This window comes from Bubalus bubalis, chromosome 18, assembly GCF_019923935.1.
Source record: "Bubalus bubalis isolate 160015118507 breed Murrah chromosome 18, NDDB_SH_1, whole genome shotgun sequence".
NCBI lineage: Eukaryota > Metazoa > Chordata > Mammalia > Artiodactyla > Bovidae > Bubalus > Bubalus bubalis.
The window spans coordinates 61,366,255-61,437,075 of NC_059174.1; the positions used below are offsets into that span (position 1 = coordinate 61,366,255).

General features: G+C 44.8%; 4 protein-coding genes across 4 annotated transcripts; all 4 read left to right on the forward strand.

Annotated features, from left to right (window-relative positions):
- Positions 1–8,235: 8,235 nt before the first annotated feature.
- LOC102402188 (cationic amino acid transporter 3-like) lies at positions 8,236–13,011 on the forward strand. The gene is made up of 11 exons (XM_044931680.2): positions 8,236–8,605; positions 9,177–9,335; positions 10,348–10,507; positions 10,707–10,819; positions 10,987–11,209; positions 11,379–11,518; positions 11,623–11,725; positions 11,915–12,102; positions 12,299–12,465; positions 12,725–12,833; positions 12,980–13,011. Exons 1-11 carry the CDS (start codon positions 8,236–8,238, stop codon positions 13,009–13,011), a joined length of 1,764 nt encoding a protein of 587 aa, XP_044787615.2.
- Positions 13,012–20,726: 7,715 nt separating this feature from the next.
- On the forward strand, positions 20,727–22,301 carry LOC102402503 (solute carrier family 2, facilitated glucose transporter member 3-like). Its single transcript, XM_044931681.2, has one exon. It carries the CDS (start codon positions 20,875–20,877, stop codon positions 22,276–22,278), a length of 1,404 nt encoding a protein of 467 aa, XP_044787616.2. The 5' UTR covers positions 20,727–20,874; the 3' UTR covers positions 22,279–22,301.
- Positions 22,302–37,671: 15,370 nt separating this feature from the next.
- On the forward strand, positions 37,672–44,607 carry LOC102400672 (cationic amino acid transporter 3-like). The gene is made up of 11 exons (XM_006063865.4): positions 37,672–38,041; positions 38,610–38,768; positions 41,315–41,501; positions 41,910–42,022; positions 42,193–42,415; positions 42,586–42,725; positions 42,826–42,928; positions 43,246–43,445; positions 43,644–43,810; positions 44,080–44,188; positions 44,355–44,607. Exons 1-11 carry the CDS (start codon positions 37,672–37,674, stop codon positions 44,474–44,476), a joined length of 1,893 nt encoding a protein of 630 aa, XP_006063927.3. The 3' UTR covers positions 44,477–44,607.
- A 15,506-nt stretch (positions 44,608–60,113) lies between these two features.
- On the forward strand, positions 60,114–66,142 carry LOC102401858 (cationic amino acid transporter 3). Its single transcript, XM_044931098.2, has 9 exons — positions 60,114–60,483; positions 61,321–61,479; positions 63,043–63,175; positions 63,351–63,481; positions 63,587–63,689; positions 64,818–64,930; positions 65,210–65,376; positions 65,780–65,888; positions 66,054–66,142. The coding sequence occupies exons 1-9, from the start codon at positions 60,114–60,116 to the stop codon at positions 66,140–66,142; spliced, it is 1,374 nt and encodes a 457-aa protein (XP_044787033.2).
- Positions 66,143–70,821: the final 4,679 nt, after the last annotated feature.

The window sequence follows — 70,821 nt, forward strand, 5'->3', positions numbered from 1 at the left end:
CAAACCCCCGTCCCCAGCTTTAGAAGGTGGATTCTTAACCACTGGACCAGTAGGGACGTCCCTTCATTTTCTCATTAAGGCCCTATCACCACATACAGTCACATTCCGAGGTCCTAGGGGTTAAGACTTCAACCTATGAACACAAAAGTGGGGAAGTACCTTCAGACCACAACACTTGACACCCTTTTGCTTCCCAGTAGCTAAAACAAGGTCTGGAACACTGTCAGTGTTCAGCTATCTTTGATGAGCCATATAATGAAAGAATCACATGTACACACTGTTTTACCTGACTCAAGATGGAAAACTTTTTATTTACCAGAAATGACCAAAGGGATACCACAGTATTTGCTTTGGAGGGAAAATATTTTGTTAAACTACTTGGAATAGAAAGTAAAGTGAAAGTGAATGTCGCTCAGTCGTGACTGACTTTTTGTGACTCCACGGACTATACAGTCCATGGAATTCTCCAGGCCAGAATACTGGAGTGAGTAGCTTTTCCCTTCTCCAGGGGATCTTCCCAACCCAGGGATCAAACCCAGGTCTCTTGCATTGCAGGCAGATTCTTTACCAGCTGAGCCACAAGGGAAGCCCATTATCAATGGTGATGCCTAGATCCTGTTCCAGGAGAAAAGACATACAGAGAGAAATTGAGAAGAGAGGGGGAGGGGAGATGGTGAAGGGTTCTGTGGGATGAGAACCTCTTCCTTTGACCTGGCCTCACTTTCATATGAAAATCATAAAGTGATGGATGTAGGTAGGCATCTCATGTAAAGCTGTGAAGGATTTTTAAAATGATTATCCTTGGTGTAGATGGATTAGGGGGATAAAACAGTTGGCAGAAGCAGGAGACAGAGTGAATCATGAACATTTTACTCCATGGAAATTCATTAAAATGGGTGGTTCCCACAGTGCAGGGAGTCAGTGAGTGGTTGTAAGCAGGGCAGCAAGATGAGGAAGGGGTTTGGGAGATGACTGAGGGTCTGCTGTCTTTCCAGGGACAGGGGTACAACATGGACCGCCTCCAGGCTTCACACATTCCTCTCCCCCCACCCCATGCCTCCCTACTTTACTGGCCACTTGAGCCTGGAAAAGTCATCTAACCTTCCTTCTAACCCTCTAAAGGCTTGGCAAAGAAGTGGAGAAATAAGACACAGGATGAGTCCTTACATAACCTATGTAAAATTTCAGAGGTGAGGTGTTTGACACTGTTGATGAATTTAAATAACAATCAAGGACTTAGCAGCAGCAGCAGCAAGGTAATCAAAAAGAAAAGAAGGACTTCACTGGCAGTCCAGTGGTTAGGACTCTGCACTTCAAACTGCAGAAAACTAAAAGCCTCCCAGCTATGTGGTACAGCCAAAAAAACATTTTTTTTATTTTAAATGTTAAAGAAAAGAGCGATTTCTGTAACATCCTGTTTTTTAAGATAATAACTAGAATTATAACTGATGACAATTTACCATGACATACAAGATTTTCAGGATTTCATATAATTTTTAGAAACATACATTAATAACATTTATCCTTCTGCTATAACCTTAGAAGGTTTATCACCTCTTATTTCACAATGATACTCATGTAATTATATGTAAAAATATGCCTAATTATAATGAGTTTAATATCTTTATTTGAGATGCTTCAGGGGCTCTCTAAAAAGTCCCCAAATTAGCTAGAGGTCAAAAAATACTATGTTTAAAATTTGATTAGAGCTCTTAAACATTTCATCAAAATGGATTTTAGGTCTCTGTGAAACAATGATTATCCACCTACCCAAGTGACAATAAAATATTTCAAAAAGCAAATACAAACAGTTACAATAGAGTATTACTATTATCAAAATTAGAAAACAAAATTCTACATCTGCACAAGCTTACTTTTAATATTAAAATTCACTCAGTTAATTTGTTCTTATCTTAGCCAGTCCTGAAGCCAGGAAAGAAGTCTTTTTCAAGCTCCATTTCCACAAACTTTCTATAATTTCCTTTATTACATTCCAATTTTGTCTCATGCTTCTCTGCTCTCTCTTTAATGTCATTTTGGGGCAAAATTACCTTCTTCCCCCTTAACAAATGCACATTCTTTCCTTATAACTTTTTAAAAATTTCCTTGAACACAAAGATGTTTTCCTTATTAATTTTGATAGTTCTAATTACACATATTCATCAAAATTCTTTACCCTTAGTAATCTTAATTTGTAGTGAAATCTAAGAAGTAAAAGCACCTGTGAACTGTTTGTTCTATCAGTATTTTTCAAAATTGAAGTATAGAACTTCCCTGGTAGTCCAGTGGTTAAAACTCTGTTCTTCCAATGCAAGGAATGTGGGTTCAATCCCTGTCTGGGAACTAAGATCCCACGTGCCTTGAGGTGCCACCAAAAATAAATAAATGAAAAATAATAATTAATATAATTTATTAATTATGTTGATATAATTTATTTATAATTAATATAATTTATTTAATTATTATATTAGTTTCAGGTGTACAGCCTAGTGATTCAGTATTTTCACAGATTAGAATCCCTCAAAAGTTATTACAAGATAAGGGCTATAGTTCTACAATCTATCCTTATTGCCTACCTATTTAATACATAGTATAATAGTTTGTATTTCTGAATCCCATATCCCTAATTTTCCCCTGCCCCCTTCCCGCTCCCCACTGGTACCCACTACGTTGTTTTCTGAATCTGTGAGTCTGTTTATCTTTTGCTATGTACATTCATTTGTGTTATTTTTTAGATTCCACATGTAAGTAATACTATACAGTATCACTAAATACTAAATCACCATGTAAAAATACTAAATCACCATGTTGTACACCTGAAATTAACATGATATTATAAATCAACTATACTTCAATCACCAAACAACAAATTAGACATCTATTCACAAGGAGAAGCCCGTGAACTGCAACTAGAGAGTAGCTCTTGCTTGCAGCAGCTAGAGAAAGCCTTCATGCAACAAGGAAGACTCAGTACAGCCAACAATTAATTAATTAATTAAAATTTGAAAAGAGTTCTCCCACAAGAGAGAGCAGGAAGCCTGGAAAGAGTGTACTGACACAAAGAGAGAAAATTCCAGATTATACCACCACCATGGAACAGAATGCCCCAGATGAAAGTAACCACCAAAGACTTAAGGTGTCTACTACTCATCTCACATGCTAGCAAAGTGGTGTTCAAAATTCTCCAGGCCAGGCTTCAACAGTACATGAACCATGAATTTCCAGATGTTCAAGCTGGATGTAGAAAAGGCAGAGGAAGCAGAGATCAAATTACCAACATCCGCTCGATCATCGAAAAAGCAAGAGAGTTCCAGAGCAACATCTACTTCTGCTTTATTGACTATGCCAAAGCCTTTGACTGTGTGGATCAAGACAAACTGTGGAAAATTCTTAAAGAGATGGGAACACCAGATCACCTGACCTGCCTCCTGAGAAATCTGTATGCAAGTCAAGGAGCAACAGTTAGAACTGTACAGGGAAAAACAGACTGGTTCCAAATCGGGAAAGGAGTACGTCAAGGCTGTATATTGTCACCCTGCTTATTTAACTTACATGCAGAGTACATCATGTGAAATGCCGGGCTGGATGAAGCACAAGCTGGAATCAAGATTGCCGGGAGAAATATCGATAACCTCAGATATGCAGATGACATCACCCTTATGACAAAAATCGAAGAACTAAAGAGCCTCTTGATTAAAGTGAAAGAGGACTGTGAAAAAATTTTCTTAAAACTCATTCAGAAAACTAAGATCATGGCATCCTGTCCCATCATTTCATGGAAAATAGATGGAGAAACAATGGAAACAGTGAGAGACTGTATTGTTTTGGGCTCCAAAATCACTGCAGATGGTGACTGCAGCCATGAAATTAAAAGATGCTTGCTCCTTGGAAGAAAAGCTATGACCAGACTAGACAGAATATTAAAAAGCAGAGACATTATTTTGCCAACAAAGGTCCATCTAGTCAAAGCTATGGTTTTTCCAGTAGTCATGTATGGATGTGAGAGTTGGACTATAAGGAAAGCTGAGCACCGAAGAATTGATGCTTTTGAACTGTGGTGTTAGAGAAGACTCTTGAGAGTCCCTTGGACTGCAAAGCGATCCAACCTGTCAATCCTAATGGAAATCAGTCCTGAATATTCATTGGAAGGACTGATGCTGAAGCTGAAACTCCAATACTTTGGCCACCTGATGAGATGAACTGACTCATTAGAAAAGACGCTGATCCTGGGAAAGATTGAAGGTGGGAGTATGAGGGGAAGACAGAGGATGAGATGGTTGGATGGCATCACCAACTCAATGGACATAAATTTTAGTAAACTCAGGCAGTTGGTGATGGACAGGGAGGCCTGGCATGCTGCAGTCCATGGACACAGAGTTGGACACGACTGAGCAACTGAACTGAACTGAACTGAACTACTACTTCAGTTGGATCTTCCCTGGTGGCTCACAGTAAACAATAAGCCTGCAATGCAGACCTGGATTTGATCCCTGGATCTGGAAGATCCTCTGGGGAGTGAAATGGCAACCCACTCCAGTATTCTTGCCTGGGAAATCCTGTGAACTGAGGAGCCTAGCGGGCTGCAGTCCATGGGGTTCCAAAGAGTCAGACATGACTGAGCACACACATGCTAATAGTCATAGTTTCACTGGTCTTCATCCTCTTGGGAGCAGCCTCTCCCTCAAAGATGAAATTTATTACAGCCTTATTTCCCAGAATTCTCTGCTGTGAGTCAGATACAAGAAACTCTGAGAAGATGTTTTTTCTGCATTTGTTGCAGAAAAAACATCTCAGATGTTTTCCTTTAAAATTCTCTTCTCTGGGGATTTGAGTGGGTCCCCACACACCCAACTGAAATTGTCCACTACAGCTTAAGCCATTTCATCTTGTGGGGCTGGCTTTTCAGAAGTTAATGGGAGGGACTTCCCTGGTCTTCCTGTGGTTAAGAATCTGCCTTGCCATGTAGGGGCTGTGCATTCAATCCCTGGTCAGGGAACTAAGATCCCATCTGTCTCAGGGAAACTAAAACCACACGCCTGGAAGCCCAAGCTCTGCAACAAGAGAACCCACCGCAAGGAGAAGTTCCCCCACCACAACTAGAGAGTAGCCCCCACTTGGCGCAACAAGAGAATGCCTGCTCATAGCAAAGAAGACCCAGCAAGGCCAAAAATAAATAAATAAGTAATTTGTTTAAAAAAGCAAAGTTAACGGGAGATTCGACTATGACATGCAAACCCCACACTGGTGGTCTCTGGCCAGTGTTTTAGCCTGTGTGTCACTTGACGTATGTCAGAATCTTTTCCAACCCACACCCCACCTCATCCGTCCCCTCTGATTCCTGATTTTTTCCTTTTGTGAGATGTAGTGCTTTTTGCCTCTTACTACATGTTTCCCTTCTCTGCCTTGATGCTCAGTCTTCCAGAAAGCAGACTCCTTTAAGAAGCGGACCACGTCACACTCCCTTTTATCCTCTTTCATCCCTTTGTGCAAGGCTGGACACAAGCACATGTGTATTCAATGCTTTTGTTGCTTGAACTAACATCAGAGATTTTAGGTTCCTCTTATTCCAACTGGGGTCCAGCTTGGCTTGGGGCTCCCCACTGGAGTGTGTCAGGTCACGTGAAGACTGTGGGGAGTCAAGTGGTATAAGAGGAATGGGAAGGAGCAAGGTTGAGAGGGGTCCCCAGATTGATGATCAATTACTTCCAGTGCCCAGGAAAACAATCAATACACGCAATAGAAATGGAATAGTTTTGTTTGACCCAAGCTGAGGACTATAGCTTGTGAGGTTGTCTCTCAGAGAGCTCTGAGGAACTGCTCTGCTGAAGCATGGTTTCCAGCACAGTCTTACATCTCATCCAAACAAAGCTCACACATCAGCACAACAGGGTATATTCCTTCTGGATTTCAAGAAAGACAGACCTAGTACATAGACACTGAGACAGCAGGACCCTGGTGTCTGGGAAGGGAACCTTATCTTCCAGCAAGTCTTAACATGGACACCATGAGAAGGGAGTTACTCATATTTATCTTCAAAACAGACATTCTTTACCTCAATGGTTAAAGTAGATGAGCTGTGAGGGTTGGACAGGCTGTCTTAGTTCACACACAGTTCAGACTGAATGGTTTATAAGCCAAAATGACTTTCCCACACCTCAGCATGAGAATTTTTTCTCCATCACAAGCAGGTAAAATCTTAGAATCATGTGTGTGTCTGTGTGTGTCTGTGTGTGTTAATCATGTCTGATGCTTTGCAACCCTGTGGACTATAGCCCACCAGGCTTCTCCGTCCATGGGATTCTCCAGGCAAGAATACTGGAGGGGGTTGCCATTTCCTTCTACTGGGGATCTTCCCGACCCAGGGATCAAACCCAGCTCTCCAGCATTGCAGGCAGAATCTTTACTGTTTGAGCCACCTGGGAAGTTCTATATGATCTAGCAATTCTTTCTCTGAGACTATACCCAGAAGCATTGAAAGCACACCGTGAAGAAGATATCTGTACATGCATGCTCAAAGCAGTATTAGTCACAGTAGTTAAAACATGAAAGTAACCCAAGTCCCCTTGATCAAGAAATGGTTAAGCCAAAGTGTTACCAATAATTGAGTTTATTAGCATTAAAAAAGAAGGGAATATAATGCTACAACATGGATAAACCTAGTGGACATGATACTAAGTAAAATAAACCTGATAGGAAAGAACAATTAATGAAGGATTCCACTTAAATAAGGTGCTTAGAGTGGTCAAATTCATTGAGTTAGAGAGTAGAATGGTGATTGCCAGGAATTAAGAGGAGGAGAAAGGGAAATTTTTTAATGAGTATATGATCTCAGTTTTGCACGATGAAAAAGTCCTGGACAAAATGTGAATGTACTTAACACAAATGAACTGGACACATAAAATGATTAAAGTGGTAAATTTCAAGTTATGGGTATTTTACCACCAAAAAAAAAAAAAAACCCTCTCAGGATCTCCCCTGAGGGTAACCACAGAAGAGTCAGGGCTGATAGTAACACTGCAGATGCTCCCCGCCCTCCCAGCCCCATCTCCACCCCAACAACCCAGGGGTGAGGACTGTCTTCTGTGCTAGGACTCCCCGCTTCTGTTCTTGGAGATGTCTCAGCTCCAGCCCACACGGCTTAACCTCAGCCTCCCTGACTGACCCAGTGCTCCAGGCTCTGCTCAAAGGATCCAGTAAGTCTCAGGTCACCCCTTTCTGTAGGAGACTGGGTGCTGAGTTCACATCCTCCCAAAAAGGCTTCTGCAACCCCAGAGTGCAGGGGGTTCAGCCCGGCTCCAGCCTGAGGGCGGAGAGACCTGTTTTCCAGCTGAAAACAGGAGCTGGGGACTGTATGTGTGAGAAGAGGTAGGGTTTAGGGGGTTGGATCAAGTCAGGACATTTTGAGACTCTTTAATATTCAAACAATATTAAAGATTTCCCTTATACAAGGTTTATGGTGTGAATAGTGATGACAGTCCCTGTATACTGTTGGCCTCCGTATCTGAGAGTTCCTCCTCTGTAGATATGGGAATGATATAAGGGACGTGAGAATCCTCCAATTTTGGTAACTGCAGAGATGACTGTATGGTGATTTATATTAAATTATCATGGGGTTTGCTATACCCAAAAACTCTGTGATGCTGGCTCTATTGCATATCATTGGCAGCATTTTTAAAATGATGATAAAATATGAATGGGCTTCCCTGGTGACACAGTGGTAAAGAATTCACCTGCCAAAGCAGGAGATGCAAGAGATGTGGGTTCAATCCTGGGGTTGGGAAGATCCCCTCGAGTAAGAAATGGCAACCTACTCCAGTATTCTTGCCTTGGAAATCTCATGGGCAGAGGAGCCTGGCAAGCTACAGTATGTGGGATCGCAAAGAGTCGGACATGAGTGACTGAGCACACACACACACAAAATACACATAGCACAAATTTGCCATCTGAAACATTTTTAAGTGTCCAGTTCAACAGTGTGGCACATTTTGATGCAACGTATTTTGCTTCCCTCAAGTCTCACACACTTCCAGTAACTTCAAAAGACATTAAAAGTTTTATTCATGTTTGTAGAAACCATAGCTCAGAGACGAAGAATTTGTCTGATGTGTTATTTTGCCCCCTGCACCCCTTAACTCCATTGTTCCAAGGAATTATGCTCTCAGGGTCAAGGGCCAATGGACATTCTTGATGGCTTTGTGTTTTCTGCAGATCGGAGCCACCTCAATTATGTCTAGGATGCTGCGTCAGTATGTTCACCAATTTGGTCAGAAACTTATCCACAAGCAGCCGCTGGAGCCCAGACAGGAGTCTGAGAGAACCACAGCTTATCTGAACACCCTCGACCTGGTGGCCGTGGGTGTGGAAGACACCCTGGGAGCTGGCGTGTACATCCTGACTGGTGAATTAGCCAAAGTGAGAGCTGGACCAGCAACTGTCATCTGCTTCCTGTTGGCCGCCTTGTCTTGTGTGATGTCTAGTCTCTGCTTTGCTGAGTTTGGGGCCCGGGTACCACGCTCTGGTACTGCGTATCTCTACAGCTGTGTCACCATGGGTCAGCTGTGTGCCTTCATCACTGGCTGGAACCTCATACTGTCCTATGTCATTGGTGAGATGATGGATTGAGGGGAGAGTGTGGGGCTTCAGATCAGGAAATTAAGAGGTAGGTTTCAGGTCTTCACTCATTCATGAGAGCATTGTTTTAGACCTTGTGGAGTGAAATGGATAATAGTGGCAAGAAAATCCCACAGCTTCATTGTACTTAAGTCTATCCTGTTTTTCCTAAATAATTGGACCAAGAACCCAGAGGAAAGGGAACTGTAGGGAGCAGGTGAGAGGGAGGCATGGCCCACAGGCTCATCCCCTCCCCTTAGTGAAGTCTTTGCTCAGCTGTTGCCTTCATGGGATTTTATTTACACCTGGACTTAAAATTTCAACCCACATCTTCCAGCTCTCCTGATCCCAACTTTCTGTTATATTTTCTTTTATAAAATTGATCTCCTCATAGCATATTAAACAGCTGACCTATTTTGTGAATCATCTGGGTCTGCCCTCTCCAATCCATGAAAAGAAACTCTTTGAGATTAAATATTTTGTTTGAGCTGCCCCCCCCCCAAAGTATACCATATCAAGAATAGATTTATGCTTGTCAATGAATATTGCTTCTTCTGTTGCTGCAGCCACGGCCAGTGTGGCCAGGGCGTGGAGCTACATCTTTGACAACCTGATTGGGAACCACATCTCTCAGGTGTTACAAGAATCTTTCTCTCTGAATATGCCTTACTTCCTGGCCAGGTATCCAGATTTTTTTGCCCTGGGCCTGGTGCTGCTGGTCACAGGTGAGACAGGGGTCAGTGATAGGAAGCAGGGAGTAAGGTGTGGAAGGGGGAAGTGTGGAGGGAAAGGCTTGGGATTGAAAAATGCTAGGGGATTAGGACTGGAAAGGAGGATGTGTGACACAAAAGACTGGAAGGTAAGACATAGACCATTTTTTCCCACACTTGGCATTATTGACAGTCTGGGCTGGATCATTCAAAGGTGTGGAAGTGTGCACTTCAGGTTTTTAAAAAAAAAAAAAGATTCTTGTTGGGTGTTGAGTAGCATCTCTGGGAAAATCAGAATGTCTCCAGACATTTCCAAAAGTCAAGAGGTGGACAAATCACCCCAACTGAGGATCAATTACTTAGACCTATAAGTTTCTTCTCTGTATTAAGACCAAATATGGGTTATCATTTTATAAAAAATATATTTTAAAATTTTTATTTATGTATTTGGCTGTGATGGAAATTAGATATGGTGCACAGACTCTCTACTTGTGCCACTCGGGCTCCAGAGTGCAAGGGCACAGGCTTGCTTGCTCTGCAGCATGTGGGATCTCAGTTCCCTGACTAGGGATCAAACGCACATCCCCTGCATTGCAAGGCAGATTCTTAAACACTGGGCCATCAGGGAAGTCCCCAAAGATGTGTTTTAATTGAGAGGAAATTAATATAGCATAAAATTAAACATTTTATTATTTTTCCCAGCTTTATTGAAATATAAATACAACACTGTATAAATTTAAGGTTTACATGAGATGATTTGGTAGATGTATATATTGTGAGGTGATTGTCACCATAAGAATTTAACCATCTTAAAGTGTACAATTCAATGGGACTTAGCTGTTGGGCAACCATCACCTCTATATAGTCCAAAACATGTTCATCATGCTAAAAGAAAACCCTGTACCACTGAACAGTCACTACCATCTGTCCACTACCACCAACTGCCAGCCCTGGGCAACCACTAGTCTGCTTTCTGTTTCTATGGATTTGGCTATCTTAGATGTCTCATATGCCATCTTTCCCACAGGACTACAGGTTCTGGGAGTTCGTGAGTTGACCCTGGTTAACAAAGTGTTCACAGGCATCAACATTTTGGTTCTCAGCTTCATCATCATCTCTGGCTTCATTAAGGGAGACCTGCACAACTGGAAGCTCACAGAACAGGCTGGATCCACTGACACCTCTAGGTTAGAAGGGTTCTCTTGGTCATTGTAATGCATGTGAGGGTGCAGAACTGGGAATATGGTGGGGACTAAAGAGATCTTGGTTGATGGATCCAGATAACAGGGTCCTGGAGCCAGGACTTGTGATATGAAGGGAGAAGCCCAGTAGAGGTGGCTGAACTCACTTTACCCAACTTCTTCCTTATCCCTTCTCTCATCATAGCTTTGCCCCTCTGGGTTCTGGAGGGTTTGTGCCCTTTGACTTTGAAGGAATTCTCCATGGAGCAGCTACGTGTTTCTATGCATTTCTTGGCTTTGATTTCATTGCCACTAGAGGTAACATGGTTATTGTGTGTTCCATCAGGGGTTTGAGGCCAATTTGGCTGCCCTTGGCATTAGGAGTTGGGAGAAGGTGATCCTGGTTTTGAACATTGAGAAGGGAATTTAATTTTGTGATTTCACTCCAGTGTTTACCTGACCCAGTACTTCCCCCTATCCTGCAGGGGGAGAAGCCCTAAATCCTCAGTGGTCCATCCCCATCAGCATCATGATCACGCTCTTCATCTGCTTTTTGGCATATTTTGGTGTCTCAGCGGCACTCACCCTCATGGTCCCCTACTACCAGATTCATCGTGACAGCCCCTTCCCACAGGCTTTTCTCCACGTTGGCTGGGACCCTGCCAGATATGTCGTGGCTGTTGGCACCCTCTGTGCTCTTACATCCAGGTCAGTAACATGGCTTTCTCTCCATCTACTGTTAGATGCTCAGGTATCCCAGCCCTCAGCATTAAAAGACAAGAGGGAAGGACACCTTGCCCCATGTAGACTAGGGAACAGATGCCCTTGTCTCTCCTGCTTCTCCACAGCCCCAACATGCTCCCATTTTCTCTTCCAGCTTCCTTGGTACCATGTTCACCACCCCTCCTGTGATCTGTGCAATGGCAGAAGACAGGCTCCTTTTCTGGGGCCTTGCCCAGATCCATGCCCGCACCCATACTCCCATCATGGCCATCACGTCTGCTGGAAACCTTGCAGGTGGATAAACAAAACCCACTACTTCATTGTTTGACTTCCCTCCCTTGCATGTTTCCAGTGGTTTCTCACGCTCTCTCCCCACCTTGTTCACGCCCTCTTTCTAGGGGTCATGGCATTACTCTTTGAGTTCAGGGATCTTGTGGACTTCATGTCAATTGGGACTCTGTCTGTTTACTCCCTGGTGGCTTTTTCTGTGCTTGTTCTCAGGTGAGACTCCACTACACCTTGACTGGGGACCTTGGACTTGTGGGGATTAATGGGGTTGTAATCATCTTCTGCCTTCATGCTACCTTCTAAACGTGTTCTCTGCTTAATGCAGGACTGATGTGGAATAAGCTGTGTGATGTTGGATGAGCAGGGGCTGCTGTTAATACTGCCATAATGCCTCTAATTCAGGTACCAGCGAGATCAGAATTTAAGCAAGAAGGAGAAAACTGAGGTGAAGCCCGAAGTTGAAGGAAGTCCTTTCGACTCTGTACCTGAAGCAGGAAACTCAAATATTCTAAAGAGTCTGTGGTTTTCTACCAGCACCAACCTCACCTGGAAATCTGGCCAGATTATCTATGGATGTGCCTCCCTGCTTGGTGAGCACTGGGATTTCTCTTTGGTCATGCTCTGAAACTGACAAGATGGGTGGGATTCTGTGTCTTTGGCAGTTAAGGAGGAGTCATGGAGATATGATGGCCCTTTCTAATGTAAGCAGTTTCATGGGTGGACTCAAGATCCTGAAATCTTTGTCTTCTGGGTCCAGCCTGTTCTCCTCCTCCTTGACCCTTGCAGTTCTCCTGCTGATAATCCTGAGCCTGATCCTGGCCCAGTGGCCCAGACGTGTGTTCTCTGGAGACCCCGTGCTCACAACAGTGGCTGTGCTGCTGCTGCTGCTCATCATTGGGGTCACGGTCATCATCTGGAGGCAGCCCCAGGACCCCACTGCTCTTTACTTCAAGGTAAGTGACCTCACATGTCCAAACTGTCCACCTTGAGTGAATGAAGTCTGCATGCTTTGAGGTCTAAACATCTTTGCTGGACAAAGGAAGAAGGAGATTTGCTAAAACAAATGGACCCTTCCCTGGCCCACACTCAGCACTTTACATATACAATCTCAGTAGGCACTGAACATACAGCCTGAATTGGACTGAATGTAGGGTAGGGTCTCCCTTTCAGACATCTGGGCTGTGTTGAGAGATTAACTGACTCTACCCACAGGTCCCTGCTCTGCCTGTCCTCCCACTGGTGGGCATCTTTGTGAATGTTTACCTGATGATGCAGATGACCTCTGGGACCTGGGCCCAGTTTGGTGTCTGGAATGTGACTGGTAAGTGGTTTTCTGGGATAAAGACTCCACTTGAGTGACTGAACCCAAGCTGAACTCCCCCAAACTGTCTTAATAGGAGACTTCTTGGCCTCTGTAAATGAGGAGAGCACCTACTTTTCCTTCTCACTGTCTCATTTTCCTATTAGGATTTCTCATATACTTTGGATATGGGATCTGACACAGCCTGGCAGAGAACAACCATCAATAGCCACCAGCCTCCACCTCCAAGACTTGACAAAAACATATCAGGTCCTGAAGCATCTTAACCACAGGAAAGAGATGCTATGTGGAAACACTCCATGCACTGGAGGATCTGCTGGTTCAAGAGACACTTTGAGCCTCGATGGAGTATGAAGGTGGACAGCATTTACAGCCGCGTATTTTTGCCAGTGGACAAAATGACTTTGATGTTTTACAATATGTAAGCAAATTTTTTAAAGCATAATATTCATATAGATTCCTGGGCTAGGAAGATCCACTGGAGAAGGGATAGGCTACCCATTCCAGTATTCTTGGGATTCCACAGTATTCTTGTGGCTCAGCTGGTAAAGAATCCACCTGCAATGTGGGAGACCTGGGTTCAACCCCTGGGTTGGGAAGATTCCCTGGAGAAGAGAAAGGCTACCCACTCCAGTATTCTGGCCTGGAGAATTCCATGGACAGTCCATGGGTTTGCAAAGAGTCAGACATGACTGAGTCATTCCCTTTATTCATATAGAAAAGTGCATGCATCAGAAGTGAGCAACAAGATGATTTTTCACAAAGAAAGTACAACAACATAACCAGCAACTAGAGGAAGAAATAAAATATTAACATACACATAAGAAGCACCTTCTTGTACCTAATTCCAGCAAAAACACAGAGATGGAAATCTCAAAAAGGAAACACACATAACTACATATTTTGTCTAGAGTTACACTTTACATTCAGTTCAGTTCAGCCGCTCAGTCGTGTCCGACTCTTTGTGACCCCATGAATCGCAGCACGCCAGGCCTCCCTGTCCATCACCAACTCCTGGAGTTCACTGAGACTCACGTCCATCGAGTCAGTGATGCCATCCAGCCATCTCATCCTCTGTCATCCCCTTCTCCTCCTGCCCCATATCCCTCCCAGCATCAGAGTCTTTTCCAATGAGTCAACTCTTCACATGAGGTGGCCAAAGTACTGGAGTTTCAGCTTTAGCATCATTCCTTCCAAAGAAAACCCAGGGCTGATCTCCTTCAGAATGGACTGGTTGGATCTCCTTGCAGTCCAAGGGACTCTCAAGAGTCTTCTCCAACACCACAGTTCAAAAGCATCAATTCTTTGGCGCTCAGCCTTCTTCACAGTCCAACTCTCACATCCATACATGACCACAGGAAAAACCATAGCCTTGACTAGACGAACCTTTGTTGGCAAAGTAATGTCTCTGCTTTTGAATATGCTATCTAGGTTGGTCATAACTTTCCATCCAAGGAGCAAGCGTCTTTTAATTTCAGGACTGCAGTCACCATCTGCAGTGATTTTGGAGCCCAAAAAATTAAAGTCTGACATTGTTTCCACTGTTTCCCCAACTATTTCCCATTAAGTGATGGGACCGGATGCCATGATCTTCGTTTTCTGAATGTTGAGCTTTAAGCCAACTTTTTCCCTCTTCACTTTCACTTTCATCAAGAGGCTTTTTAGTTCCTCTTCACTTTCTGCCATAAGGGTGGTGTCATCTGCTTATCTGAGGTTATTGATATTTCTCCAAGCAATCTTGATTCCAGCTTGTGCTTCTTCCAGTCCAGCATTTCTCATGATGTACTCTGCATATAAGTTAAATAAGCAGGATCACAATATACAGCTTTGACGTACTCCTTTTCCTATTTGGAACCAGTCTGTTGTTCCATGTCCAGTTCTAACTGTTGCTTCCTGACCTGCATACAAATTTCTCAAGAGGCAGATCAGGTGGTCTGGTATTCCCATCTCTTTCAGAATTTTCCACAGTTTATTGTGATCCTCACAAAGGGTTTGGCATAGTCAATAAAGCAGAAATAGATGTTTTTCTGGAACTCTCTTGCTTTTTCCATGATCCAGCAGATGTTGGCAATTTGATCTCTGGTTCCTCTGCCTTTTTAAAACTGGCTTGAACATCAGGAAGTTCATGGTTCACATATTGCTGAAGCCTGGCTTGGAGAATTTTGAGCATTACTTTACTAGCATGTGAGATGAGTGCAATTGTGTGGTAGTTTGAGCATTCTTTGGCATTGCCTTCCTTTGGGATTGGAATGAAAACTGACATTTTCCAGTCCTGTGGCCACTGCTGAGTTTTCCAAATTTGCTAGCATACAAATAGGTTGGAAGTAACAGTAAGGGACTTCCCTGGTGGCTCAGAAAGTAAAGCGTCTGCCTACAATGCAGGAGACCCAGTTTCAATCCCTGGGTGGGGAAGATCCCCTAGAGAAGGAAATGGCAATCCACTCCAGTATTCTTGCCTGGTAAATCCCATGGACGGAGGAGCCTGGTAAGCTACAGTCCATGGGGTCGCAAAGAGTTGGACATGATTGAGAGACTTCACTTTCAACAGTAAGGGAACAGATATAATGTGCAAATGTAATAGTAGAAAGCCAAGGCAGCTATATTAATATCAAACAAAATAGACTTTAATAAAAAGAGAATACTCACTGATAAATTGGATCATTTCATAATGATAAAGCAAAACAGTCATTTTTATCCCTCCCCAACTTTATTGAGTTATAGTGTGGTGGTGGTGGTTTGGTCCCTAAGTCGTGTCCAACTCTTTGTGACCCCATGGACTGTAGCCCTCCAGGCTCCTCTGTCCATGGGATTTTCCAGGCAAGAGTACTGGAGTGGGTTGCCATTTCCTTCTCCAAGGAATCTTCCCTGACCCAGGGATTGAACTCATGTCTCCTGCATTGCAGGTGGATTCTTAACTGACTGAGCCACCAGGTAAGCCAGTCACATACTCTTAGAGTTACACAACAGAGTTGATGGGGCAAAGTTCTTTATTGAAAAAATACTTTGCCAGAGGAGAGGGAAGTGGGTGGGAAGTAATAGTTAGTTGATAAATGGCTAGAGTTGCATAGAACTAAAAGGAAGTGAAATTGGAGAGACAAGATTAAAATGTGTTGCTGCAGAATTAATGTTTAAATTGGGCTTACGGACATTGAAGACATTGGTAATAATGAAGTAGAGGACTGTTGGTGGGAATGAACAGCTGATGTAGAGTGAACGAGGGATGGAGGTCAAGATATTGAGTACAAGTTATTAGATTAATTTTAAAACAGATGAGGATGAACAGAATTAGGACATACAGTATCTTACAAGTTCTGAGATAACAGGCTTAGAAAGCAGTTCATGGAGACTGATTCTTTTGAGTAAAGCTTTGATGGAAGAGGCTGACATCACCTGATTGCTGTTCTTCCCTTACTGCTGGGGCACAACCAGATATCCCGTGCTACCCAGTGTGCTAGAACAGGCAACACAGAACACTGTCCATGAAAGAGTCTTGATGAGAAGTTGAATCAGAATGTATTCAAGCTTCTAGTTCAACTGCTAGTTCATAGAAGACCCTAAGAGTTTCATCCAAAAACATTATTAGCCAAAACCAGAATGTGGACAATTTTCTAGCAAGGAAAAATGATGCATTTTCTGTAACAATTAAATGATATGACCCAAAGTGGAGAGTTAATGTAGACATACCTTGGAGATTTGGTTCCAAACCACTGCAATAAGGAGAATTGGCAATAAAGAGAGTCACACAATTCTTTGTTTTTCCAGTGCATATAAGCTACTTTATACTACACTGTAGTCTGTTCAGTGTGCTATAGCACTGTCTTTAATTAAACAATGTATAGACCTTAGTTTTAAAGATGTTATTGCTAAGAAATGTTTACCATCATCTGATGACTCAAGGTTGCCACAAAGCTTCAATTGTAAAAAAGTAAAAAATACAGTATTTGCAAAACACAACAAAGAAACTTATATCTCTAAATATGTATGTATCTTTATATTTAATTTATATGTAATTAATACATATAAGTATTAATATTCATAAACTGTGTATCTATGTAAAGTATTTGTATTAAAACAGTACATAATGTATAGAACTTTATAATTGGGTAAATTAATTAAAAGGCAGTAAACGTGTACACTGATGGAGAAATGTTTTATAGATGTGTGGGTGTGGGTGTGGGTACATTCACTCAGTTGTGTCTGACTCTTTGAAACATGGACTGTAGCCCGCCAGGTTCCTCTGTCCATGGGATTCTCCAGACAAGAACACTGGAGTGGGTTGCCGTTCCCTTCTCCAGGGGATCTTCCCAACCCAGCGATCAAGCACACATCTCCTGCGTTGGCAAGCAGATTCTTTACCACGGACCCACATGGGAAGCCATTTTATAGATTATACATTTGATCCATCATCTCAGATTCCTGTACAATCGTTTGTATGTGTGGTTTGAGCAGAAGACTTTAAGCAGATGGGGATATATGTCATGAGTAACTTGATAGCTAGGGAAAGGATAATAATATTAAAACAATAATCATCTATAAAGCAGTGTGGAAAATTAGCCCAGTCCCAAGAAGAACCAGCTAATCAGGTCATTGAAAGGGTCAGTCTGTGTTACATTTTGCAACCATTTTGCCCCTTGGAAAATTTTTTCTGTGTGTGTCTCAATGTCTTCTGAGGTAGTAATGTAAGTCAAAGAAGCCATGTGAGTAATAGTATGATGCCTTCTTGTTTGGCCAGTAGAAAATCTAAGGCAATTCTATTCTCTAAAACTTACTTTGGCTGAGGGTTTTAGGTATATCTGTTGTGCTACAATTCTTTCTGTGGTTTCTTCAGTTATTTGAGCAATGGCAGCTTATGGATTTCTAAGTATATTTCTGTTTACATATACCCCTGGGCTAGGAACCAAGATTCCCAAAGACTTTGCCACCAGCTATCTTGGTATCCTTCTAACATGGATCTCTTGACTCTGTAATGGGGAGGTAACATAATGACCCAATACCATAAACCTACTTGCCAGTTATTGAGACATACTTTGGGAAGATGGATTAGTTCCAGTACCACATATGAAGACAAAACCCAGGAGAGCAGAAGGCAGATTTGGACAGATGGGGACCCTCATACACTTTTGTTGGGAATGTGAATTTGTGCACACACTGTAAAACACAATATGGAGGTTTCTCAAAGAACTAAAAATAGAACTATCATCTGACCCAGCAAGTCCACTCCTGGGCATATATCCAATAAAAACAAAAACACTAATTTGAAAAGATGCATGCCCTTCAATGTTCATAGCAGCATTATTCACAATTGCCAACAAATGGAAGCAACCTAAGTATCCATCAACAGATGAATGGATAGGCCTTCCCTAGTGGTCCATTCACCTTCCAATGCAGGGTACACAGATATAAGATGCCTAGTCCAGGAAAATCCTACATGCCATGGGGAAACTAAGCCTGTGAACCACAGCTACTGAACCCACATCCTGCAAATACTGAGGCCCTTGCAGCTAGAAACCACGCTCTGCAACAAGAAAAACCCCTGCATTGAGAAGCTTGTTCACAGCAACTAGAGAGTAGCTCCCACTTGTTAAGACTAGAAAAAGCCCAAGTGCAACAAGGAAGACCCAGCACAGCCAAAAGTAATATAAGTAAATAATTTTTAAAAAAGAAAGTCAGATGAATGGATAAAGAAGATATCATATAAATATTTTTATGTGTGTGCGTGTGTATATATATATACATATGATAGTATACTACGCAGCCAAAAAAAGAACTAAAACTCTCCACAATAGCTTAATCTACTTTACTCCATCTTGTGTGGTTGGCTTTAAAAAACAAAATGACAATAATGTAAATCAACTATACTTCAATTTTTAAAGAAGTTAATGTAATAGTCAACCACTTATATTTAAGACCCATGTTGCTGGTTTGTGCTCAGTGTTTTAGCATGTGGGTCATCTGATGGAGGTCAGAATCTAGCCAACCCTTTTAGCAGTACACCATCACCCCCTCACCACTCCACTTCCTGCTCCTGGCTTTTCCTTCTTGAGAAGCAGAGCTCCTGACCTCTCACATCAAGTATCACTTCTCTGTCTCTGTGCTCAGCTCTCCCAGTGACAGAACTCCTTCAGGAAGACCAAGTCACATCCCCTTTATCCTCTCCCATCAACTGTTCAAGACTCAACAAAGTGCAGTGCTTGTTCAATGTTTGTGTTACTTGAATTCACATCAGACATGTTAAGCTGGTGCATAGCTGAGCTTGAAGGCCCCCACACTGGGGTGTCTCAGGTCAGGTGCAGACTGTGGGGAGACGAGTCATGTAAGAGGACTGGGAGGGAGCAGGGTTGAGTGGGATCTCAAGTCTTACAGTTCATATTTCTTAAGGTCCTTGATCTCAAGTGTCCACAGAAATGATCAATGAAAAGTACATAACTGAAATAGGAAAGAGTTTTCTTTGAGCCAAATTGAGGACTGCAGCAAGGGAGACAGTGTCCCTATAGTTCTGAGGAACTGCTCTGCTGAAGCATGTCATCCAGCACATTATTCTACCTCATCCAAGCAAAGGACATATACATCAACATGACAGGGTGTATTCCTTCAAGGTTTCAAAAGAGACAGACTTCATACACAGACAGCAAGACGGCAGCTCCCTGGTGACTGGGAAGGGAGCCTTATCTCCCAGAGAGTGCTGACACTCATGCCATGAGGAGGGAGTTACTCATCCTTATCTTCAAAACAGATGCTCTTTACCTCACTTGTTAAAGAAGACATTCTGTGAGGGTTCCGTTCACACAAAGTTTAGGCTGAATCATGTATTATAAGTCAAAACGATGTCCCCATACCTCAATATGTGAACATCTTCTCCATCACAAGCAGATAAAAATCTTAGAAGTGTTTGATTCAGTGATTCTACTTTTGATGATGTATGCAGAAGGATTGAATGCACACTCTGGAAGAGATATGTGCAAATTCCTGTTCACAGCATGTTGCACAATAACTAAAGCATGAAAGCAACACAAGTTTTCCATTGATCAAGAATGTATAAGCCAATATGGTAGGTACCCACAATAGACTATTGTTCACCATTAAAAAAAAAAAAGGGAATTCTAACACAAGATACAATAGGGATGACCTTGCGGACATTTAACTAGGTAAAATAAACCTGACAGGAAAGGAGAGATATGGAATGACTCCACTTACAATGAAGTACCTGGAGTGGTCAGATTCATAGAGACAGAATGTAGAAGGGTAATTGCCAGGAACAGTGAACGGGAAATGGGAATTACTATTGAATGGAACAGAACTGATGTTTTTGCAAGATGAAAAACTTCTGAAGTTTGCACAAAATTTGGAGGTACTTAACACAACTGACCTGCAGACTTAAAAATGGCTAAAATGGTCAATTTTGTGTTATGGGTATTTTACCACACGTTAAAAAACCTCTCAGAACCACCCTGCCAACCGCAGAAAGTCAGGGCTGATAGTAACACTGCTCCCCGCCCACCCAGCCCCATCTCCACCCCAACAGCCCAGGGGTGAGGACTGTTTTCTGTGCTCAGGACTCTCCGCTTCAGTTCTTGGAGATGTCTCAGCTCCAGCTCTGCATGGCTTAACCTCAGCCTCCCTGACCGACCCAGTGCTCCAGGCTCTGCTCCAAGGATCCAGTAAGTCTCGGGTCACCCTCTTCTGCGGGAGACTGGGCGCCGAGTTCACATCCTCCCAAAGAGACCCCTGCAATCCCAGAGTGCAGGAGGGTCAGCCTGGCTCCAGCCTGAGGGTGGAGAGACCCATTTTCCAGATGAAAGCAGAAGAAACTGAGAGCTGTTGTGTTTGTGTGAGAAGAGGTGGGGAGAGGGGGATTGGATCAAGTCTAGAGGTTGTGAGACTCTTCTTAGACTCTTTAATATAGAAATAATAGACTGAGGACCTGGAGGAAAACTTGCCACCCAGAGAGGGCATTTTGGAGGTTTTGCTGCCTGGAAGAGGGGTCTCTGGAGTCCCACTCCTAGATCTTTATTGAAGATTTGAAAAGAATTAAATTAGGGCCATGGGGACCGCAAAGGTCACCACACCTCTGATCTTCACCATCTCAGTTGCTACCATAGGCTCTTTCCAATTTGGCTACAACACTGGAGTCATCAATGCTCCTGAGGAGATCATAAAGGACTTTCTCAATTACACTTTGGAAAAGTCCTCAGGAACCCCCCCGTCCAGCATGCTCCTCACATTCCTGTGGTCCTTGTCCGTGGCCATCTTCTCCGTGGGTGGTATGATCGGTTCCTTCTCCATCGGACTCTTTGTCAACCGATTTGGTAGGCGCAATTCAATGTTTATTGTCAACCTGTTGGCCATAGCTGGCGGCTGCCTTATGGGATTCTGCAAAATGGCAGAGTCGGTTGAAATGCTGATCATGGGCCGACTGGTTATTGGCCTCTTCTGCGGACTCTGCACAGGATTTGTGCCCATGTACATTGAAGAGATCTCACCTACTGCCCTGCGGGGTGCCTTTGGTACTCTCAACCAGCTGGGCATCGTTATTGGAATTCTGGTGGCCCAGATCTTTGGTCTAAAAGTCATCTTGGGGACTAAAGATCTCTGGCCTCTGCTCCTGGTCTTCACCATCATACCAGCCATCATCCAGTGCGCTGCCCTTCCATTTTGCCCTGAAAGTCCTAGATTCTTGCTCATTAACAGAAAGGAGGAGGAGAAGGCAAAGGAGGTCCTCCAGAGATTATGGGGCACCAAGAATGTGGCTCAGGACATCCAGGAGATGAAGGATGAGAGTGTGCGGATGTCGCGGGAGAAGCAAGTCACAGTGCTAGAGCTCTTCCGTGCCCCCAACTACCGGAAACCCATCATTGTCTCCATCATGCTCCAGCTCTCCCAGCAGCTTTCTGGGATCAATGCAGTGATCTACTACTCGACAGGAATCTTCAAAGATGCAGGTGTCCAGGAGCCAGTCTATGCCACTATCAGCATAGGTGTGGTCAACACCATCTTCACTGTGGTGTCTGTGTTCTTGGTGGAAAGGGCTGGGAGGAAGACTCTACACCTGACTGGCCTTGGAGGGATGGCTTTTTGTTCCATCCTCATTACGATTTCTTTGTTACTAAAGAATGGTTATAGCTGGATGAGCTTTATCTGTATTGGGGCCATCCTGGTCTTCGTGGCCTTCTTTGAAATTGGCCCAGGCCCCATTCCCTGGTTTATTGTGGCTGAACTCTTCAGCCAGGGACCCCGCCCGGCTGCCATGGCAGTGGCTGGTTGTTCTAACTGGACCTCCAACTTTTTGGTTGGACAGACCTTCCCCTTGGCCTCATTCTACTTAGGCGCCCACGTTTTCCTCTTCTTCACCATCTTCCTCATTATCTTCTGGGTCTTCACCTTCTTCAAAGTTCCTGAGACCCGTGGCAGGACTTTTGAGGAAATTACACGAGCCTTTGAAGGGTAGGTGCAGACTGGAACCCGTGGTGAGAAAGGCCCCATCATGGAGCATCCAGCCCACGGGGGACACCTCCTACCCACCTCCCTCCCGTCACAAAAAGCAGCCTTGACCTCATCAGGTTGTAACCAGGACTGTTTCTCAATGCTGCTACTCCATTCCTTTCTCTTCCACACACTCGATGGGCGCTCAGAGGATCCCAAGGCTGGGGTTAGTCGTTGTCATCAATGGCTTTTGAAAATTTCATTTCTTGGACATTCTCTTCAGCTCAGGAGAGACCAAGTAAACCTACCTTCATTTCAGAAGGGATTGGCCGCTTGGTATGTGACAACCTGGCCAGTTCCTGCTCCCTTAGGTTCTAAAATTGCCTCAAGGCATTTTGGGGAGTGGGCTAGAAGGTACCATTCCTCCAACCTCAGACTCACCAGGAAGCAGGTACACTCAAGAGTAGGGGGCAGAGAGGGGTTCCATAAGAGCTCCTTCTTCTCTTCCATACAGCTCTACTGAGTAAGCTAACTTGAGTTTTATTTATCTTCTGGTTTTATTGCATAAATATTTATTTTTTAATATAAAGTAATTTTACCAAATAATGAAAGCATAAGGAAATTGAGGTTAGAGGGAGGTGCTTCAGGAGAGGTTACAAGGGTGGAAGATTTTATACTGAAGAGGTTAAGGTGCAATAAGAAGAGAAAGATTTAGGGAGAAAGGTCATGCATGATTGGAGGATGCATGATGGGATGTGTGAAGTTTGCACGTTGCCTCTTAACAATTTCTATCCTCCCAATCAAAACTCTCAACTTTCTCAGAAAAGTCATGTGCCCGTATAAAGAAGCTATTACTTTCCTTTGGAACTTTTTTCTTCATTTAAGATTATATGTAGTATTACTTGAAATCTAGGATTATTGCTAAGGTGGGCATTGTAGTTAATAGGGGTTTATGGGTTCTAATTTTGGATGGAGTCCAGAGAAGGGATGGTTATTTCTACAAATCCTCTCTCCCCTCACTGGACCAAACAGCTTCCTTCTCTGTAGTGAACTCACTTTAAAAAAAAAAATATTCCTATCATCCATCTGGTGGGAGAGCCTCTCAAGTGAGCAACCAAAAATCTTGGTTCTTGGTAGAGGTTCATTATTTCTTCAGTTTGTTGTTTAGAGGATTTTAGATGTTGATTTTTATTTTGCTTTAAGCCATAGCTTTAAAAGAACTTAGAGATGTTTATAGCTAACTTGGAATTTGTAACCTCAGCGCTGGAAGACGATTGTTTTTCCTGAACAGTTATTATCCAGTTGATGTGTGTTATTACATGAGGGTCATCTCATGCTTGTTTATGTCAGTTTACCATGTCAAGTTACCCCTGTTACCACGTTACCATGGTGTTACGTCAGGTGCCCCCTGAGGGACTTGAACTTTCCTGTAGACCACACGTGACAGTCTGTGTGTATGTGCGGCAAGGCCCACACGTGAGTGTGAACGTGTGTGCACTGTCACGAAGCAGTTGCTGGTTATCTTGTTAGGTTCCTAAGGCCCCTGTTGGGTATAATGTGTTCAGACTCATTCGTGTATATGTAAACAGTACTGCCTCTGCTGGATGGAATCTGCATTAATGGTTTTCTTTTAAACTTCAGAGTTCCATCCCATCTGGCTGCCTTTCCTTGTTGGAGAGGACAGAGAGAACTCCCTAAATGTTGAGACTGAGAGTGGAGGACTCACTCTCCACTCAGACAGCAGGAGAAGACAGGAAAGAGTGTGAGACCAGGACATGATGCCTCCTGGGTGCGCTGGAAGGGCGTCATGGGGGAGAGGGGGGCATTCTTAAGGGGACAATAAGCTTCTAGATCTGGGGTGGCCAGAGATGGAGGGATTACATTTACAGCCACTTCCAGAATCATCCAGTATTTTTAGAAGTGGAGACTGCACTCTTCATCCCTCCTTCATATGGTGTTTGATCTCCCTTAGCTTCTTTGGCGCTTACATATTTCAAGCCCTTCAGTCAAACCCTCGCCTATGACAGTATTTTGGTTCTAAGTTCTCGCCATTCCCTCTGGTTGCTGAGGCTTTGGGTACAAAACTCGCAGTGCCTTGGGACAGGGCTTTGCCGTGGCCGGGGACTGTCCTCCAGCTGCACCTCTGCTCCGACTCCTCAGACCAGCAGGTTGGCAGTGGTGCAGCATGGAATGTTCCCCAGTTCTCAGTGACCAGGTTGTGAATAATTTCCAAATGGATTTTTTCTATTATTGTTGCTATAGTTCTTTGTTTTGAAATAAAATTCTGAATGTACATACATAACATCACAGGCTTGGCTTTGTGTGGGGGGGTGGGGGTGGGGGGAACCTTCCTCTGTAACAATAAATCAGCTTTAAACACCGTGTGGCTGCTCAGTACTTGTTGTAACCTAAATAAGTTTCTTATATGAGAGTTTTGTACAAATGAAAATAGCCGTACTCGTTTATTATGCGCAGATGAAATGGAAAAGCCTTAGTGCGTTGCCTTGCATACTTAATAAATTATGTTGCTTGCTTTCAAAAAAAGAAAGAAAGAAAAAATAGTAACGATTCCCCTTATACAGGGTTTGTGATGTAAATTCTGATGTCAGTCTCCTGTATACTGTTGACCCTCTGTATCTGCGGACTCCTCTGTGGACACGGGGATGATGTAAGGGACTTGAGGACCCCCAGATTGTTATACCTCAGAGACGACTGTATGGTGATTTATACTAAATTACGATCAGGTGTGGTCCAACCCACAACTCTGTGAAGCTGGCTCTATTGTTTACTATGGCAGCAATTTAGGAAATGATAGTAACATACCACAGAGCATAAATTTTGCCATCTTAAAATGTTTGTTTCCATTTCAGTAATGTGGCACTTTTTGATGCAACATGATTTGCTCCCCTCAATCCTCTTACACTTCCAATAACTTTGAAATGTATTAAAAGTTTCATTTGTGTTTGTAGAAACCAAAGCTCGGAGATTGAGAGCTTGCCCCATATGTCCTTTTATCACCTGCCCCTCACAACTCCATTGCGCTATGGACTTGGACTCCAGGGCCAAGGGCAGATGACGTTCTTGATGGCTTTGTGCCTTGTTTCTTCTACAGAGCATAACCTCCTCATCTATGTCTGCTGCTGCTACTGCTGCTAAGTCGACTCAGTCATGTCCGACTCTGTGTGACCCCATAGACGGCAGCCCACCAGGCTCCCCCATCCCTGGGATTCTCCAGACAAGAACACTGGAGTAGGTTGCCATTTCCTTCTCCAATGCATGAAAGTGGAAACTGAAAGTGAAGTTGCTCAGTCATGTCTGACTCTTAGCGACCCCATGTACTGCAGCCTACCAGGCTCCTCCATCCATGGGATTTTCCAGGCAAGAGTACCAGAGTGGGGTGCCATTGCCTTCTCCGCATCTATGTCTAGGATGCTGCATTAGTATGTTCGACAGTTTGCTCAGAAGCTGGTTGGCAGTTGGCCACTGGAACCCATAGAGGAGTCTGAGAGTCCCAAAGCTCATCTGAACACCCTTGACCTGGTGGCCTTGGGTGTGAGCAGAACCCTGGGAGCCAGCGTGTACATACTCACAGGTGCAGTGGCCCTATCTGTCGCTGGACCAGCGACTGTCATCTTCTTGGTGGCTGGCCTGTCTTGTGTGATGTCTGGGCTCTGCTATGCTGAGTTTGGGGCCCAGGTACCATGCCCTGGTACTGTGTATCTCTACAGCTACGTCACCATGGGACAACTGCGTGCCTTCATCACTGACTGGAACCTCATACTGTCCTTAGCCATCAGTGAGATGATGGATCAGGGGAAGTTGTGGATTTAAGATCAGGAAACAAGGAGGCGGGATTTAGTTCTTCACTCTTCATTCATGCATGAGAACCTTGTTATCCACCTTGTGGGATAAAAAGGATAACAGTGGCAGGAAACTCCCACAATGTCATTCTATTCATCTCTATCCTACTTTCTTTAAATGATGGACCAAGAACCCAGGGGTCAGGGAACTGTAGGGAGTGTGTGAGAAGGAGGCATGTCCCATGGGCTCATCCCTTCACCATTTCGAAGTCTTTGCTCGACTGCTGCCTTCATAGAATTTTCCCTTATATCTGGTTTTAAAATTTCTAGTCTCACTTTCCAGTTCTCCTGGTCCCAATTTCCTGTGATATTTTCTTGCATAACATTGATCTCCTCCTAGCATATTAAATACCTGACCTATTTTGTGAAGGCTTTCCAGGTGGTGCAGTGGTAAAGAATCTGCCTGCCAATGCAGAAGACAAGAGATGTGGGTTCCATCCCTAGGTGGGAAAATTCCCTGGATTAGGAAATGGCAACCCACTCCAGTATTCTTGCCTGGGAAATCCCATGGACAGAGAAGCATGGAAGGCTACAGCCCATGGGGTCGCAATGAATCAGACAAGACTGAGTGCGTACGCACTCACACACACACACACAATTTTGTGAATCATCTGGGTTTTCCCATCCCAGCCCTTGAAAAGAATCTCTTTGTGATTAGGTATTTTGTTTGGGTTCCCTCCCCCAAAAAATATAGCCATGGCCGTATTAGGGATCTACTTATGTTTGTCATGAATATTCCTTCTGCCACTGCAGACGCCACCAGTGTAGCCGGGCCTGGAGCTACACCTTTGACAGCCTTATTGGGAACCACATCTCGCAGGCGTTACAGGAAACTTTCTCTCCACATATGCCCTCTTTCCTGGCCACGTACCCAGACTTTTTTACCCTGGGCCTGGTGCTGCTGGTCACCAGTAAGTCAGGGGTCAGAGAAGAATGGGAAGAGCAGAGTGTGGAGGGGGAGCTGGGGTGGGAAAGGCTTGGGTGGCAGAATGGTGGGGGATTAGGGCTGGAATGGTCTCTGATGTGAGAGGCAGAAAGGCAAGACATAGACCATTGTTTCCCATTCGTGGCATCATTGCCAGTTTGGGTTGGATCATTCATAGGTATAGGGGTGTGCGTTTCAACTTTTTTAGAAAATCATTGTTGGATGTTGAGTAGCATTTCTGACATTTACCCACTAGATACCAGTGATACCCACCCCCTAAACTGTGAAAATCAGAATATCTGGAGACATTGTCAAATGTTCCTTAGGGGACAAAATCATTCCCAGGCTGAGATTCATTTACTTAGACCTATTAGTATCTCTTCTGTATTGAGACCAAATTGTGGTTTTAATTGAGGAGAAATTAGCATAGCACAAAATTAAACATTTTATTATTTTTCCCAGGTTTATTGAGATATGAATACAACACTGTACAAATTTAAAGTATACATGTAATGATTTGGTAGATGTATATATTGTGAGATGATAGTCACGTAAGAAATTAACCATCTTAAAATGTACAATTCAGTGGTACTTAGTATATTCACAATGTTGGACAACCACCTCCATTGAGTTCCAAATATATTTTTAAATAAAAACATTTGATTTCAAGGCCAAGCATGTTTCAAATCTGTAAGCAAGATCACCCAACTCAAAATAGCAAAAGAGTACCCCTATCAAGTGAGTTTCCAAATATTTTTATCACCTTAAAAGGAAATCCCATACCCATTGAGCAGACATTTTTATCTGTCCAGCACCAATCCCTCAGCTCTTGGTAACTGTCTATGGATTTAGTTATCTTGGATGTCTCATATTACATCTTTCCCACAGGCGTACTGGCTCTGGGAACTCATGAGTCAGCCTGGGTTTACAAAGTGTTCACGGGCATCAACATTTTGGTTCTCAGCTTCTTCATCATCTCTCATTAAGGGAGACCTGCACAACTGGAAGCTCACAGAACAGGACTATAAGCTGAATACATCTAGATCCAGAGGGACTAACCACCCACGTGTGCTTCTCTGGTGGCTCAGACAGTAAAGAATCTGCCTGCAATGCAGGAGACCCAGGTTCAATAGAGAAGATCTACAGAAGGGAATGGCAATCCACTCCAGTACTCTTGTTTGGAGAATCCCATGAAAAGAGGTTACAGTCCATAGAGTCCCAAAAGTCAGACATGACTAAGTGACTAACACTTCCCACCCATGTGGGTCTCCCTTTCAGACATCAGGGGTGTGTTCAAGGATGAACTGACTTTGCCCACAGGTTCCTGCTTTGCCTGTCCTTGCACTGGTGAGCATCTTTGTGAATGTTTACTTGATGATGCAGAAGACCTCTTGGATCTGGGTCCTGTTTGGCATCTGGATGGTGATTGGTAAGTGACTTCCTTGGATAATGAGACCCTTTGAGTGACAAAACCCAACCATCTTCCTACAGACTCTCCCCTAAACTGTGTCAGACACCATGATAGGAGGCCTCTTGGGCATTTGTAAGTGAGGAGTGCGCCTACTTTTCCTTCTCATCGTCTCATCTCCCTACTAGGATCTATCATATACTTTGGATATGGGATTCGACACAGCTTGAAGGAGAACAATGATCAACAGCCACAGCCTCCACCTTCCAGACTCTTGACAAAAGCATTCCTGCTGCTGAGTCATCGTAACCACAGGACATAGATGCTGTGTGGCATTCCTCCATGCACTGAAGGGTCTGCTGGCTCAAGGACACTCTGAGCCTCTATGGAGTGTGAATGTGGGATGCATTTACAGCCATAAACATTTCACCAGTGGACAAAACGACTTTGACCTTGTACTTTTTTTTTTGGCATAACTTTTGGGAACTTAGTTCCCAGATGAGAGAATGAACCCCCAGACCACAGCAGGGAAACTGCTAAGTCCTAACCCCTGGACCTCTAGGGAATTCCCAATGCTGTACAATTTCTATGAAAATTTTTTTTAACTTTACAATATTGTATTGGTTTTGCCATATATCAAAATGAATCCACCACAGTATACATGTGTTCCCCATCCTGAACCCTCCTCCCTCCTCCCTTCCCATACCATCCCTCTGGGTCGTCCCAGTGAACCAGCCCCAAGTATCCAGCATCGAACCTGGACTGGCAACTCGTTTCATATATGATATTATACATATTTCAATGCCATTCTCCCAAATCATCCCACCCTCTCCCTCTCCCACAGAATCCAAAAGACTGTTCTATACATCAGTGTCTCTTTTGCTGTCTTGTATACAGGGTTATTGTTATCATCTTTCTAGATTCCATATATATGTGTTGGTATAATGTATTGGTGTTTTCCTTTCTGGCTTACTTCACTCTGTATAATAGGCTCCAGTTTCATCCACCTCATTAGAACTGATTCAAATGTATTCTTTTTAATGGCTGAGTAATACTCCATTGTGTCTATGTACCACAGCTTTCTTATCCATTCATCTGCTGATGGACATCTAGGTTGCTTCCATGTCCCAGCTATTATAAACAGTGCTACGATGAACATTGGGGTACATGTGTCTCTTTCAATTCTGGTTTCCTCAGTGTGTATGCCCAGCAGTGGGATTGCTGGATCATAAGGCAGGTCTATTTCCTGTTTTTTAAGGAATCTCCACACTGTTCTCCATAGTGGCTGTACTAGTTTGCATTCCCACCAACAGTGTAAGAGGGTTGCCTTTTCTCCACACCCTCTCCAGCATTTATTGCTTGTAGACTTTTGGATCGCAGCCATTCTGACTGGTGTGAAATGGTACCTCATAGTGGTTTTGATTTGCATTTCTCTGATAATGAGTGATGATGAGCATCTTTTCATGTGTTTGTTAGCCATCTGTATGTCTTCTTTGGAGAAATGTCTATTTAGTTCTTTGGCCCATTTTTTGATTGGGTCGTTTATTTTTCTGGAATTGAGCTGTAGGAGTTGCTTGTATATTTTTGAGATTAGTTCTTTGTCAGTTGCTTCATTTGCTATTATTTTCTCCCATTCTGAAGGCTCTTTTCACCTTGCTTATAATTTCCTTTGTTGTGCAGAAGCTTTTAAGTTTAATTAGGTCCCATTTGTTTATTTTTGCTTTTATTTCCAATATTCTGGGAGGTGGGTCATAGAGGATCCTGCTGTGATATATGTCAGAGAGTGTTTTGCCTATGTTCTCCTATAAGAGTTTTATAGTTTCTGGTATTACGTTTAGATCTTTAATCCATTTTGAGTTTATTTTTGTGCATGGTGTTAGAAAGTGCTCTAGTTTCATTCTTTTACAAGTGGTTGACCAGTTTTCCCAGCACCACTTGTTAAAGAGATTGTCTTTAATCCATTGTATATTCTTGCCTCCTTTGTCAAAGATAAGGTGTCCATAGGTGCACGGATTTATCTCTGGGCTTTCTGTTTTGTTCCATTGATCTATATTTCTGTCTTTGTGCCAGTACCATACTCTCTTGATGACTGTGGCTTTGTAGTAGAGCCTGAAGTTAGGCAGGTTGATTCCTCCAGTTCCATTCTTCTTTCTCAAGATAGCTTTGGCTATTTGAGGTTTTTTGTATTTCCATACAAATTGTGAAATTATTTGTTCTAGCTCTGTGAAGAATACCTTTGGTAGCTTGATAGGGATTGCATTGAATCTATAAATTGCTTTGGGTAGTATACTCATTTTCACTATATTGATTCTTCCAATCCATGAACATGGTATATTTCTCCATCTATTAGTGTCCTCTTTGATTTCTTTCACCAGTGTTTTATAGTTTTCTATATATCGGTCTTTAGTTTCTTTAGGTAGATATATTCCTAAGTATTTTATTCTTTCCGTTGCAATGGTGAATGGAATTGTTTCCTTAATTTCTCTTTCTGTTTTTGCATTATTAGTGTATAGGAATGCAAGGGATTTCTGGGTGTTGATTTTATATCCTGCAACTTTACTATAGTCATTGATTAGTTCTAGTAATTTTCTGGTGGAGTCTTTAGGGTTTTCTATGTAGAGAATCATGTCATCTGCAAACAGTGAGAGTTTTACTTCTTCTTTTCCAATTTGGATTCCTTTTACTTCTTTTTCTGCTCTGATTGCTGTGGCCAGAACTTCCAAAACTATGTTGAATAGTAATGGTGAAAGTGGGCACCCTTGTCTTGTTCCTGACTTTAGAGGAAATGCTTTCAATTTTTCCCCATTGAGGATAATGTTTGCTGTGGGTTTGTCATATATAGCTTTTATTATGTTGAGGTATGTTCCTTCTATTCCTGCTTTCTGGAGAGTTTTGATCATAAATGGATGTTGAATTTTGTCAAAGGCTTTCTCTGCATCTATTGAGAGAATCATATGGTTTTTATTTTTCAATTTGTTAATGTGGTGTATTACATTGATTGATTTGCAGATATTGAAGAATCCTTGCATCCCTGGGATAAAGCCCACTTGGTCATGGTGTATCATCTTTTTAATGTGTTGTTGGATTCTTATTGCTAGAATTTTGTTAAGGATTTTTGCATCTATGTTCATCAGTGATATTGGCCTGTAGTTTTCTTTTTTGTGTGGCATCTTTGTCAGGTTTTGGTATTAGGGTGATGGTGGCCTCATAGAATGAGTTTGGAAGTTTACCTTCCTCTGCACTTTTCTGGAAGAGTTTGAGTAACACAGGTGTTAGCTCTTCTCTAAATTTTTGGTAGAATTCAGCTATGAAGCCGTCTGGACCTGGGCTTTTGTTTGCTGGAAGATTTCTGATTACAGTTTCAATTTCCGTGCTTGTGATGGGTCTGTTAAGATTTTCTGTTTCTTCCTGGTTCAGTTTTGGAAAGTTGTACTTTTCTAAGAATTTGTCCATTTCTTCCACGTTGTCCATTTTATTGGCATATAATTGTTGATAGTAGTCTCTTATGATCCTTTGTATTTCTGTGTTGTATGTTGTGATCTCTCCATTTTCATTTCTAATTTTATTGATTTGATTTTTCTCCCTTTGTTTCTTGATGAGTCTGGCTAATGGTTTGTCAATTTTATTTATCCTTTCAAAGAACCAGCTTTTGGCTTTGTTGATTTTTGCTATGGTCTCTTTGTTTCTTTTGCATTTATTTCTGCCCTAATTTTTAAGATTTCTTTCCTTCTACTAACCCTGGGGCTCTTCATTTCTTCCTTTTCTAGTGGTAAACTTTTAAAAATATAATATGCATAGAGGAAAGTGCACGCTTTGGACATGTGCAACAAGATCAATTTTCTCCAGAAAGTACCATGGTGTAATCAACAACCAGGGGAAGAAAGAAAAATATTAGCTTGCTCATTGCAAACAGTTACTCAGCCACAAAAAAGAACTAAACTCTCCACACAGCTTCAGCCACTCCTTCACATCTTGTGTGGTTGAACTTTTTTTTTAATTTAGACTATTTTAAGTGGATTATACTTCCATTTTTTTGTCAGTTAGTGTAAAAGTCAAGTGTAACGTCCCAGATTTGGGCTCAGTGGTAAAGAATTCACCTGCCAATGCAGGAGACGTTGATTCAATCCCTGGGCCAGGAAGATCCCCTAGAGAAGGAAATGGCAACCCATTCCGGTATTCCTGCCTGGAAAATTCCATGAACAGAGGAGCCTGGTGGGCTACAGACCATTGGGTCACCAAGAGTCGGACACGACATAGCTACTAATCAACAACAACAAAGAGCCAACTACTACATTTAAGCCCCATTTTGAAGGTCTGTGCCCAGTGTTTTAGCACATTTGATGCAGGCCAGAATCTAGTAAACCCTTCAGCAGTACCCCCATCCACCCTTCACCCCTCCATTTCCTGCTCCAGGTTTTTCTTCGTAAGGAGCAGAGCTCCTGACCTCTGACATCACGTATCACTTCCCTGCCTGCGAGCTCAGCTCTCCCAGCAAACAAGGAGCTCTCCAAGAGCTCCTTGGAGAAAGGACCAAGTCACATCCTTTTAATCCCCTTCCATCCGTTTGTGCAAGACTGGACACAGGCACCTTGCTTATCCAATGCTTGTGTAGCTTGAATTAACATCAGAGACTTTAAGCCCCTCTTCTGCTTGGGGTCCTGCTGGGTTGGGGGCCCCAACACTGGAGAGTGTGTGTGTGCTCAGTTGCTTCAGTCGCGCTCAGCTCTCAGTGACCCCATGAACTGTAGCCCACCAGGCTCCTCTGTCCATGAGATTCTCCATGCAAGAACACTGGAGTGAGCTGCCATGCCCTCTGTAGTTTCACCTTCAGTTCAGTCGCTCAGTCATGTCCGACTCTTTGCGACCCCATGAACCGCAGCACGCCAGGCCTCCCTGTCCATCACCAACTCCCAGAGTTTACCCAAACTCATGTCCATTGAGTCTATGATGCCATCCAACCATCTCATCCTCTGTCATCCCCTTCTCCTCCAACCTTCAATGTTTCCCAGCATCAGGGTCTTTTCAAATGAGTCAGCTCTTCCCATCAGGTGGCCAAAGGATTGGAGTTTCAGCTTCAACATCATCCTTCCAATGAACACCCAGGACTGATATCCTTTAGGATGGACTGTTTGGATCTCCTTGCAGTCCAAAGGACTCTCAAGAGTCTTCTCCAACACCACAGTTCAAAAGCATCAATTCTTCTGTGCTCAGTTTTCTTTATAGTCCAACTCTTATATCCATACATGACCACTGAAAAAAACCATAGCCTTGACTAGACAGACCTTTGTTGGCAAAGTAATGTCTCTGCTTTTGAATATGCTGTCTAGGTTGGTCATAACTTTCCTTCCAAGGAGTAAGTGTCTTTTAATTTCATGGCTGCAATCACCATCTGCAGTGATTTCATCATGTGAAATGCCAGGCTGGATGAAGCACAAGCTGGACTCAAGATTGCCAGGAAAAAATATCAATAACCTCAAATATGCAGATGACACCACTCTTATGGCAGAAAGCAAAGAGGAACTAAAGAGCCTCTTGATAAAAGTGAAAGAGGAGAGTGAAAAAGTTGGCTTCAAATTCAACATTCAAAAAACTAAGGTCGTGGCATCCTGTCCCATCGCTTCATGGCAAATAAATGGGGAAACAATGGAAACAGTGACAGACTTTATTTTCTTGGGCTTCAAAATCTTGGCAGATGGTGACTGCAGCCATGAAATTAAAAGATGCTTGCTCCTTGTAAGAGAAGCTATGACCAACCTAGACAGCATATTAAAAAGCAAAGACATTACTTTGCCAACAAAGGTCTGTCTAGTCAAAGCTATGGTTTTTCCAGTAGTCATGTATAGATGTGAGAGCTGGGCCACAAAGAAAGCTCAGCGGTGAAGAATTGGTGCTTTTGAACTGTGGTGTTAGAGAAGACTCTTGAGAGTCCCTTGGACTGCAAGGAGATCCAACCAGTTCATCCTAAAGGATATCAGTCCTGAATATTCATTGGAAGAACTGATGCTGAAGCTGAAGCTCCAATACTTTGGCCACCTCGTGTGAAGAACTGACTCACTGGAAAAGACTCTGATGCTGGGAAAAATTGAAGGCGGGAGGAGAAGGGGATGACAGAGGATGAGATGGTTGGATGGCATCACTGACTCAATGGACATGAGTTTGAGTAAACTCTGGGAGTTGGTGATGGACAGGGAGGCCTGGCATGCTGCAGTTCATAGGATCTCAAAGAGTTGGACACAACTGAGCGACTGAACTGAACAGCTGAGATCATTTATAGTACTTATATGCATCATGACATACTCAGCTGGTCATGGGCTACTGTGTGCAGGACACCTGTAAGAGCTTCACCATGAAAGCCCTGGTTGCTGCTGCATGAGGGTCACATTGCAGCAACATTATGGTCATGTTATATGAGGTTATGTTATGGCTCCATTTTACCTACGTTATGGTCATGGCTGCTGCATCATCCAGGAGAGAGGCTGTGTCATGGCTGCCATGCCAGCCAGGACAGAATAAATGTGTCTGCAGTTTCTATGACTCCTTGCATCTCCTTCCAGCTTCTTAGCTTGTGCCTTGCCTACCCTGGGTTCAGCGAACAGTGTGAACAGTGAGACAACTGGTGTCATGAATAGGATCAGCAAGACACCCTCCTCCAGGGGATCTTGCCGACCCAGGAAACAAACCCGAGTCTTTTGTGTCTCCTGCATTGCAGGCAGATTCTTTACCACTGAGCCACCAGGGAAGACCCCCCCACACACACGAGTGTTCTCAGGTCATGTGCAGACTGTGGGAAGCTGAGTGGTGTAAGAGGACTGGGAAGGAGCAGAGTTTGAGTGGCATCCCCAGATTTACAGTCCTTTATTCCTAATGTCTGTGATGATCAAAAGAATTCAAGTATGCATGAAAATAAACAATCTCTAATGAGAATAGGAAAGTTTTATTTGAACCAAAATGAGTATTAGAGTCTGGGGGACACACTCGGAAATAGCTCTGACTAACTGCTCCATTAAAGCATGGATTTCAGCACATTCTTATCCTCATCCAAAAAAAGAACATACATCAATATAACAGGGTACATTCCTTCAAGGTTTCAAGAGACAGACATAGGGAGACTATAGGACCCTGGTGTCTGGGCAGGGAATCTTAGCTTTCAGGAGGCGTTAACATGAATGCCACAAGAAGGGAATTATCAGCCTTATCTTCAAAACAGATGCTCTCTACTTCAGTGGTTAAAGAAGATGTGCTGTGAGGGACTGACAGGCTGTCTTAGTTCACACACAGTTCAGACTGAACCATGTATAAGACAAATTGAATTCCCCATATCTCAATATGTGAACATTTTCTCTATCACAAGCAGATAAAAATCCTAGAACTATATGATCCAGCAATTCTACTTCTGAGGCTATATCCAAGAGAATTGAAGACACACTCTGGAAGAGATATTTTTACACTCCTGTTCATAGCAGCATTTTTCACAATAAATAAAGCATGAAAGCAACCCAAGTGCTCATTGATCAAAAAAAAAAAAAAAAATGGAAAAGCCAATGTGGTATGTGCCCACAATAGAGTATTCTTCAGCATTAAAAAAGAAGGGGATTCTAACACATGCTACAACATGCATAAACCTAGTAAACATTCTACCAAGTAAAATAAGCCTTCCAGGAAAGGACAAATATTGATTGATTCTACTGAAATAAAGTCCCTAGAGTGGTCAGAATCATAGAGACAGAAAGTAGAATGGTAATTACCAGGAACTGGGAAAGGAGAAAGGGGGGTTGTTGAATGGGTAGAATTTCAGTTTTGCCAGAAGAAAAAGTCCTGGTTTGTTTGCACAAAAAGTGAATGTATTTAACTTGACTGAAAAGTGAAAGTCGCTCAGTCGTGTCTGACTCTCTGCTATCCCATGGACTGTATAGTCCATGGAATTCTCCAGGCCAGAATACTGGAGTGGGTAGCTATTCCCTTCTCCAGGGAATCTTCCCAACCCAGGGATTGAACCCAGGTCTCCTGCATTGAAGGCAGATTCTTTACCAGCTGAGCCATCAGGGAAGCCCTACGTGATTGATCCACACACTTAAAATGATTAAACTAGTCAATTTTATATTACGTGTCTTTTAACATACACACACACATGCACACACACACGCACACACAAACCATCTTGGAACCACCCCCTGAGGATAACCACAGAAGAGTCAGGGCTGATAGCCACACAGCAGATGGTCTCCGCCCGCCCAGCCCCATCTCCACCCCAACACCCCAGGGTAAGGACTGTCTTCTATGCTCAGGACTCCCTGCTTCAGTTCTTGGAGATGTCTTAGCTCCAGCCCTGCATGGCTTAACCTCAGCCTCCCTGACTGACCCAGTGCTCCAGGCTCTGCTTCAAGGATCCAGTAAGTCTCGGATCACCCTCTTCTGTAGGAGACTGGGTGCTGAGTTCACATTCTCCCAAAGAGACCTCTGCAACCCCAGAGTGCAGGGGTCAGCCTGTTCCAGCCTGAGGGTGGAGAGCCCCATTTTCTAGATGAAAACAAGAGCTGGGACCTGTCTGTGTTTGTGTGAGAAGAGGTGGGATTTGGGGGGTTAGATCAAGTCTGCAGACTGTGACTCTTTTTTGACTGGTGCTCAAACAATAGTGAAGATTCCCCTTATACAGGGTTTGTGATGTGAATACTGATGTTAGTCTCCTGTATACTGTTGACCCTCCATATCTGTGGGTTCCTCCTCTGTGGATACAGGGACGACATAAATGACTTGACAATCCTCAGGTTTTGGTGACTGCAGAGATGACTGTATGGTGATTTATACTAAGTCACCATGAGATTTGCTACAACCCTCTGTGAAGCAACTCTGTGAGGTTGGCTCTATTATTTACCATGGCAGCAATTTAGGAAAACAGAAGTAAATACCACAGAGCATAAAATTTGCCATCTTAAAATATTTTAAGCGTCCAGTTCAGTACTGTGGCACATTTTGACGCAACATGTTTTCTTCTCCTCAATCCGCTTACACTTCCAGTAACTTTGAAACATATTAAAAGTCTTCCCTGAGTTTAACAATCCAAAGCTCAGACACGGAAGACTTGCTCAATGTGTCTTTTGACCAACTGCTCCTAATCACTCCATTGCTCTGTGGAATTGGACTCCCAGGACCAGTGGCAGATGGACCTTCTTGATGGCTTGGTGTCTTATTTTCTCAGCAGATTGTAACATGTCAGCTACGTCTAGGATGCTGCATCAGTATGTTCGCCAATTTAGTCAGAAGCTGGTCCACAGGCAGCCACTGGAGGCTGGAGCAGAGCCTGAGAGTCCCGAAGCTCATCTGAACACCCTCGACCTGGTGGCCCTGGGTGTGGGCAGAACCCTGGGAGCTGGCGTGTACATTCTGGTTGGTGCAGTGGCCAAAGTGAGAGCTGGACCAGCGACTGTCATCTGCTTCCTGGTGGCCGGCCTGTCCTGTGTGTTGTCTGGGCTCTGCTATGCAGAGTTTGGGGCCCGGGTACCAGGCTCCAGTTCTGCGTATCTCTACAGCTACATTACCATGGGACAACTCTGCGCCTTCATCAGTGGCTGGAACCTCATCCTGTCCTTGGTCATGGGTGAGAGGATGGATCGGAGGAGAGTGTGGGGCTTAAGATCAGGTTCTAAAAGGTGGGGTTTAGGTCTTCACTCTTTCATGAGAATTTGATTATCCACTTTGTAGGGGGAAGTGGATAATAGTGGCAGGAAAACACAACTTCATTGTTTTCAGCTCTGCCCTGCTTTCTTTAAATGAAGAGCCCACAAGGAAAGGGGACTCTAGGCAGTGGCCAAGAGGGAGGCATGACCCACAGGTTCATCCCCTCACCATACTGAAGTTTCTGCTCAACTGTTTCTTTCATGGAATATTCCTTTACATCCAGCTTTCAAATTTCAATCCACACCTTCCAGCCCTCCTGGTCCCAACTTCCTGTTACGTTTTCTTACATAACATTAATCTCCTCCTAGCATATTAAATAGCTGATTTATTTTGTGAATCGTCTGGGTCTTTCCATGCCAACCCATGAAAAGAAACTCTTTGAGGTCAGGTATTTTGTTTGGGTTCCTCCAAAACAAAATATAGCCCATGGCCCATACTAGGAATTGGTTTATGTTTGTCACTGAATGTTCCTTCTTCTGCCACTGCAGGCACCGCCTGTATAGCCCGGGGCTGGAGCTCCGCCTTGGACAGCCTGACTGGGAACCACATCTCTCAGGGGTTACAGGGAACTCTCTCTCTGCATGTGCCTTACTTCCTGCCCACCTATGCAGACTTTGTTGCCCTGGGCCTGGTGCTGCTGCTCACAGGTGAGAGGGGGTGATGAGATGGGAAGAGTGGGGTGCAGAGCAGAAGCTGAGGTGAGAAAGGCTTGGGGTGGCAAAATGATGGAGAATGAGGACTGGAAAATAGGATCTGTTGCCGAGGTCCAGCCCCGGCTGATCCAGGGAGTTCGAAGCGGGGATGGTATCGGCAAGGATCAGGATACAATAGCTTCAATTAGACATTATTTAGAGATGTAAAGAGTAATAGAATGAGGATAGCTCAGTAGGAAAATACAGTGGAGAAAAGAGGCTGAGTATCTTGGTTTACGAGGGAGACCAATAAAACTTCAAGACAATAAGCTTGCACCACTTACGTAGGCCGCAGGCGTCCTTCCGTTCTCCCGAAGGAGAGAAGACACTGAGGCCTCCCCAGTCGGATCTTAGAAGCCCAGGCATAATTAGTAAGCTTGGTGGGTTCCGCGCTCCAGATGGACACTCAGCCAGAATTTGAGAGAGAGAGCAACATGGGGAGACCAGTATTTCAAGGAACTGATCCCAATTCTTTATTTTCCATGGTCTACTTTCATACACTGAGATGTTATGCAAAAGTCACGTGGGGTCAGCGTCCTGACTTTTATCAAAGTCAGGTGCTTCATACAAATGTATACAGAGGTCTTAGGGGTGTTACATCATCTTCTGGCCAGGGGGCCTGCTGACAATTTATGACCTTCTCCTTGTGACAGTGGTCAGTGAACCAGGACACTTATTTCTCCAGGGGTGATTATTCTTAAAACAGACTCCACCTTCTGAAGGTACCAGATAAAGTTACATTCCTATAGGGTGAGGGTGTAGTGGGTTTTAATTAAGGAAAGAATTTACTTAGCCTAAGGTCCAACGTGATTAATATCAAAGGTTAATACTTATTTCTTCTATATATTCATTAATGTGTGTAAGGGCAGGGGATGTGGAGACTTAGCAACAAACATTGGCTCAACACATGAAAAACCCTTCACCAATACAATTTCTAATCAGCCCACTATACTTATACTAATGATTTTCTAACTTTTCTAAGGAACCTGTTTTTAGAAGGTTTAAAGCATCTCATGTGTCTCGCGGTTGGGAGGCTATGAGCAATCACATGTGGCCGGACAAGCCTGTCAGGCAGGCTAGAGAACCTTCAGAGGCGTTTGTAGGTTAAAACACTCTTGTCACGCCCAGGAATTTTTATTAACTGGAGCTCTAAGTTAACTCCTTCTCCGAAAGAGGTGGTGGGGGACAGCCCCCCGTAAAGTCAGAGGTGTAGGTGAGAGCACAAAGTAGTAAAGCAGGCAGGCTCTGGTTATGGGGGTAGATGCTCGAGGATTTCCAGGAGGACTCCTGAGGCTCGATCCCGCCTTTGCGTATGTCAAGCCTCCTTCCTCATGACCTTTGCCACGGGTGGAGGTCCTCCCGCTGGCTCCCCGAAGTCTGTGATATGAAAGACAAAAAGGCAAGACATTCCCATTCTTGGTACCTCTGACAGTTGGGGCTTGATCATTCATAGGTGTGGGGGTGTGCAATTTGGGTTTTTTAGAAAAACTCATCATTCAATGGATGTTGAGTAGCAACTCTGAACTTTACTCACTAGATACCAGTGACACACACCTCCTAAACTGAAAATCATGATGTCCCCAGACATTGTCAAATGTCACTTGGCGTACAAAGTCAACCCCAGCTGAAAATCATTTATTGAGATCTTATTGAGAGTTGAACTATAAAGAAGGCTAAGTGCCGAAGAATTGATGCTTTTGAACTGTGGTGTTGGAGAAGACTCTTGAGAGACCCTTGGACTGCAAGGAGATCTAACCAGTCCATCCTAAAGGAGATAAGTCCCAGGTGTTCACTGGAGGACTGATGTTGAAGCTGAAACTCCAATACCTTGGCCACCTAATGTGAAGAGCTGACTCATTTGAAAAGACCCTGATGCTGGGAAAGATTGAAGGTGGGAGGAGAAGGGGACGACAGAGGATGAGATGGTTGGATGGCATCACCAACTCAATGGACAGAGTTTGGGTAAACTCTGGGAGTTGGTGATGGACAGGGAGGCCTGGCGTGCTGCGGTTCATGGGTCGCAAAGAGTTGGACACGACTGAGTGACTGAACTGAACTGAACTGACTGAGACCTTACAAAGATGTATTTTTAATTGAGAAGAAAATAACATAGCATAAATTAAACATACTATTTCCCCCAGCTTTATTTAGCTATAAATGCAACACTGTACAAATTTAAGCTGATGTTTGGTAGATCTGGATTTAACATGACAATTTGGTAGAAGTATATGTTGTGATATGATTGTCACAGTAAGAAATTAATGACCTTAAAATGTACAGGTCAGTGAGACTTAGTACACTCACAATGTTAGGTAACAGTCACCTTCACCTGGTTCCAAATATATTTGTCACCCCGAAAGGAAACACCATACCCACTGAGCAGTCACTGTCCATTCGTCCACCACCACCACTAACTCCATAACCCCTGACAACCACTAGTCTGCTTTCTGTGACTATGGATTTAGCTGTTTTGGATGTCTCATATTCCATCTTCCCCACAGGAGTACTGGTCCTGGGAGCTCGTGAGTCGACCCTGGTTAACAAAGTGTTCACAGTCATCAACCTTTTGGTTCTCAGCTTTATCATCCTCTCTGGCTTCATTAAAGGAGACCTGCACAATTGGGAGCTCACAGAACAGGACTACAAACTGAACACATCTGGATCCACTGACACTTATAGCTTGGAACGGTACTCTTGGCCACAGCAATGCTTGGGGGAGGTGGTGCAGAGCCGGAAATATGAAGACTAAAAGACCAGGGCTTCCCTGTCGGCTCAGTGGTAAAGAATCTGCCTGCCGATACCAGAAATCTGAGTTCAATCCCTGCGTTGGGAAGATCCCCTGGAGAAGGAAATGGCAACCCACTCTGGTATTTTTGCCTGGGATATCCTATGGACAGAGGATCTTAGAGGGCTACAGTCCAGGGGGTTGCAAAAGAGTAGGATATGACTTAGTGACAAAACAACAACAACAAAGAGACCTGGGCTGATGGATCCAAGTGATGAGGGTCCAGGATTCGTGGTATTAAGGGAGGAGTCCAGTAGAGATGGCTCAACACATCTCACCCATGTCCTTCCTCATTCCTTCTCCCACCATAGCTTGGACCCTCTGGGTTCCGGAGGGTTCATGCCCTTTGGGTTTGAAGGAATTCTCCACGGGGCAGCAACATGTTTCTACGCATTTCTTGGTTTTGATTCCATTGCCACGAGAGGTAACGTTGTCACGGTGTGTCCCATCAGAGGGTTGGGCACAGTTTGGGCTTCTTTTGGGTGTAGGGGTTGGCAGTAGGTTAGCCTGTTCTTGAAGATTCAAGAGGGAATTTGATTTTGTGCTTTCATTCCAGTATGTTTTCCTGACTCAGCATTTCTGCCCTTCCTGCAGGGGAAGAAGCCCTAAATCCTCAGCATTCCATCCCCTTCAGCATCATGATTTCTCTCTTCATCTGCTTTTTGGCATATTTTGGAGTCTCAGTGGCACTCACTCTCATGGTACCCTACTACCAGATTCAGCCCAAGAGTCCTTTGCCACAGGCTTTTCTCCATGTAGGGTGGGGCCCTGCCAGATATTTCGTGGCTATCGGCACCCTCTGTGCTCTTACATCCAGGTCAGTGTTGTGGTTTTCTACCCATCTACTATCAGATGCTAGGGTATCCCAGCCCTTGGGATTGAGAGACAAGAGAGAAAGACATCTTACCCCATGTAGACCAGGGAGAGGATGCCCTGGCCTCTCCTGCTTCTCCATGTCCTCTCACATGTCCCCATTTCCTCTCCCAGCCTCCTGGGTACCATGTTCACCATGCCTCGGTTGATCTACGCAATGGCAAAGGATGGGCTCCTTTTCCAGGGACTTGCCTGGATCTATGATCGCACAGGCACCCCCGTCATGGCCATCATGGCTTCTGGAAACATTGCAGGTGAATAAAAAGAACCTACTCCTTCTCTGAATCAACTGCCCAAACTTGCAGCAGTTACTCACTCTCTCCCCTCCCCACCTTGTCTATGCCGTCACTCCAGCGGTCATGGCATTACTCTTCGAGTTCACGGATCTTGTGGATCTCGTATCTGTTGGGACCCTGCTTGCTTATTCCCTGGTGGTTTTTTCTGTGCTTGTCCTCAGGTGAGACCCCACTACACTTTGGGGGCTTTGGGCTCTTGGAGATTGATGGGGAGGTAATCGTCTGACTCGATGGACATGAGTCTGAGTGAACTCTGGGAGTTGGTGATGTACAGGGAGGCCTGGCATGCTGCGATTCATGGGGTCGCAAAGAGTCAGATACGACTGAGCAACTGAACTGAACTGAACTGAATCATCTTCTGCCTTCTTGCTGCTTTCTAAATGTCCTGGTCCACTTAGCTGGGAATAGACAGATTAGATTGTCCAATGTTGGATGTGTAGGAGCTGCTGTTATTATTGCTGTAATACCTCTAATTCAGATACCAGCCAGATCAGATCTTAAGCAAGAAGGAGAAAATAGAAGACAAAATTGAGATGAAGTCTGAAGTTGAAGGAAGTCCTTTGGACTCTGGACCTGAAGCAGGAACCTCAAACATTCTAAAGAGTCTGTGGTTCCCTCCCAGCACCATCCCGACCCGGAAATCTGGGCAGATTGTCTATGGATGTGCCTCCCTGCTTGGTGAGCAGTGGGATTTCTTTTTGACAGTATTCTCAAATTGGCAGGGTAGGGTGGAAATGTATCTTTTTCATTGATGAGGACACTTGGAGATATCATGGCCCTTCCTGCTGTGGGCAGCCTGGGGAGGGGTGTGACCCCAGGCCTTGCCATCTTTGTCTTCTGAGTCCAGCCTGTTCTCCTCCTCCTTGACCCTTGCAGTTCTCCTGCTGACCATCCTGAGCCTGCTCCTGGCCCAGTGGCCCAGCCAGCTGTTCTCTGGAGACCCCGAGCTCACAACAGTGGCTGTGCTGCTGCTGCTGCTCATCACTGGGGTCACGGTCATCATCTGGAGGCAGCCCCAGGACCCCACTTATCTTTATTTTAAGGTAGGTGACCTTATGTGCCCAAAATGTCCACCTTGAGTGAATGAAGTCTGCATGCTTTGAGGTCTAAACATCCTTTGTTGGACTAGGGAAGAAGGGGAGTTACTTAAACCACTGGACTCTTCCCTGATCCACACTCAATGCTTTACAAATCCAATCTAAGAGGCACTGAACACATCCCCAGTAATAATGGAATCTCCCATCCACATGGAGTAGGGTCTCCCTTTCAGACATCTGGGGTGTGTTCAGAGGTGAACTGACTCTGCCCACAGGTCCCTGCTCTGCCTGTCCTCCCACTGGCGAGCATCTTCGTGAACGTTTACCTGATGATGCAGATGACCTCTGGGACCTGGGCCCTATTTGGCATCTGGGCAGCAATTGGTAAGAGGCTTCCTTGGAAAATAGGACCCCTTGAGTGACTGAACCTAATCCTTTTCCTACCACCTCTCCCTAAACTGTGTCAGATGCTATGACAGGAGGCCTATTGGGCATTTATAAGGGGGAAAAGCACCTACATTCCCTTCCTATCATCTCATTTCCCTACTAGGATCTGTCATATACTTTGGATATGGGATCCGACACAGCCTGGAGGAGAACAATGAGCAACAGCCACCAGCCTCCACCTCCCAGACTCTTGACAAAAACATCCTTGGTGCTGGGTCATCTTAACTGCAGAAAGTAGATGCTGTATGGAATCCCTCCATGCACTGAAGGATCTGCTGGTTCAAGGACACTCTGAGCCTCTACGGAGTATGAGTGTGGGATGCATTTACAGCCATGAATTTTTTGCCAACAGACAAAGCGACTTTAAATACTGCACATTTTTTGGCTGCAGAGCATAGCTTGTGGGAGCTTAGTTCCCCGACCAGAGAATGAACCCCAGGGCCACAGGACTGAAATCACCAAGTCCTAACCACTGGACCTCTAGGGAATTCCTAAAGTCTTACAATGTTTATGTAAGCTTTTTAAAATATCATATGTATACAGAAAAGTGCATGCTTCATAAGTGTGCAGCAAGATACATTTTCACCAGGAAATTATCACAATGTAATCAGCAACCAGAGGAAGAAATAAAAATACTAACCTGCACATAGGAAACAACTACTCAGCCATTAAAAAAGACCTAAACTCTCCGCTACAGTGTAGGCCACTCCATTACATCTTATGTGGTTGGCTTTAAAAAAAAAACAAAAAAATTTAAGTATTTTACATCAACTATTTCAATTTTTTATATGTTAATCTAACAGTCCACCACTTCATCTAAGTTCCATTATGAAGGTGTATGCCCAGTGTTTTAGCATGTGGGTCACTTGATGCAGGTCAGAATCTAGCCAGCCCTTCAGCAGTACCCCCATCCCTGCTTCACCCTCCACTTCCTGTTCCAGGTTTTCTTTCATGAGGAGCAGAGTTCCTGACCTCCTAGATCAAGTGTCACTTCTCTGCCTGTGTGCTCAGCTCTCCCAGCAAACAGAGCTCCTTGAAGAAGGGGACCAAGTCATATCCCCTTTATCCTCTTTGTTCAAGGCTGGATGCAGGCATGAAGCTTGTTAAATGCTTTCATTGCTTGAATTCACATTAGAGATGGTAAGCTCCCCTTCTCCTGGTTGGGGTCCAGCTGGGGTTGGGGTCCCCCCACACTGGAGTGTCTCAGATCATGTGAAGACTGTGGGAAGTCAAGTAGTATAAAAGAGACTAGGTGGGATCAGGGTTTAAGTGGGTTCCCCAGATTTATAGCCCTATCCTCCCAGGGTCCTTGGTGATCATATGAATTCAAGTGTCTGTGAAAATAATCAATATAACGGGAATAAGCAAGAGTTTTATTTGAGCCAAAATGAGGACTATAGTCTGGGAGACAGACTCTCAGATAGCTCTGGGGAATTGCTCCATTGAAGCACAGTTTCCAGCATCATCTTATACTTCATCCAAACAAAGAACACACATCAACCCGACAGGGTGTATTCCATCAAGATTTCCAAAGAGACAGACTGAGTACATAGACAGTGAGGCAACGAACAGTATGCTGATGGCTGGGAAGGGAACCTTATCTTCCAGGGAGTGTTAACGTGGACGCCATGAGAAGGGAGTTATTCATTCTTATTTTCAAAACAGATGTTCTTTAACTCAATGGTTAAAGAAGATGAGCTGTGAGGGTCTGACAGGCTGTTTTAATTCACACAAAGTTCCAGCTGAACCATGCATAAGTCAAATTGACTTCCTCGTATTTCAATATGTCAACATTCTCTCCATCACAAGCAGATAAAAATCTTAGATCCACATGATCCAGCAATTCTACCTTTGAGGATGTACTCAGAAAAATTGAAACCACACTCTGGAAGAGGCATTTGTGCACCCATGTTCATAGCAGCATTTGTCACAATAAAACATGGAAGAAAACCAAGTGCCCATTGATCAAAGCATGGCTAAGTCCATGTGGTATGTGCCCACAATAGATTGTTATTCAGCATTAAAAAGGAAGGGGATTCTAACACATGCTACAACATGGATCTTAGTGGACATTCTTCTAAGTAAAATAAGCCTGTCCAGAAAGGACATATATTGTATCATTCCACTGAAATGAAGAAACGAGTTGTCAGAGTCATAGCGACAGAAAGTAGAAGAGTGACTGCCAGAAACTGGGAATGGAGAAAGGAGGGAATTTTGTTGAATCGGTACAGAGTTTCAGTTTTGCTGAATGGAAAAAGTCCTGGAGTTCGGTTGCACAAAAAGTGAATGTATTTAATGTGACTGAACTGCACACTTAAAATGATTAAACTAGTCAGTTTTATGTTATGTGCATTTTACCACACACAAAATTTTGGAACCTCCCTTGAGGGTAACCACAGAGGAGTCAAGCTGATAGCAACTCTGCAGATGCTCCCCACCCACCAGCCCCATCTCCACCCCAACAACCCAGGGGTTCAGGACTGTCTTCTGTGCTCAGGACTTCCCACTTCGGTTCTTGGAGATGTCTCAGCTCCTGCCCTTCATGGCTAAACTCGGCCTCCCTGATTGACCCACTGCTCCAGGCTCTGCTCCAAGGATCCAGTAAGTCTTGGGTCACGCTCTCCTGTAGGAGACTGGGTGCTAAGTTCACATCCCCCCAAAGAGACCTCTGCAACTCCAGAGTGCAGGGGGTCAGCCTGGCCCCTGACTGAGGATGGAGAGACCCATTTTCCAGATGAAAGCAAGAGCTGGGAGCTGTGTATGTTTGTGTTGAGGGGAAACAGTTTAGGTGTGGGAGACGGGACCAGGTCTGGATGCTCTTTTTTTGTTTAGAGTTCAAACAATATCAAAGATTGCCCACATAGAGGATTTATGATATGCGGGCCACTTCATTTCAGTCTCCTGTATACTGTCGGCACCCCATAACTGAAGGCTCCTCTTCCTTGAATATGGAAGAGACCGTCAGGGACTTGAGAACCTTCGGGTTTTGGTACCCATGGAGGAGGCCGTCATGGTGATTTATATTAAACCACCTTGCAGTACATTATACCCAGCAACTCTGTGAAGCTCGCTCTATTATTTATCATTGGCAGCAATTTTGTTAAATGGTTGTTAAAATACACATGACATAAAATTTACTACCTTAACTATTTCAGAGTGTTCAGTAAATCGTATTTACATTGTTGAGCAACCAACCTCTAGAAACCTTTTCATCTTATAAAACTGAAACTGTGTCCCCATTTAGCAATTACTTCCCATTCTCCTCTTCACCAAAGCTCCAGACCAACTACCACTCTACTTTCTGTCTCTACAAATTTGACTACTCTGGGTACTTCATAGAAGTGGTATCATATATTTGTGTGTGTGTGTAACCGTCTTATGTCGCTTACCATAATGTCCTCAAGACTCCTCAGTGTTGTAGCTTGAGTCAGAATTCCCTATCACTTCTTTTAAGGCTGCACAATATTCCACTGTACATACAGACCACAGGCCTTCATGGATGAACACTTGGTTTGCTTCCATCTTTCAGCTACAGGGAATAACGCTGCTATGAACATATGTATACAGATATTGTACACTGTTTTGAGATACTATTTCCATTTGTTTTGGGTATACATCCATAGAGGGAATGCTCGATAATTGCTGTGTCCAGCACAGCAGGTGAGAAAGACCAGAGTAATGAAAAGACAGACATGTATAATTTGGCAAGCGGGGAGTCAGGGGCCTTGCTGCTCTCCATGGCAGGAAGACAAAATGACTCCTTTCAGCCCGCATTTTTATTGGCAGAAGTCACGTGAGAGCACTTTGAAACAACTATACTGGGGAGTTTGATCAGCGCACCATAAAGGGGGAGGCAAGTTAAGGCCCTGCTGTTGATCAGGAACATCTTGGCTTGTTTCCATGGAGATGGAGGCGGGGGCAGGCAGTGAAGCGGAGCAGAGAGCACGTCCCTTCGGCTCGCTCACTAGCACAATCAAGGAGTGCGGTATGCTGCACCCTCCAGTCATGGGGCAGGTTCTGGTCTCTGCTCCACCAGGCTGCAACATCGCCCCCTTTTTGTCTTGACTGCAGGGCCATCGTGGTCAATAACGGACGAGTCTCAGGGGACTCTCTCATTGATCTGAGGCTAAATCTGCCCACTATGAGAAGGAGTAAAACACAAGCATTAGTACTCGGGTTCCCTGTAGACCTCCTCCGAAGCCTTTGATTACATTTAGAGGGTTATGTTTTTGGAAAGATTCTTCAATTTTAGTCAGAACTTCTGAGGCTGGGGTGGCCTGAAGGTGGGCTTGACTGGTAATAGTAACCTGTTCCTGGAGATGGGTGATGTCTAGTGACACATTGCTCCAAGCTCCTTGGAGGTGATTTTTTTTTTTTAACCAAATCCCAGGTATGTGTAGTCATTATATTTAAGAGGAGTAACACAGTAATGAGTAACATTCCAGTGGCAAACAAGCTGTTGCTGGTAAGTGTAGGCTCTGTATCTGTTCCCCCATATATCTCCCATAGCAGTGTGTTCTTAGTAGCAGCTAACTCAGATTCAAATCGGGTGTCAATTCTTAACTGAGTATTCCACATGTGGGAAGCAGTTTGCACCCAGTCATTGACAAAGTGCTGTGTCTGCACGGTGTCTACCAGGGCAGTGGTTGCGACAGCAGTGGCAGTCACTAGAACGACAAGGATACAATTCCTGCAATCAACATCCCCAAAAAGCATTTAAATGCAATGCACCAGGGAATCAAGTGTCTGGATAATTAAATGCACGCCGGGTGGTGCCTCCCAAGGTTCGGTTAAGTTAGCCGGAAGCCAGACAGCGGGCATGCATTGAAGGACAAGCACAGAATTGCGCTGTATTACAGCATGACTTATGCAGTAATACAGTCTGCAAGATGTACATGTTACATTCCATATATTATTTTCATTTTTAATATAAGGATTCCCTACTAAGAACACTTGTGTGTGAAAGGCACATACAGTGACTCCTAAGGTCTGGCTCTCGGTCACTGTAAGAGTGTAGTTATCCTTGTTTTTAGAGTAATTACCAGCAGAAATATGGACTGGAGATAGAAGGGGAGAGCTATCTTTCAAATATGCATGTGTAAAGGACCCGATTTTTTTAGTATAGTATCAATATATTATATCTTAGGAGCAGCCTTCATGCTGAACAATGGGACCGGAATTTTGAATAAATGCTTGTGTCTTTCTTTGCACAGTCACAGACTGCCATTTCAGGGCTACACAGTTGCGTCCGAGGGCTCGACTGTGAGGTCCCCAATCATAAAATGTAAGATTGGCAACACAAATCTGATGAGGACGAGGGATCACACTGTCCTCCCAATGCAGCCCCTGTTCAGATGCATCCCATACTTTGTCTGCTAACAGGTGGATCCCAGGACAGAGGCTACAGGTCATGTGGTCATGCCTTTTATAATACTTCCAGCCAATATTGTGTATATTTGAGCTGTTTGATTATCACATGTGGGCACAATATTTATCCAAGTTTGAGTATGGACATTAAGGCAATTGGAGCCACTGCCTACACAAAGTGGCAAGGAGGAGGTCAATCCAGAATAATCACACAAGGCTCCTTCTTGTACTAAATCTGAAGGTGCCCCATTAGGATCAGGGAACCAGTGGGAATCATTGGCCCAAGTTGGGGGGGAAGGGTAAATCCAGGTTAAGGGTCTAGCTGATGGAGGGTTTGGAATACAAGTCCAAAACAAATCAGCATCTCCCTAGTTACTGCCCGGGAGACCAATGCCACCATAGCCAGCAGCACGGCTCGGGGGTCTTAAGTGTTTGTGCAGGAGCATCTATTCATTCTTCTGACTTAGTCTCTTCAGTTGTCCCCAGGTCACAGGAGGTGCCTGATGAGTGTGTAGCCTCTGGACTTTCTGGGTCACCCATCGCCATGCTCACTGTGGGATCCCACATCTCCCGTGGTGCAAATGGGGGGTTCATGGTATGGCTTGATGCACATGCTTGGTATCCAACAAGGGCCTTGATATAGTTGAGACACAACCATATCCTCACCCCAGGTTGGTAGAGGGGGTTGGCCCTTCCCATGGACCACCTTCTGGCACCTTCCACCAGACCTGTGGGTGTTGCACTGAAGGGGTATATGAATGGTGTTTCTCACACAGGGTGGATTTTTGGTCATCTGTTGTGAAAAATTTTAAGGTTAGGAGAGCCAGATGCAGACATTCAGGTGGAGATTTCCCTGCTATTCCCCCTTTATGTTTTAAAAGTTGATTTTTAAGAGAATAATGTGCTTGTTCAACAGTAGCCTGGTCAGTCAAGTTATATGGGATGTCTGTAGAGTGACTAATACACTGCTGCTGCTGCTGCTAAGTCACTTCAGTCGCGCCCAACTCTGTGCGACCTCATAGAGGGCAGCCCACCAGGCTCCCCCGTCCCTCGGATTCTCCAGGCAAGAACACTGGAGTGGGTTGCCATTTCCTTCTCCAGTGCATGAAAGTGAAAAGGGAAAGTGAAGTCGTTCAGTCGTGTCCGACTCTTAGCGACCCCATGGACCGCATCCCACCAGGCTCCCCTGTCCATGGGATTTTCCAGGCAAGAGTACTGGAGTGGGGTGCCATTGCCTTCTCCAGCTAATAGACTAGAGAAAGCAAAAGGTTTTAAGAGCTTTATTTATGTAAGCGGGCCTGTTGTCAGTTTTAAGTTTCTTTGGAATGCCCATATGAGCAAAAGCGGCTAATAAATGGCATTGGGCATGAATGGTGGTTTCACCAGGATGAGCAGAAGCCTAAAGCATGTGAGAATAAGTATCGCTAGAAATATGGAGGTAGCTAAAGCATCCAAACTCAGGAAAATGGGTCACATCCATCTGCCAGATTTTATCTGGAGTAAGCCCTCCGGGGTGAACTCCAGGCGGTGGAGGTTGATAAGCACTGACTTGCTGACAGGAAGGATAGGCTTGAATAATTTGTGTTGCTTGGGGTTTAGTAATGTTAAACTGATGTCTAAGGGACCGGGCAGATTGCTGAAGAAACTGATGAGACTGATAAACCTGCTTAAAAATGGGCATCGTTAAAAGATCAGCCTGAGAATTGCCAAGGGAGGGGAGAGTGAGCTCGACTATGTGTAATAAAGAAAGGAAGGAAAGGAAAGGAACGGGAACTAATGGCTTTTTGAGGTTGGAGAAATAGGAATAATTCCTCAGAATTAACTTGTTTAATTTTTGTAGTCTCAATAGACTTGGTCATTCCAACAACATAGGCAGAGTCACTAACAATATTAATAGGTGTCTTATCTTTAGATACTGCTGCTGCTGCTGCTGCTAAGTCACTTCAGTCGTGCCGGACTCTGTGCGACCCCATAGAGGGCAGCCCACCAGGCTCCCCCGTCCCTGGGATTCTCCAGGCAAGAACGCTGGAGTGGGTTGCCATTTCCTTCTCCAATGCATGAAAGTAGAAAGTGAAAGTGAAGTCGCTCAGTCGTGTCCGACTCTTAGCGACCCCATGGACTGCAGCCTACCAGGCTCCTCTGTCCATGGGATTTTCCAGGCAAGAGTACTGGAGTGGGATGCCATTGCCTTCTCCTCTTTAGATACAAGTATTGTAATTACTGCTACTAGCTCCACCCGCTGAGCCGAGGTATGGGAAGTAACTAGAGTTTCTCGTTTGTCAGGACCGGTAATGTCTCCTTTGCCATTGTTAGAGCCATCTGTAAAGTAAGTAGGAGTGCCTGGGATAGGCGTGGCCTCTGTGACTCTGGGCCACACAAAGGAAGTTAGGGAAATAAATTGTAATAATTTATGTGCAGGAGGGTGATTGTCTAAAATGCCCACAGAATCAGCAAGGGCAACCTGCCATGATAAGCAAGTTTGCCAAAGTTGCTGTTGTTGAGTTTTGTCAAATGGAACATGGAGAGTTTGAGGATTAAAGCCAGTCAACTGGCAAGTACGTTTCCTTCCTTGCATAATTAAATTAGACCTAAGGGTAATGTATGTCAACAGGCTTTTTCCCTCCTGAGAAAGTGGGAACAACCATTCTATGATGTCAAATGTGGGCTGTTCTTGGAATAGAACTCCTATAGGGGCTTCTGGAGAAGCTACAGCAATGAAGAGAATGGGATAATCATAGTGAATACGATTAAGTTGAGCATTTTGAACGGCAATATTTACTATATCAAGTTCCTTTTTAGTTTGTGGAGTCAGAGTTTGAGGGGAAGAAAGGGCTGAGTCCCCTTTAAGAGTCTCAAAGAGGTGTTCAAGTGAGGCTGGTAGGAATGTCCAAGGCAGGGTGCAACCAATTAATATCTCCTAAAAGCTTTTGAAAATCATTTAATGTTTTGTACTTTCTGGGGTGTAATGGTGGCATTCTGAAACCCGATAACCTAAATAGCAAAAGAGAGCTGTTTTTTGAATTTTTTCAGGGGCTACATGTAGTCCCCATCATATAAGTTCATGTTGAACTTGGTGAAAAAGTGGGTTTAGTAGAGAGTCCTCTGGGGCAACTAAGAGTATGTCATCCACATAGTGAATGATGTAAGCTTAAGGATAGAGGGCTCGAGCTCACTCCAGAGCACTAGCCACATACAGTTGGCAGAGCATAGGACTATTCATCACCCCGAGGCAACATTTTCCACTGGTACCGTTTCATGGGAGCTTGTTGGTTAATACTGGGTACTGAAAATGCAAATTTCTCTCTGTCTTGTGGAGCTAAGGAGATTGTATAAAAACAATCTTTAAGATCCAGAATTACAGTGGGAACCTCAGATATACAGATGACACCACCCTTGTGGCAGAAAGTGAAAAAGAACTAAAGAGTGAAAGAGGAGAGTGAAAAAATTGGCTTAAAGCTCAACATTCAGAAAAATAAGATCATGGCATCTAGTCCCACCACTTCATGGCAAATAGGTGGGAAACAGTGGAAACAGTGGCAGACTATATTTTGGGGGGCTCCAAAATCACTGCAGATAGTGACTGCAGCCATGAAACTAAAAGACACTTACTCCTTAGAAGGAAAGTTATGACCAACCTAGACAGCATATTAAAAAGCAGAGACATTACTTTGTCAACAAAGGTCCGTCTAGTCAAGGCTATGGTTTTTCCAGTGGTCATGTATGGATGTGAGTTAGACTATAAAGAAAGCTGAGCACTGAAGAATTGATGCTTTTGAACTGTGGAACTGTGGTGTTGGAGAGGACTCTTAAGAGTCCAGTGGACTTCGAGGAGCTCCAACCAGTCCATCCTAAAGGATATCAGTCCTGAAAGTTCATTGGAAGGACTGATGCTGAAGTTGAAACTCCAATACTTTGGCCACCTGATGTGAAGAGCTGACTCATTTGAAAAGACCCTGATGCTGGGAAAGATTGAAGGTGGGAGGAGAAGGGGACAACAGAGGATGAGATGGTTGGATGGCATCACCAACTCAATGGACATGAGTTTGAGTAGACTCCAGGAGTTGGTGATGGTCAGGGAAGCCAGGCATGCTGCAGTCCATGGGGTCACAAAGAGTAGGATACGACTGAGCAACTGAACTGAACTGAACTGATCCTGAGGTATGGCCGAAGGGGATGGGAGTTCAGGCTGCAAGGCCCCCGTAGGTTGCATTTCTGCATTAATAGCTCGAAGATCATGAAGCAGTCTCCATTTGCCTGATTTTTTAGGAATTGTGAACACTGGAGTATTCCAAGGACTAGTACTCTCCTCTATATGTCCTGCTTGAAACTGTTCTTCTACTAAGGCTTGTAAAAGCATAAGTTTCTCCTTTGTTAGAGGCCATTGATCCACCCAAACAGGTTTAGATGTAAGCCACATTAGAGGTATGGTGTGTGGTGGCAGAGAAACTTCAATGGCGCTCATTAAAAATTTTTATAGCCTAGCCCTTTTCTGTCCAATTTGGACTGAATAGGTAAAGGAGAAGGGTCTCCCTGTAAATTCTTTCCTAGCCATTTTCCTGCTTGGTACCCCATTCTCACTGTCATATGATTTGTCTTTCCCTGGTTGGAGAGAACTAGGTGCCATCGGGTAAGCAGATCTCTGCCCCATAAATTACAGGGAACGTCTGCAATAAAAGGTTGGAAATGAGCGAGTTGTTTACCCAGCCCTAGGCAAGGATGAACTGCTGCACTTTGAGCAAGTTGTTGGGGTTCTCCCAAGCCTGAGATTTTTCCTTGGGGTTCAGTCAAGGGCCAATCATCTGGCCATTGATGAGAAGTAATGATGCAAATGTCAGCCCCCAGTATCTGAGAGGTTTTTCCTTGAATTTTAACCTTACAGGTGGGGCCTATCTGGAGTATTTGTTGAGTAAAGCACACTACTTGATCATCTGTGATCCCCAATCCTTGTTCTCTGGTGACAGGATTAGAATTGTTAGGGGCATGGCAAGGCAAGAGAAGGAGCTGAGCAGTTCCCTGACCTTGAGGAATGACATGGAAGGAATGAGAGAGATCTTACTTTAATTTCTCCTCAATTCGGCCAGGAAGGATTTGGAGGCCCTTAAGAGTAAGGCCGCTTCTGCCCAGAATGAGTCCTGCAGTCCCCGGTGGAAGGGGGCCTCTGATCCCAGTAGGGATTGCTACAGGGGCGATCCGATTCAATAATCTGAAGTTACTCGGATTGGGAGGTCCAACCCAGCACTTCCGCTGGCAGCGGCTGAGAGGCTGGAGACTGGCTGAAGGGTACGCTGGAGGTCCTCACCGCCTACGTCCCCATTGTTTGTGGGGCCTGGGGTGGCCCGGCTGGCCGGATCCCGGCTGTAAAGGGGAACCGTTTCTGTGGAATTTTGATCTGCTCTGATTGGCCCAATGATTGCCTTTCTGGCACCCGAGGACACAGTCTTCGTGTGCTATTGTCCCCGGTAGGCGGAGGTATTGTAACACCTGTTTGGGGCCGGGAACCGCAATCGTTTTTCATATGTCCGGGCTTCCCACCTTGAAAGCATTTGGCAGGGGAAGAGCTAAAATTATTTTTAAAGGCAGCACAGATTGCGTGAGCTAGCATGGTTTGTTTGTGAGCCTATGTACCCATATTTGACACACTCGGACAAAATCAGCAAGGCCACCACTTTGACGAACAGGTGAAAGGCGGCCTTGCAATCTTCACTGGCATTTTCATGGGCTAATTGTTTTAACAACTCATCCTCCTCTGTAGGACTAGGAATTTGACGGCGGAGAGCAGATGAGAGCCGGTCTACAAATTCAGTGACGTCTTCTCCGGGTCTCTGTAATATTTTAACAAATGAGCCGGTAGGCTCGCTGGGGTCTGATCCTGTCCGCCACGCCCTTCGGCAGCATTTGGCAATCTGTTCGTAAGCTCCCACCAGTGTACCGTCATAAGTCAACTGGGCTGCTGGACTGCTATATTGCCCTGTGCCTGTGAGCATTTCAAAAGGAAGATTACGTCCATTGGCCAAATTAATACCGGCTTGCTCTTAGCACAACTCAGTATAAGAGGCAAAAAATTGTAAATATCGGGGACCACTGAAAGCAGCTTTGGCTAACATTTTAACATCCTAAGGAGAGCGTCTCCCACACAAACAAATTTCCAATAGTTTCTGTGTATGCGGGGAATTAGCCCCATTCAACCTAACACTAGATTTTAGTTTATTTAAAACCTTAATGTCAAAAGTTTCATCGGTTACAGTAACCTGAGTGGGATTACTAGGGTCCGGCCTGTAATTGATAGGGAAAGCAAGATGGTCCTCAATGACCAAAGCACCCATAGGAAGGGCAGGGGCCGTGGCCTGCTGAAACCGAGTCAGCGGCTAATCCTCCCGAGACATTTCTGGACCCAGTGAAGGCGGCGGTGGTGGGAAATCACCTCAAGCTTGGATGGCGAAGGAGAAAGGGCTATCGCAAGCCGCCTCCAAGCACACCGCCTTCTCCCGTGGTTTCTCAGTCTGTAAAGGGTATGGCGCCATTCGCACTAGCCCCAGGTCACAAATACCGGCACGGGTATGCGGTCCCCTCTCCTGTGTGCTGTTTTTAAATTTTCTCCCACTCGATCCCAATTTTCAATGTCTAGAGTGCCTTCTTCTGGAAACCAAAATTTATATTTAACCACCTCTCAGCAACTGTGTCAATTGCTCCTCTTTGACCTGCGCTCCAGCAGTCTGGAGAAGGTGCCTGAAAAGCTGGAGATAAGGTTTCTCAGCTTTACTCAAATCCTTCCCCATTGTTACCCTGACTTTGTAAGACAACAAGGGACTTCCCACCCTTAGGAGTCTGAGGGCCTGGTCGCGATCCAGGCGTCTCACTTACCGCTCGCTGTCTTCACGTTCAGTGTTTCCCTCGGGAGGAATCCTTCCCGACTTCAAGTCCCTGTTCCAGCGCCACCTGCCGCGTCCAGCACAGCGGGTGCGAAAGACCCGCCTAATTAAAGGACAGACACGTATAATTTGGCAAGCGGGAGTCAGGGGGCCCTCCTGCTCTCCACGCAGGAAGACAAAATGACTCCTTTCAGCCCGCACTTAATAATGCCAATAATGGCAGAAGTCCCGTGAGATCATAAGGGAATAGCTATCCTGGGGGAAAAAGGCAATGGCACCGCACTCCAGTACTCTTGCCTGGAAAATCCCATGGACGGAGGAGCCTGGTGGGCTGCAGTCCATAGGGTCGCTAAGAGTCAGACGCGACTGAGCGACTTCACTTTCACTTTTCACTTTCATGCATTGGAGAAGGAAATGGCAACCCACTCCAGTGTTCTTGCCTGGAGAATCCCAGGGAAGGGGGAGCCTGATAGGCTGCCCTCTATGGGGTCGCACAGAGTCAGGCACGACTGAAGTGACTTAGCAGCAGCAGCATACTGGGGAGTTTGATCAGTGGCACCATAAAGAGGGAGGCAAGCTAAGGCTCTGCTGTTGATCAGGAACATCTTGTTTTGTTTCCATGGAGATGGAGGCAGGGGCAGGCAGTGAAGCGGAGCAGAGAGGTATCCTGCCTCCAAGAATGTCCCTTCAGCTTGCTTACTAGGACAATCAGGAGGGCGCAGTTTGCTGCAACCTCCAGTCATGGGGGCAGGTTCACAATATGATATCATTATCTTAGACCTAGTTTAATACAAACCTAACTGTTCTCTCTGCTTTTTCATCTTGTCATTTCTATTTTCTTAAACTCCTTATTTTATATTGGGGTATAGCCTGTTAACGATGTGGTGATAGTTTCAGGAGAGTGGCAAAGGGACTCAGCCACACATATACACATATCTCTTCTCCCCCAAACTCCCCTTCACTGCCTGCCCCCGCCTCCATCTCCATGGAAACAAAACAAGATGTTCCTGATCAACAGCAGGGCCTTAACTTGCCTCCCTCTTTATGGTGCGCTGATCAAACTCCCCAGTATAGCTGTTTCCAAGTGCTCTCACGTGACTTCTGCCAATAAAAGTTCGAGCTGAAAGGAGTCAATTTAACCTCCTGCCATGGAGAGCAGCAGGGCCCCCTGACTCCCTCCCATCCAGGCTCCCACATAACATGGAGCAGAGTTCCCTGTGCTATACAGTAGGACCTTGCTGGATATCCATTTTAAAATACAGCCATGTGTACATGTCCAGCCCAAACTCCCTGGCCATCCCTTCTCCCCCTAAGTTCATTCGCTAAGTCTGGGAGTTTCTTTGTTTTGTAAGTTCATGTGCATCACCATTTCTTTTTAGATTTCACGTATATGGGATATTATCGGAGAAGACAATGGCATCCCACTGCAGTCCTCTTGCCTGGAAAATCCCATGGACGGAGGAGCCTCGTAGGCTGCAGTCCATGGGGTCGCTAAGAGTCAGACACGACTGAGTGACTTCACTTTCAATTTTCACTTTCATGCATTGGAGAAGGAAATGGCAACCCACTCCAGTGTTCTTACCTGGAGAATCCCAGGGACGGGGGAGCCTGGTGGGCTGCCGTCTATGGAGTCGCACAGAGTCGGACATGACTGAAGTGACTTAGCAGCAGCAGCAGCATATGGGATATTATATGGTATTTCTCCTTCTCTGTCTGACTTACTTCACTCACTATGATCACCTCTAGGCCCATCTATGTTGCTGCAAATGACATTATTTCATTCTCTCTAATGGCTGAGTAGTATTCCATCGTATACATGTACCACAGCCTCTTTATCCATTCCTCTGTCGATGAACATGTCAGTTGCTTCCAGGCTTTGGCTATTGCAAACAGTGCTGAAATGAACACTGATGTGTATGTATCCTTTCAGACCATTTTTTTCCCTGGATGTACTCCCAGGAGTGGGATTGCTGGGTCATATGGTAGCTCTGATTTCAGTTGTTTAAGGAATTTCCATACTGTTCTCCATAGAGGCTGAACCTATTTACATTCCCAGCAGCAGTGTAGGAGGGTTCCCTTCTCTCCACACCCTCTCCAGCATTTATTATTTCTGGGGTAAACCTATTTTTAATTTTTGAAGGAACACACAATACTTTATCTGCAGCAGCTGTAACAGTTTACATTCCTACTCACAATGCACAAAGCTTCATCAGCAGTACTTGAACAAGAAGGAAGCACAGGTGCAGAGAAGTAAATGACCTGTTCAAAGACATGGGGGTGTTTGAGGAGCCAAGATCCTAATCAGAGTTTCTTGGCTGTTTGAATGCTTGCTCTGAATCAAAACGTTAAACTTGGACTTTGGAGTATCAGGGGTGGAAGCCCCCTGATGGTGACTTGTGGTCCCTGGGTCATCCTAACCCTGCAGAGCAGTGTAGTGAGGGGACATCTCATGCCCCACAGCAGCAGGAAACAGAGTCTTGTCGTTTCTGATTCAGAGTAAAGGTAAGTCCCCCCTCCCTCCAGGCAGTTGGGAGGCCACTCTGGTTCCACTGAGCTGGGCTTGAGTCTGTGCCTCCCTACAAATTCCATCTCCTTCTGCCCCAAAGCAGAGTTCCTATTCCATTTTCCTCTGCAAGCAATGAAACAGAAAGCTGGGAGATTGCAGGATCTTTGGTGAAGAAATACACGTAGTCTGAGCTCTCTGATCAGCAAGCTCCTAAAAGAGTCACTTCACACATATCAAGAGGAAGAAAGGAAATCATGATGATAATAATTTCCCTCATTTTATACAGGAAAGGAGGACAAAGACTGTATGTAGTTTGTGCAAAACCAGACTGGCAGAACTGGATATGAACCAGCTGAGCTGGTCAATTTCAATTAAAAAATCAGCATTCTTCTCCACTCAAATCACCCTGTAAAATAAGCATGTAATTAACAATGTGCCAGGCACCATTAGAAGCTTTTCATTCGCTAGGAGCACAAAGCTTTTCCCTCTAGGCTCTTTGCCCAGTCTAACAAGTTGACATAAGTCAGATGAACGAGTTTAATTTCTTATGTATTCGAGTCTGATAAAAACTCTAAGGCCCAAAGACATTCAAGCAATTGAAGCTTATATCTAAGGAGAAGGGGCTCAGGGCCTGGGGGTACAAAGGGGAGGAAGACAAGTCACAGGATGATGGGAAGAGCAAGAACTTGGTGAACAAATGTTTGCTGCTCCAGGTCTCTTTGAGATAAAAATTCTCTCTGGGAATAGCTTTCTTCCTGGCATAGGTCCCCTAATCTATACTCTTTTGAGCAGTTGAGAGAGAGGCAAGGAGCTTCTCCTGAGTCTTCTGGGTCTAAATTGCCTTCAGCCCAAAACAATCCCCATGTCAAAGTGGGACATTTTGGGGAGTCATGTTCCCCTTGCCCCACTTCTCTTGAAACGTATTAAAGGTCTTCTTTACGTTTGACAAAACCAGAGCTCAGAGGCAGAGAACTTGTCTACTATGTCCGTTTCCCACCAGCTCCCCATCACTCCATTGCTTCATAGAACTGAACTCTCAGGGCCAAGAGTGGATGTACATTCCTGATGCCTTCGTGTCTTGTTTCCTTGGCAGACCAGAGCCTCCTCAGCTGTGTCTAGGATGCTGCATCGGTACGCTCACCAGTTCGGTCGGAAGCTGGTCCAAAGGCGGCCACTGGAGCCCCAGGAGAAGTCTGAAAGTCACAGAGCTCCTCTGAACACCCTCGACCTGGTGATCTTGGGTGTGGGCAAGATCCTGAGAGCTGCCATCTACATCCTGATTGGTAAAACAGTCAAGTACACAACCGGACCAGCGATCGTCATCTGCTTCTTGGTGGCCACCTTGTTTTCTCTCCTGTCAGGGTTCTGCTATGCCGAGTTATGGGCCCGGGTACCACACTTCAGTTCTGCGTATCTCAACTGCTATGTCACCATGGGTCAGCTGTACGCCTTTATCACTGGCTGGAACCTCATCCTGTCCTTAGTCCTTGGTGAGATAATGGGATAAGCATGGTGTGTGGCTTGAGATTAGGTAACTAGAAGTGGGGATTGGGGTGTTTGCTCATTCATGAGCAGTTTGTTATTGACCTTGCAGGGGAAGGTAACGGTGGCAAGAAAACCCCACAGTTTCATTCTACTCAGCTCTCTCCTTCTTTCCTTAAACAATTGGACCAAGAATCCAGAAAGAAAGGGACCTGTAGGGAGTGGATGAGGGGGAGGCATGGCCTGCGGGCTCATCCCTTCGCCATATTGAAGTCTTTGCTCCGTTGTTGCCTTCATGGGATGTTCTCTTACACCTCAATTTAAAAATTCAACCCTCATCTTCCAGCCCTCCATTTCTTACTGCCCTGTTTTCTTTTCTTGCTGCTGCTAAGTCGCTTCAGTCATGTCCGACTCTGTGCAACCCCATAGACAGCAGCCCACCAGGCTCCCCCGTCCCTGGGATTGTCAAGGCAAGAACATTGGGGTGGGTTGCCATTTCCTTCTGCAATGCATGAAAGTGAAGTCGCTCAGTTGTATCCGACTCTTAGCGACCCCATGGACTGCAGCCTACCAGCCTCCTCTGTCCATGGGATTTTCCAGGTGAAAGTACTGGAGTGGGGTGACATTGTCTTCTCCAGTTTTCTTTTCTTACATAACATTAATTTCCTCTTCACATAGTAAATAGTTGACCTAAATTGTGAATCATCTGGGTCTTCTCTCCCCATCCCATGGGCAGGGGGGAGTGGAAAACATTTTCAGATTAGGTGTTTTGTCTGTTTCCCAAAAATTCATCTCATGGTGCATATTAGGGGTTCAATTAATGTCTGTTCCTTCTGCCACTGCAGGAACCGCCATTTTGGCCAGGGCCTGGAGCTACATCTTTGACAGCCTCATTGGGAACCACATCTCTCAGGCCTTACAAGGAATTTTCTCTCTGCACGTGCCCCACTTCCTGGCCAAGTACCCAGACTTTCTGGCCTTGGCCCTGGTGCTGCTGTTCATGGGTAAGACTGGGCCCAGTGACCAGAGGGGAAGATCGCGGGGTGGAGGGGGGGAAAGGCCGGGGGGCTGGGGAGCAGAATGGAAGGAGATTAGAACTGAAAAGCAGTGTCTAGGATGCGAGAGACAGGAAGGCAAGTCATCGGCCAATGTTTCCCACCCTTGGCAACACTGACATTTTGAGCTGGATCATTCTTGGTGTGGGGAGATGTCCTGTACATTTTAGATTTTTTTTAAATATCATCGTCAGGTGTTGAGTAGCACCCCTGGCCTTTATTCAGTAGATAGAGGTGATTCCCACCCTCCAGACTGTCTCCAGACATTGCCAACAGTCCCCTGGGGAATTATTTCTTAGTGTGAATTATTATAAAGTCATCCCCTCGTGAGAATTATTTACTTAGACTGACATGTTTCTTCCTCTTTACTGAGACCAAAGACGTGTTTTTAACTGAAAGGAAATTCATGTAACATAAAGTTATCCATCTATGATTCTTTACCAAATTTACTGAAACATAATTGACATGCAACATTGATTAAGATGTGTACAGCGTCATTATTTGGTAGACCTGCGTTATCGTGAGATAATGGCCACAGTTAGAGATGAACCACCTTAAAGTGTACAAGTCAGGGGCAATTCAGTTTAGTACATTCACAGTGCTGTATGACAATCACCTCCATCTAGTTTCAAATATTTTCATCACAACAAAAAAGAAACCCAGTATCCACTGAGCAGTCACTGTCCATCTCCCCAATCTCAATCCCCAGCTAGTCTGGCAACCCCTGGTCTACTTTCCATGTCTGTGGACTTAGTTACCTAGGATGTCTCATTTCCCATCGTTTCCACAGGACTACAGGTGCTGGGGGTTCGTGACTTAGCCCTGTTTAACAAAGTGTTCACAGGCATCAACATTTTGGTTCAAAGCTTCATTATCCTCTCGGGCTTCATTAAGGGAGGCCTGCACAATTGGCAGCTCACAGAACACGTCTGAATCCAGTGGCACCGCTAGGTTAGGAGGATATCTTGGGCCATTCTAATGCTCGGTGTGGTGGATGCTTTATGCAGTGCTGCGACTCTGGTGGGCACTACAGAGATCTGAACTGATAGACTCAGTTAATGGCATGTTGGAGCCCAGGACTCATGATATTAACCAAGGAGCTCAGAGATGGCTGAACAACCTCCCCTATGTTCTTCCTCATTCCTTCTCTCAACATAGGTTGGGCCCTCTGGGTTCTGGAGGGTTTGTGCCTTTTGGCTTTGATGGGGTTCTCCACGGAGCGGTTCTATGCTTCTACACATTTGTTGGCTTTGACGCCATTGTCTCTAGAGGTCACCTGGGCCTGTTTGTCCCCATCTGGGGTTTGGCCACAGCCTGGGCTGCCCTTGGGCACAGGTACCACTTGGAGGTTACAGAGGAAAGGGGATTTTGTGCTTTCACCCCAGTGTGTATCCCTGACCCAATACTTCCTCCCAACCTGCAGGCAAAGAAGCCCTGAATCCTCAGTGGTCCATCCCCTTGGGCATCATGTTCTCCATCTTCGTCTGCTTTTTGGCTATTTCGGTGTCTCAGCATCCCTCACCCTCATCCTTCCCTACTACCAGATTCAGCCTGACAACCCCTTGTCACAGACCTTTCTGCACGGTGGGTGGATTTCCGCCAGATACGTCCTGAGTGTCGGCATCATTTGTGCTGTTACGTACAGGTCAGTATCTTGGCTGTCTCCCCATCTCCTGTCAGATGCCAGTCCCATCCCTTGGGATTGAGAAACCAGATGGAAAGGCACCTTACCCCGTGTAGACCAGGGAGCAGACACCCCGGTCTCTCCTGCTTCTGCACCATCTCATAGATGCTCCCACTTTCTCTTCCGGACTCCACAGTGCCATGTTCCCCATGTCTCAGGTGATCTACGCGATGGCAGAGGACGGGCTCCTTTTCCGGGAACTTGCCCAGGTCCGTGCCCACACAGGCGCCCCCATCATGGCCATCATGTCTTCCGGAAACCTCGCAGGTGAATAAACAAAACCCACTCCTTCCTTGATTGACTTTTTTAACTTGGATATTTCCAGTGGTTTCTCTCTCCCTCCTTCCATCTTGATTGTGCCCTCCATTCTAGGGGTCATGGCATTACTCTTCGAGCTCAGTGATCTTGTGGACTTCTTGTCAGCTGTGACCCTGCTTGCTTACACTCTCGTGGCATTTTCCATCCTTGTCCTCAGGTAAGACTCCACTACACCTTGACCAGGGGCCTTGGACTCATGGAGATGAATCACCTTCTGCCTTCATGCTGCTTTCTAAATGTCCTTCTAGATTTAAGACAAAAAAGTGGTGGCATAGGCTATGTAATGTTGGCTGAGTAGGGACTGCTGTTAATATTACCTTGTTGTTGTTCAGTCCCTAACTCTTGACCAACTCTTTGCCACCCCATGGACTGCATCATGCCAGGCTTATCTGTCCTTCACTATCTCCTGGAGCTTGCTCAGATTCATGTCCATCAAGTCAGTGATGCCATCCAACCGTCTCATCCTCTGTCACCCACTTCTCCTCCTGCCCTCAATCTTTCCCAGTATCATGGTCTTTTCCATTGAGTCAGCTCTTCACATCGGGTGGCCAAAGTATTAGAGCTTCAACTTCAGCATCAGTCCCTCCAATGAATATTCAGGGTTAATTTCCTTTAGGATTGACTGGTTGGATCTCCTTGCAGTCCAAGTGACTCTCAACAGTCTTCTCCAGCACCACAGTTCAAAAGCATCAGTTCTTCAGCGCTCAGCCTTCTTTACGGTCCACCTATCACATCCATATGCGACTACTGAAAAAACCATAGCTTTGAGTATATGTACCTTTGTCAGCAAAGTGATGTCTCTGCTTTTTAATATACTGTCTAGGTTTGTCATAGCTATTCTTCCAAGGAGCAAATGTCTTTTAATTTCGTGGCTGCAGTCACTGGCCATATTGATTTAGGAGCCCAAGAAAATGAAATCTGACACTGTTTCCACATTTTCCCCATCTATTTGCCATGAAGTGATGGGACCAGATGCCATGATCTTGGTTTTTTGAATGTTGAGCTTTAAGCCAACTTTTTCACTCTCCTCTTTCACTTTCATCAAGAAGCTCTTACCTCCTCTTCACTTTCTGCCATTAAAATAGTATCATCTGCATATCTGAGGTTGTTGATATCTCTCTGGGCAATCTTGATTCCAGCTTGTGATTCATCGAGCCCATCATTTCTCATGATGTACTCTGCATAGAAGTTAAATAAGCAGGGTGACAATATACAGCCTTGATGTACTCCTTACCCAATTTTGAAGCAGTCCCTTGTTAATATTGCCTTAATATCTCATATTCAGGTACCAGTCACACCTGAAGGAGAAAACAGAGGAGGAAATTGAGATGGAGCCTGAAGCTGAAGGAAGTCCTTTGGACTCTGTACCTGAAGCAGGAACCTCAAACATCCTGAGGAGTCAGTCTGTGGTTCCCTCCCAGCACCACCCCCACATAGAAATCTGGCCAGATTGTCTATGGATGTGCCTTCATGCTTGGTGAGCAGTGGCATTTCTCTTTGGTCATATTCTGATATTGACAGGATGGTACTGGAGTGTGTATTTTGTCAGTTGAGGAGTCTTGGAGATATGATGATGGCCCTTCATGAGGTGGGCAGCCTGGGAAGGGATGTGACCCAAGGTCCTGATGTTTTTGTTTTCTGAGTCCAGCCTGTTCTTCTCCACCTTGACCCTTGCAGTTCTCCTGCTGACCATCCTGAGTGTGATCCTGGCCCTGTGGCCCAGCCAGGTGTTCTCTGGAGACCCCGTGCTCACAACAGGGGCTGTGCTGCTGCTGCTGCTCATCACTGGGGTCACGGCCATCATCTGGAGGCAGCCCCAGAACCCCTCACCTCTTTATTTTAAGGTAGGTGATCTTGGGACTTCCTTGGTGGTCCAGTGGTTGGGACTCTGTGCCTTCACTGCCCTGGGCCCAGGCTCAATCCCTGGTCAGGGAACTAAGATCCCACAAGCCACATGACATGCCCCTCCCCAAAAAAAGTAGGTTATTATATGTCCCCAAACTGTCCACCTTGAGTGAATGAAGTCTGCAGGCTTTGAGGTCTGAACACTCTATGCTGGACCAGGGAAGGGGGAGGGCTTGCTAAAACAGTGGACTCTTCCCTGATCCACACTCAGTGCTTTACAAACCCCCTCTCAGTAGACACTGAGCGCACAGCCTGAATAGGACTGTCCTCCTCCCCACTGGGGTAGGGTCTCCCTTTCAGACGTCAGGGCTGTGCTCAGGGATGAACTGACTCTGCCCACAGGTCCCTGCTCTGCCTGTCCTCCCACTGGTGAGCACCTTTGTGAACCTTTACTCTATGATGAGGATGACCACTGTGACCTGGGCCCTATTTGGCATCTGGATGGTGATTGGTAAGTGATTTTCTGAGATAAAGAGGCTCCTTGAGGGGTTAAACCCAGTCCTCTTCCTACTGCCTCTGCCCTAAACTGTCAGACACCATAACAGGAGGCCTACTGGGCATTTCTAAGTGGGGTGAGCACTTTCCTTCCCTTCTCATCGTCTCATTTCCCTGCTAGGATTTGCCATATACTTTGGGTACAGGATCCGACACAGCTTGGAGGAGAACAATGAGCCACAGCCACCAGCCTCCGCTCCCCAGACTTGAGAAAAACATCCCTGGTGCTGAGTCATCTTAACCACAGGAAACAGATGCTGTTGGAATCCCTCCATGCACTGGAGGGTCTGCTGGTTCAAGGGGCACTGTGAGCCTCAATGGAGCGTGAGGGTGAAATGCATTTGGAGCCACATATTCATTGCCAGTGGACAAAATGACTTTTATGTTGTTTAAGTTTTAAGTAGACTTTTAAAACCATAACATACACACAGAAAAGTGCGTGCTTCATAAGTGTGCAGCAAGATGGATTTTCACAAAGTACAACAGTGTAACCAGCAACCAGAGGAAGAAATAAAATATTAACCTGGCACATGAGAAACAACTCCTTGTACCCATTTCCAGCAAGAACACAGAGATGGGCACATGAGAAGGAAACACAGGTAACTGTGTATTGTGTCAAGACTTGCCCTTTAAATACTAGGTCACCAATAAGTTGGAAAGGGCTGCTCTCGTGGCTCAGATGGTAAAGAAACTGCCTGCAATGCAGGCGACCGAGCTTCGATCCCTGGGTCAGGAACGTCCCCTGAAGAAGGGCATGGCAACCCACTCCAGTGTTCTTGCCTGGAGAATTCCATGGACGGAGGAGCCTGGCGGGCTATGGTCCACGGGGTTGCAAAGAGTCGGACACTACTGAGCTACTAACACTAATTAACTAATAAGTTGAAAGTAAAAGGAAGGGAACAGATACATTGTACAGAGTAACACAAGAAAGCTACGGTAGCTATATTAATATCAAAGTAGATTTTGAGGAAAAGAATAATAAGAGATAAAGTGGAACATTTAATCAGGATAAGAGAAAATGATCATTTATCTTTTCCCCAGGTTTACTGAGATTTAGTTTAACATGGTTTAAATGATCATTTTTCTTTACTTTTCTGTCATCACAGACCCTTACAGTCACACAATAAATTTGATGACAAAAAGTTCTTAATTGGGAAAAAAAAAAGAAAACTCCTGCATTGCCAGAGGTGGGGGAAGGGAGTAGGAAGTAATGGTTTATAGATAAATGGCTACAATTGGGTAGAACTAAAAGATATAAAGCGACTTTATATATAGATATATAGGACTTCCCTGTGGTGTTGGAGAAGACTCTTGAGAGTCCCTTGGACTGCAAGGAGATCCAACCAGTCCATCCTAAAGGAGATCAGTCCTGGGTGTTCATTGGTAGGACTGATGCTACAGCTGAAACTCCAATACTTTGGCCACCTCATGCGAAGAATTGACTCATTGGAAAAGACCCTGATGCTGGGAGGGATTGGGGGCAGGAGGAGAAAGGGACGACAGAGGATGAGATGGATAGATGGCATCACCGACTCGATGGACATGAGTTTGGGTAAACTCTGGGAGTTGGTAATGGACAGAGAGGCCTGGTGTGCTGCGATTCATGGGGGTCGCAAAAAGTCGCACACGACTGAGTGACTGAACTGACTGAGGGCTTCCCTGGTGGCTCAGACGGTAAAGCATCTGCCTGCAATGCAGGAGACCCGGGTTCAATCCCTGTGTCGGGAAGATCCCCTGGAAAAGGAAATGGCAACCCATTCCAGTATTCTTGCCTGGAAAATCCCATGGACAGAGGAGCCTGGTAGGCTACATTTGTAGCCTGGAGCGACTTCACTTTGACTTTTCACTTTAATGCATTGGGGAAGGAAATGGCAACCTACTCCAGTATTCTTGCATGGAGAATCCCAGGGAAGGGGGAGCCTGGTGGGCTGCCGTCTATGGGGTCGCACAGAGTCAGACACAACTGAAGCGACTTAGCAGCAGCAGCAGCAGCAGGCTCACAAAGAGTTGGACATGACTGGGAGACTTTACTTAGGGGCTTCCCTGGAGGTCCAGTGGTTAAGACTCTGTGCTTCCACTGCTGGGGGCACAGGTTTGATCCCTGGTTGGGGAACTAAGACCCCACATACTATACAATGTGGCCAAAATAAAGTTAAACTAGAAAGATAAAAAGTTGTTGCTGCAGAACAGAATGCACGGAATCAACATTATAGACACTGAAGATGTTGGTAATAATGAAGTGTTGTTTGTGAGAATGAACAGCAGTACTATAGAGTGAAGGGGGTATGGCAGTCAAGAAACAAAATAGCAAAGCTATTAGATGAATTAAAAAGTAGATGGAGGAGGATTAACAGAATTAGTGGCAAGTTCTACTGAAATTACAGGGTTCAGTTCAGTTGCTCAGTCATGTCCGATTCTGCAACCATAGACTCCAGGCTTCCCTGCCCATCAACAACTCCTAGAACTTGCTCAAACTCATGTCCATCGAGTCAGTGATGCCATCCAACCATTTCCTCCTCTGTCATCCCCTTCTTCTCCTGCCTTCAATCTTTCCCAGCATCAGAGTCTTTTCCAATGAGTCAGTTCTTCGCATCAGGTGGCCAAAGTATTGGAGCTTCAGCTTCAGCATCCCCAGTGGCTCAGACAGGAAAGAATCTGCCAGCAATGCAGCAGACCCAGGTTCGATCCCTGAGTTGGGAAGATCCCCCGGAGGAGGAAATGGCAACCCACTCCAGTATTCTTACCTGGAGAATTCCATGGACAGTCCAGAGGAGTCTGGTGGGCTACAGTTCACAGACTTGCAAAGAGTTGGACGAAATTACAGGTTTAGGACATAATGAATGGAAACTGGAACTGTTAGGTGAAACTTAGGAGGAACAGGTTGGCATCACCTGATTATCATTCCTCCCTTACTGATGTGAGACAACTGGATATCCTGGGCCGTTAATACCTATGCGCTGTGATAGGCAATGCAGAACACTGCCCATGAAAGAGACTTGATAAAAGCTGAACCTGAGTGTAATCAAGTTTCTAGATCAACGATAGCTCATGGCAGACGTGAGAGATTCAGATTTCAACTGAGAATGCAGTCAGCCAAAACCAGAGTGGGGAAAATGGTGCACTCTTTATAACAATTAAATAATATGACCCAAAGTGGAGAGTTAATACAGGCGTACCCTGGAGATATCGCTGGTTTGATTCCAGACCACCACGATAAATAGAATATGGCAATAAAGGGAGTCACATTCACAGTGCACATAAAAGTACACAGTACATAAAAGCACACTGCAGTCTATTCAGTGTACTAGGACATTCTGTTTTAAAAAACAATATACATCCCTTCATTTAAAAAGACCTGATTGCTGGGAGGTCCCTGGCCGTCGGCTGGTTAGGACTCAGTGCTATCACAGCCAGGGCCAGGTTCGATCCCCGGACAGGGAACTACAATCCCACAAGCTGAACAGCCAAAAACATACTTTATTGCTAAAAATGTTAACCATCATCTGACAACCCAGTGTTGCTGCGAAACTTCAATTTGCAAAAAATGCAGCATGTGCAAAGCAGAAATAAATGACATACGCCTGTAATGGTGTATTGTATATACATATTAAAATATATGTGTAATTAATGCACATAAAATCTGTACACCTATAAAATACTATGTATAAAAAATATATTTTAATGTTCATCATTAATCTGAAATTTGCTATATGTAGGTGTCTTTTCTTTTTCTTGGACAATGGCTTGAATTTTATTCTTGTCCCCATTTCAGCTCCAGCCAGCCAGATAGCTTTCCTGAAAACAACAGAAATTTCAGGGACTTCCCTGGTGGTCCAGTGGTTAAGACTCCACACTCCCAGTGCAGGGGGCCCAGGTTTGATCCCTGGTCAGAGAACCAGATCCCACCTGCTGCAACAAAGATTGCATGCTGAAACTAAAGAGCCCATGTGCTGCAACTCAGACCCAGTGCAGCCTATTAAGTTTAAAAATTAAAATTAAAAAAAAAAAAAATTTAAGTTTTTATATATAGACTGGATAAACAACAACGTCCTATTCTATAGTGCAGAGGACTATATTCAATACCCTATGATCGGACTTCCCTGGTGGCGCAGTGGTAAAGAATCTGCTTGCAATGCAGGAGACATGAGTTCAATCCCTGGTGTAGGAAGATCCCACATGCCACAGGGCAGCTAAGCCCCTGGGCCACAACTACTGAGCCTGCGCTCTAGAGCCCGGGAGCCGCAACTACGGAGCCCACGTGCTGCAGCTGCTGAAGCCACGTGCCCTAGAGCCGGTGCTCCACAACAAGAGAAGCACCGCAGGGAAAAGCCCACACACCACAACGAAGAGTAGCCCCACTCACTGCAACTAGAGAAAGCTTGGGCAGCAACAAAGACTCAGCGCTGTCAAAAATAAATACGTACATTTTTAAAATATATATCCTATGACAAACCGTAGTGGCAAAGAACATTAAGAGAATATTTTGCTATAGCAGAAATTAACACATTGTAAACCAATTATACTTTCATTAAAAAAAAAGGAAAGAAAAATTACAAAATATAATAAAGCTATTCATTCATGGTTCTGGAGGCCAGCAGTCCAAAACCAGTGTCACCGGGCTGAAACCAAGGTGTCGGCGGGACCACACACCCCACTAGAGCTTCTAGGAGAAAAACTGGTCCTTGGCTTTTCCAGCTGCTGGAAGCTACTGGCCAGTGGCCGCTTCCTCCATCCTCACGGCCAGCGGCGTAGCATCTTCCAGTCCGTCTCGGTCCCATTTTCTCAGGTGCCTTGTATTTGCATTTACTGACTCTCGCACCCCTTGGCGTCTGTACGTATGGTATGCATTCCAGCCTCCTCTTCTTGAGAGGACCTATTCATCGTGGGTT

Bases quoted from the DNA above. Each gene is read 5' to 3' on its own strand.
- LOC102402188 (XM_044931680.2), top strand. From the start codon at position 8,236: ATGCTGCGTCAGTATGTTCACCAATTTGGTCAGAAACTTATCCACAAG. The intron at 8,606-9,176 runs GTGAGATGATGG...CTGTTGCTGCAG, and splicing joins CATACTGTCCTATGTCATTG to CCACGGCCAGTGTGGCCAGG. The intron at 12,103-12,298 runs GTGAGCACTGGG...TGACCCTTGCAG, and splicing joins TGGATGTGCCTCCCTGCTTG to TTCTCCTGCTGATAATCCTG.
- LOC102402503 (XM_044931681.2), top strand. From the start codon at position 20,875: ATGGGGACCGCAAAGGTCACCACACCTCTGATCTTCACCATCTCAGTT.
- LOC102400672 (XM_006063865.4), top strand. From the start codon at position 37,672: ATGCTGCATCAGTATGTTCGCCAATTTAGTCAGAAGCTGGTCCACAGG. The intron at 42,416-42,585 runs GTCAGTGTTGTG...TTCCTCTCCCAG, and splicing joins CTCTGTGCTCTTACATCCAG to CCTCCTGGGTACCATGTTCA. The intron at 43,811-44,079 runs GTAGGTGACCTT...CTCTGCCCACAG, and splicing joins CCACTTATCTTTATTTTAAG to GTCCCTGCTCTGCCTGTCCT.
- LOC102401858 (XM_044931098.2), top strand. From the start codon at position 60,114: ATGCTGCATCGGTACGCTCACCAGTTCGGTCGGAAGCTGGTCCAAAGG. The intron at 63,690-64,817 runs GTAAGACTCCAC...TCTCATATTCAG, and splicing joins TTTTCCATCCTTGTCCTCAG to GTACCAGTCACACCTGAAGG. The intron at 65,889-66,053 runs GTAAGTGATTTT...TTTCCCTGCTAG, and splicing joins TGGCATCTGGATGGTGATTG to GATTTGCCATATACTTTGGG.